Raw genomic sequence first — 72,089 nt, 5'->3', positions numbered from 1 at the left:
CATTATTAAATCTACTTGCCCTCGTTGAGGGACGATGTAGAGTGCCTAATACCTTTCCCACACGTATACGGACCCCAAACCTTAAATCTTTGTCTTATAAGTGGTCTAACCTTTCCAAAAACAAAAATGGTTTTCTTTAATTTTTCATAAAATTAAAGTGGCGACTCCTCATTTTTCATTTCGATGAGAATCATTCGGCAACCGCAAAACTCTTGCGACAGTTATAATAATAAATGTTTAATTAATTTATGATGCAATTAATTAAATACCTATTTAATTCTTTTTATACATATATTAATAGTAGTTTCCATGATTATTTCATTTAAAATGTAATAAAAATACTTTATTCAAAAAATAATTTAAATTTCATAAAATTTTTATATTTTATCTCATAATTTATATAAATCGATATTTATTTTTTTATAAACTATAGAAAATATATTAAATTAATAAGAAAATAATAATATTTTAAAATATATAAATATAATTTTTTCTATTTTTAATATAATAAAAAATTAAATTACTAATAATGAAATTAATTTTAATAATAACGAAAATATATAACATTATTAATTGAAAATAATATTATATTCTATTATTTTTAAAAAATATTGTATCTAAGTGTAAATTTTTTTTATTAATTTGATATATTTTTTATAAAACAATTTTTTTGACAAAAAATGGTTATCACTTTATATAAATTTATAGTATAAAATAAAAACATTTCATAAAAATTAAAATTTTAATAAATATTAAATATTAAAAATACATTTCTATTGATATAAAAAATATTAAAAATATATACTATTTTTCAAAAGATGGATTTCATAATTTTAATACTATAACTTTAATTATTTTTACTCATCTTTATTTGTAGCTAAATTTTTTATGCAATCATATTTGTAATTTATCTTTAAAATTCTACTTTTATATAAAAATATAATTCAGAGATAATTTCTGTATAAAAATATAGATATTTGATTAAAATTTAAAAATAATTCTATTGAAAATTAATTATAATAAAATATGCATAATCAAAATATCAGTTATCATTGTATTTGATATATAATTATAATGAAATAAAACATTCAAAAGTTTAAGAAATATTAAATAAAAATTTTATAAAAAATTAATAATTAAATATATTTAAATAAATAAATTTTGAGAATGATAACTAATAACTTTTGACAGAAATAATAAAAAAATAGTGCTAATCAAAAAAAAAAATTGAGAGCATTTAGGTAAAATAAAAATACTTAGTGAGAGTAGAGTACTTGATGTGTATCAAATGTCTTATATCACATACTATATATAGACAAATAAATGGAAATCATTTAAATAAAGAATTAATTATAATTAAATATTATTTAATTGAAAAAAGGTAATAAAAGCATTCAAATTCAATTTTTATAACAGTAAAATATTTCCTATTTACTTAGTTATTTCAATTAAATTATCACAAGTTGGTCATAATGATAATTATAATAAGCATTAATTAATCTTAGGAAAGTGAAATAAAAATAATATTAAATTATTAATATAAAAAATAATACATATTAATTATAAATAAGTCAAATATCTATATTTTATTTTTATAACTTTTTATGTAAACTATACTTTTTTACTCTTAAATTTTTTAATAAAGATTTCATAATAAAAATAATAGAAAATATAATAATTAATAAAAATATTTATTAAAGATATGAAATTATTTAATATTGATTGAATTATATGATAGTTGATTATGAGATCACAAATTAATGATCAATTTTCTTTAAATTAATAGCCATTAATGACTTATTATTATTATTATTATTATTATTATTATTATTATTATTATTATTATTATTATTATTATAGAGGGTAACATATAGAAAAAAAAAAATTTTAACAAAGATTTTATAATATTATTATTATGATAGAGGGTTACATGTGATAAATAATATTTTGTCTCTTAAATTTTTTAATAAATATTTCATAATAAAAATAATAGAAAATATAACAATGTAATAAAAATACTTATTAAAGATATGAAATAATTTATTGTTGATTAAATTATATGATAGTTGATTATGAAATCATAAATTAAAAGTCAATTTTCATTAAACTAATGACCATCAATGATATTATTACTATTATTATTATGGGGAGTAACATGTGGCAAAAGAAATTTTTGCATAAATGAATTTATAAAAAAATAATATCAATAAATTTAAATATTATATTTAATCATAAAATGTCTTAATTTTTTTAAAAAATCAAATTTTAAAGAAAATGATAATTTAAATCATAAATGTCAAAGTAGTATTATAAATAATTAATAATAATTAAGATAGAAATAAAAAATTAAATAATAATTAATATTTATAAAATAATATAAATAATTTTTAAATATTAAATTTAATTACAAAAATGTCTTATTTTTAAAAATTAAAATTTAAAAAAATAATAATTTAAATTATAAATGTTAAGGTAATATTGTAAATAACAATAATAATTAAAAGAGAAACTAAAAAATTTGAATAATGATTAGTATAGAGAAAACTATTTATAATTAATTATGAGATCACAAATTAATGGTCAATTTTTTTTAATTTAATGGTCATCAATGACCTATTATTATTATTATTATTATTATTATTATTATTATTATTATTATTATAAAGGACAACATATATTAAATAATATTTTTACATAAATGAATTTATAAAAAAATAATATAAATAATTTTTAAATATTATATTTAATCATTGAAGATCTTAATTTTTAAAATTTAAATTTTAAAGAAAATAATAATTTAAATCATAAATGTTAAGATAGTATTATAAATAATAATGATAATTAAAAGAGAAGTAAAAAAATTAAATAATAATTTGTATTTATAAATAATATAAATAGTTTTTAAATATTATATTTAATTACAAAAAGTCTTAATTTTTAAAAATTAAATTTTAAAGAAAATAATAATTTAAATAATAAATGTTAAAGTAGTATTATAAATAATAATAATAATAATAATAATTAAAAGGTAAATGAAAAAAATTAAATAATAATTAGTATAAAAGAAAATATTTATGAAAGATGACACATGATAAACTTTTTTTAAAATGTGTCACATGTCATTTTCTTTTATATATATATATATATATATATATATATATATATATATATATTTATTTATGCTTCAAACCTATTTACATCTATTAATTGTTTACGCACAAAAATACATTAATGATATAAAATTATTATTAATTCTCCTGACTATAAAATTAAAATTTTAAGTTGTGAATTTCTTTACAAAATCTATGTCTTTCTTTCCTGATTCATCGTGACAATTTAATCAACCCCGGATTATGACAATTTGATCCTCATTAGCAATAATATATATATATATATATATATATATATAGAATCACTATAAAAATTTATCGATTTAAATATGTTGATAATTACTAATGAATTTTAAAATTTAATATTAAATTGAAATAAAAAAATTAAATGTTTAAATTACCAAAAGATTTGAAATTCATTAATAATTTGCTAATGGATTTCAAAACTTGTTAGTTAATTACTAAGGGATTTCGAATCTTTCCCCCTTTTAATTTATACCATATATTTTTCATTTTCATTAATATAAATTTTTTTCATTTTCATTAATATAAAATTTTCTCATCTCATTAATATAAACTATGTAAGAATTTCCCATAAAAAATACGCCTTGCCTTGCCTTGCCTTAACAATTACTTGACAGTTGCTAATGCTTATATATTCTTCCGTTGAAGCCACTTCAGAATATAAGCAAAGCTTTCTCTCTCTGTCACAGTTGACGGTCTCCAAAGACAGCTAAAAAGTATGAATGTCATAACTCTAGATAATATAATATATCATTTTGAAATTTAAAAAAAAAAAAAAAAAAAGGAAAAGCTAAAGGTAGATCCACCATGGTGACATCTACTTAATTCAAGAGGTAGCCTTGTTAAATATTTTCAAAATAGTATCGTATTTAGGAAAATCAGTTTTTGCCGATTTAAACAAGTTTGAAGCATTGAAAGATTTTATTAAATTATGTCTTGAATTTTTCATATTTTATTTATTAAAAAATGATATTAATAGCAAGACTGATTTCAAAATTTGCTATGATCCTACAAGATTTTAAAAGATTTGTCGAGATTTTTAATTTTGAATGAATCTTTTAAAATTTTGACTAAAATATGATTCGGAGTTTTTCATTATGATATGAGAACAAAATGTGTACTTTATTTTAAATATATATTAGGTCTATTGACAGAAAAAGTTTAAACGTTTGCGTTTTTCACGATCATATCCAAACGTTTTAATTTTGGATAATAAAGTATAAATATTTGAAATTGAATACGATTATAATCAAAGGATATATTTGAATTTAGAAAGTTATGGGTAAATTATAATATAATTCCTAAACTTTTCCAAAACTTATAATTTAGTTCTTATATTTTTAAAATCAAACATTTTATTCCCTTACTTTTTAATACACACACAAATTTGGTCTCTTATTTTTATTTAAACTATTGTTAATTTTGATAAAAATAACCACAATATATACCTTTTACTATATTTGCGATTTGAAATAACTAAGTCACTAAAGTTTTATTTTATTAACAAAATAATTTATTGATTTAAACTTTATATTTTATATTTAAAGAGTAAATATATTTTATATTTATTATATAATAACTATAAATATAAAATATATTTACGTATCATAAAAGAATAAGGAAAACAATGTTGTTTTTATTGTTTCCGATACAAATTCATGCTTATCGCATAGAACGATTGAAAATGGCAAAAAAAAAACACAAAAAGTATATTTGTTATATAATATATACTAGCATAATGCCTAATTTATAATTTTTATTTTTTAATTTAATTTTTAATTATATTTTAAGTAAAATAAATTATTATTAAATTAATTTCAAATTAAAATTTCTTTTTTATTTAATTTAATTTAAATAAATTTTTACCTGTTATTGAAGACATCATATTTTGGTCGACCATTAAATTCACAACTTATGTAATTAATATACAATTTTCTCTTTAAAAGTAGTAATGCAGTTTTAATTTCATAAAAATGTTATTTTCTTTGATGGATTTTCGATCTAAACATTACCCGATCTCAATAAGTTACTTTAATTGTGGCCCGATCACAGGTCACTTTTTCGAACTTGGTAATGGTCCAAGTTGCTTTCCATACAAATGTTTCAAGATTATTAGATCTCATGCACATTTATGTTCAGTTGTTTTCCGATCTCTTTATCGTGTGTTCATATGTTCAAGTTTCAGGATTATCTTATGCACTTTAATGTTTGGTTGCTTTTCGATCTCTTCATCTCTATTTGTCCTATTTTGATATATATCTTATCTCTGGATTATCCGATCCTACATTCTGTTGTTTTTCGATCTCAATAACTGTTCAAATACCTCAGAATTCTAAATTGAGATTAGTCTTGTGTTTGGTTATTTGGTCTTAATTGTGTGAACACTTGTTTAAATAAAGGTTAACGTTTTATCCGATCTCTTAAGTAATTATTCGATCTCAGAAAGTGTGAGATTGCTTATGCAAAAGAGTTACATTATTTATCTCAAGACTTTGTAATTACATTCATTCAGTAAGCGAGTCTTCCCCAGCCCAACCTTCATCTATATTCTCATTGTTAACGCCCTCCTCTCTCTCTGGTTCATCTTCATCCTCAGCTTCAACACCTGGAGCAAGCTTTTCAAGCCAGGTAAAGTTCTCTTCGGGATAGCGCTTGACCAACTCGACTAGGAGATCACTATGGGCATTCACGTAAGCGCCAGCTTCCTTCACCAGAGCTTCATCCTCTTTTACTTTGATCTCTTCGAAGAACTTATCCAGGTCAGAAGCTCGTAGGCCTGGGCATCTTCAAGTTCTTCTCCAGCCAAGTTGTCCTCTCTTTGTAAGACCTCACTTGTCCCTCCAGTTCGATGATCCGTTCATTCGCAGCAGAGAGTTGGCTCTTCACAGCCATCGCATCCTGGACCGCCTTTAAAATCTCCCTCCTTAAAAGGTGGGCCTTTTCTTTGAGCATGTATTAGTTCGTAACCACGTCCAAACTCAAGCTCATCAATTGAGTGATGAGATCCTCCATGCTCTCTGGGCCCATCCGAGTTCGATCATCAGGGAAGCAGATTGAAGCACCCAAGACTTTTGCTAAATCGGTGTTCCCTCGTACAGAGCAGTACCTCTCCAGTGATTGAATCAAGACTTGGGCACCTAGGGAGAGTGGTAGCCCAGCCGGGATTGCCTGCCTTGAGAATCCACTCATCATAGCAGAAGAAACTAGAGGTTGGGAAGGAGGCTTGACAGGTTGAGTGGGAGGCTTCGTAGTGAGGATCTGCACTTCCGAGGTTGGTTGCTCTTAAGTTTGGGTTAGAGAGCTCACCACCTCTACCCGAGCCCATTTCTAGGCCTCAACAGTGGCGGTAGCTTCTTTCATTTCTAGCACCTTTATGGCGAGCTCCTTCTTCCACTTTAGAGTTTTGGCGTTACCTCTTGCCATGTCTGCACAGAAAAGCAAGTTATTGAGATCGCTAGGATTAAAAGACCAAAGATTTAGGTTTTACCTATTTCGAGGCTGAGATCAAAGAGTTATAGCGGGATGTTCTCATGGGCGATCACGTTCACCATCCACCACTTCAATTCGACCATGATCACGTCCAAATACGAATATCTATGAGAGATTGCCTGGCTCTTAAGCTCCTTCACCATGGCGTCCTAGACATCATTTAGGGCGATCTTGTTCTAGCGCCTTTCGGCTAAATAATTTCAACTTCGTGGGATCCCCTCGAAGCCACAGGGATCTTTACTCCGAAGGATGAAGAACTGATCTTTCCAATTTTTTAGCGAGGAAGGAAGATCAGTGAAGAGCCTACAGTACAACTTCGCTTGAAAGAACCAAAATTTATTATCCTTTCACCGAGCAAATCTGTGTAGTTCAGCGAAGACCTTCACTATGAGCTTGAGCCCTTTAGCTTAGCATAATCCTCTGAAAGCTACCAAAGTTTGCCAAGAGTTCGGATGCACTTGGGTGATGCAAACTCAATGGTATCTCAGGACATCCTTGTAAATTTGATTCAGAGGAAACTGTAGCCCAGCCTTCAATGGTTTTTCATACATTATAATCAGATTTGCTTCCTGGAAGAAGTGATCGGCTTAAAGATTCCCATGGCACCGAATGAGCTCGAATGAGTTGGTTAAAAGATTGAACTCCTGGCTTATTAGTTCGAGATCAGACATCCCAAGGATTGAGGGGAGCTCGTCCACGAGTAAAGGCTCCCTCGTCATGACTGGAGCCTGCTGCTGGCTCGACCCGATGGGTTGGACGGTGGCAATAACAACTTTAGGTCGCCCACTTCGTCTAGCCTCATCACCTTCATTCGAAGACTAAAAAATGTGAATGGAAGACGGGCTTGCAACTCTTTAACCGTCGGTGTCACTCATTTTCAGGCTGTGAAGGTAAAATTGACTAGAAAAAGATCAAAACTATTACTTGATCACAAATTGACTTCGAAAAGCTAGGAAATCGAGAGAGAGTCATCGAAAAGCTTGAGGGGAATGAAGAAAGCAAAAGTGAAAAAATGATTGAGCCTTTCCCCTATTTATACAGGTTTGATCATTAAATGCTCGTGAGACCCTAAGTGACACATCGGTCAGCAAAAAATTTAGTTGTATTCCAATTTCGACGTGCATCAAGAGAATCAATGGAGAAGGGCCAGACGGAAGAGATCGGTTGAAAGAGTTGTAACTAGAGATCAGATAGGAAAGGGTCCGAATGAAAGAGATCTGCTGAAGAGGGTATTAGAAAATAGAGGGATCGAAAAGACAATCATAGTAATGCAAATAATAAAAAACATAATAAATAAATAGAAACAAAATAAATAAAATAAAATCGAGCTTAAATAAAAGTCCATTTAATTTTCAAAAGATTAGATTACATCATTAGGCAATCCTCCTTAACTTGATTATTAATTACAAATGTACCTATATTTTAACCATCTTGCTCCCACAGTTCGGGCTCCTCCCAATCTCAAGATGCCATTTAACAGATATGTGGAGATCGGGAGGGTAGCTCTCATCAACTATGGTAAAGACTATGGAAAGCTCGTTGTTATCATCGATGTCATTGACTAGAACTGAGCTTTAGTCGGGGGCCCTAAGATAGTTAAGAGCCAAATGAACTTCAAAAGGCAGTCACCCATATCAAGATTGAAATTAGTGGTCTCCTTGCTCGAGATCGGTCTTTGGCTCAGACCAGTAGGCTGACTAGAGATCAGAATGGTGGTTATTTTAGTCCCAAATCGGTTGTTTAATTTGATTTCCTCACCATCATTGGATGACATTCTCATAACTCTTTGACCATCGGTGTCGTCCATTTTTAGGTGATAGGCAAAGGAAGTTATCGAAAAAAGATCAAAAATATTTTCATGATGAAAATCGGCGTTGAAAATGTAAAGCATAGGAGAAGAACATGTCAGAGACTGACCAGAGAAGGAAGGTGGAAATGTGAGAATGACAACCTACCCCTCCCCCCTCCCTAGTATATATAGGCCTAGACATTTAATGCTCGTAGAACTCGAAATGGCTCATCGATTGGTAGAGAATTTAATACTTTCTCGATATTCAATGGGCACCGATATAGACCAGATATAGAGAACAGGTAGAAAAGAGATCGGGAAGACAAGAAGAGATTGGGAAGACAAAAGAGGTTGGCATAAGAGATCGGGCGAGAAGGTTTTAGGTTGCTAACCATAATGAGAGATCGGATAGGGGAACAAGATTAAGAGATCGAGTAGATCAAGAAAATGACCAATAAAGATTGGAAGGTTGGGAAAATTAGAAGTTCAGAAGTTACTTCAAACCATGACCCTTGATTTATGAGATTAACTCCCCCATCGTCGGATCTAAGTTTGTTAAAGCATTTGGAGTACGATTCAATCCACCACATCCCATAAGGATGAATCCGAATCATTAGAGCTAAGGCAGTTAAAGCATTCTGGTACCCCCCAATCTGCACCTTTGATCTCATTTATAACGATAGATTTTGGGCTGTTCGATTAAAAGTAACAAATAGATTCAGCACCTTTTATTCCCAACCCTTAGATCCATTCTATAAGGTAGAATCCCCGGCCATTAGATTAGAGAGAAAAGGACAAAAGAGTCCTAAGCTAAATCTCAGCCCTCAATTCTTGGTCTCTTTAATTGTTGACCCTCAGATTTTGTTCTTTGAAATTTGCACCCTTCAATCTTGCTATCAAAAATCTTAATAGTCCATTTGAAGATCCCCGTTCCCTATCAATACATAAAATCTTCACTGTAGAAGGGGTCTTTGGGAGCTTAAGTCTGGTGTTCTTGGTCTTTGTTTGTTTGAGATTTCTTTTGGTCCTTGACCTTTAGTCTTCAAGCTTTAATCCCAAGTTCTTTTGTTTTTCTCTTGAATATAAAGTCACTAAAGAGGGGCTTTAGAAACATGTTTTATGAAGAATCTTGACTCTACAAATCCCAATGTGCCCTGGTCATCGGGTTTTAGTCATCAGAATCCCTTCCCCGTCACTATCGTCACTTCAAAAGGTGCTTTGGTCGGCCCAGCCCCCAGCGGTTCCATTGTGATGCAAGATATCAACATCTGCTCTCCCATCACTTCTAGAGTTCTTCACAGGTAAATGTTTTGCAATAGTATTTCTTCTTATTGGGTATAATTAGGCTGCATTAGTGATGTAAGCTAGAATCTAGACTTTTAAAATGTCTAATCATGCTGAACTTTTAGAGTAGTTTAGGGTTAGTTGGCATATCTCACAAATATTACTGTTTTCTATTATAATAGCATTTACATAATTTTATTATCTTGAAAAGCATGTGTTTCTTTTTAGTAGAGTAGAAATAAAGTTCGGATGATAATAAATGGTGTTTAGAGTTCAGAGGGAAAGAGGAGAGCTCGGATAGGATGGACGAGAGGTCAAAAATAATGAGTGAAAAGGGATGTTGATATGGGGAGTTTGATTTGATTAGAGAGATCGAAAATAATAAGAGGGGGTCTTAGCATAAAGAATTCATATCTGATTAGAGATCAGAAATGGTGAGTATTGAGGGTTTGACGAGCTAGGATGAATATGGAGAGTTCGGGTAACTAGTAAGAGATCAGAAATAAAGAGAGCAGAAAAGGAGTTCGGATAATGGGAAAGAGATAGGAAAATAACATGCGTAATTTTCCATTTACATATTCACGTGTAAATTAGAAAGTGGAACCGTCCTATTCTTTATATCATTTTATAAATATTCCCATCTTTTATCCGCCTACCGTATTCAAAATAATAAGAGTTTGAGAGAGAGTTCTCTCTTGGAGCTCATATTTACAAGAGTTAGCATCCGTTAACGTTCTCTAAAAATTTCTCAAAAAGAGGGAGAGTCCTTCCTCTAAAATTTTCTTAATGATTTTTAAGAACTTTGCAATTCAATATTATGGGTTCATAAGAGAGTCCTTACATGAGCCTCATGCTTTATAAATTTTTGTTTGGGTCCAATGGAGAGTCCTTCTTAGTGCCCTTGCATTGGTGATCTATCTAAATATGAGGGAGAGTCCTCCCATAAAGAACATCCAAAATTAACCAACTATTTTATAAACACGAAAATAATTTAGAAGTGGATTAATGCCGATAATGCTTGATGAATAATTATGTCGATGATGGGATCTTTCTTCATTAATAGAGAGTCCTCATTAATGAAGAAAACTCTTTAGGTTATAATTAGCACATCTCTTTTGAATTAGAGTCCTAATTGAAAGGAATGAAAGTCTTTTCTCGTATTAATCCAATTTTCGCACACATACCACACCCTCAATTATTTGGATACCAATGACAAGGTGAACAATGCATGAGCCGAGAGTCCTCCTCACACATTGTGAATCTCTAGGGACCAAATAATACCTCTTCGAAATTAGAGTTCTAATTTTGGGGAGGGAGGAATTTAATAAAATACATTTATGTATAATAAATTTAATAGACACAATCCCAACTCAATTTGAGGCCATCTCATTTACTCGTATTCTTGGGAAACCCAGAATAGTGAAATATCAAATGTTTCTTTAATAAATAACAGGAACTAATATCATAATTTTAACCCTAAAATTATCGGTCTTAAATTATAAAGAGTACATTATTAAATCTTCTTGCCCTCATTGAGAGATGATGTGGGGTGCCTAACACCTTCCCCATATGTATACAAATCCCGAACCTTGAATCTCTATCTTAGAAGTGGTCTAACCTTTCTAAAAACAAAAATAGTTTTCTTTAATTTCCCACAAAATTAAAGTGGCGACTCCTCATTTTTCACTTTGGTGAGAATCATCTGGCGACCTCAAAACCCTTGTGACAGCTTGGCTACTCCACTGGGAACTAACCTAATACCCAAGTTGGAGATCCAAAAGTTGATTTAACTGTGTGCTCTTATAAATTAATATCGATAATGTTAGGGTTTAACTTATAAAATTTCAAGCACCATTCTAGGAAATCTAACTTATTGTTTTTCTTTGTGCATTTCCTTATTTGTTGATTTGTCTACATGTTTTTCTTTTGTTATGGTAGCGCTATTTTTTATTCCCTTGAATTAGGAAGAGATGAGTATGACCCTTCACACACTTAATACTTACACAATACCCTCACACACTTTGGCCCAATACCCAGGCATTCTTACCTCTAGGAAATAGGAAGAGGTCATGTAGTGGAACTCATGGGTTTCCTTTTGTTAGTATCTGTGAGGACTTTTGCTCAGATTGGAACCCACTTCATTTGTTGTGATAACCATAGATTTCCCTATCAGTATCATGGTAACGGAATGGGGCTCTATTGTTCATAGTAGGGACAATTTGGGGACCTTTCAACTTTAGAAAGCTAGACCCTTACCTAAATCGTCATGCTAGTCAAGAGCTCTAGCAAGCCACCCTTAAGGATAGAACCATCTCGTTAGGTAGCTCTCACCCAATGATAGGATTATCACATTTTAGGACAAAAGGAACGTACATCTTTTTCTCTTAATCTATTTATACTTAAGAACTTTTCTGTTTTCTTTAGAAGAAAAGGGTAATATTGAATCATACCATTAAAGTAATCTAAACACCTTCCTACTTTGACTGGTGTATAGGCAATATTGCCTTTGACAGTATAATTCAAATTACTCAAAATTATGCATTTATGTTTTTGTGTTCTGATCAAATTTTCCTTTAGTACAGGTACCGTAAATTGTGCATTTACAAAGGGTAAACAAGAAAATTTTAAATGGCATCCTCAAGTTAGTCAGCTAATGAGATTTCAAGGCAAGAACAAAATGCACAACAGTGGTCTAGATTAATTCAAAATTCAGAGTCCTTATAGGTAAGAGAAGCGGATATAGAAGAGAGAAGCGGATATAGAAGCAAAGGCTCACCCATTATCTCCATTCAATCCTGATAAGATCAAAGTCAGATTAGCCGATCTTGACAACCTGCTTAACAGTTGAAAATCATTACCTTCACATGCCCAAGCTAAGTTTAAGGAGAAATATGGAAAATTTGCCACCTTGATGCGGGTTAAAGTATAAGTTCCTACTCTGAAAGCTATATTATCCACTTGGAACCCCAATTATAGGGTCTTCTGCTTTAATGATATCAATACAACACCAATAATGGAGGAGCATCAAGTGTTATTGGAGATCCCTTATGTGGTTCAAAATCATATTTATTTTCACCTCAACTACAGGCAGACATGGAAGTGGTTTGCTAACATAATAGGAGTCCCAGCAGAGGAAGCCAAAGCTAAAGAAGCTATTCAAGGCAATTCTCACAGATGGCCTTGGACCTATATCAAGAAGAGCCTAGATTAACATATTCAGAACAAAAAGTGGGAGATGGCTCTGCTAATGCTAGCTCTCGGTATTTATGGTTTGATGCTATTGCCTGGGCTTCTGGAGATTGTGACCCAGAATGTTGTGGAACTATTTTGGGCAGTGGAGAAGCAGAATATCAATCCAATCCCTGCCATCTTCACTAAAACCTTCTTAAACTTGACATATTATCCATAAAAGGGTAAATGAGTCAGAAAGTGTTGCGTTCAACTATTATATCTCTAGACCCTGAGCTATGTCTACCCACGGGAGAGCAAAGGATTGACATGGTATTCTGATCAGCCTATCATTGAAAAGATGTTGAAGATAGCAATAGGTGAGAAAAAAGAACAATAATGGCAAGAGTCGATTCTAAGTTTCAATTGTCATAACTATTACTAGAGAAAGCTGTGGACTTCCAATCAACATTTTCTATTTAGTACAGGGGATGATCAATTCATGCCTCTGGTCTAGCTAACCGAATGTACAAGCTATCTCCCGACTTTAGTAATGAGCCAGTTTGACTCGACTCAGTTTATCCCATGCACTAAAGAGTTTTCCCAAGTTCATTTCTATGATGAGGCTAGTAAAGCGAATGAACTAAAAGCCCTACGCAAGTCTTAGGAGAAGATAACCCTAATGAAATGGTCATCTAAAGGACCTAGCACAACCAAAGGATATCCTATGTGGAGAAGTAGAAGAGACAAAGGGTATGAAGTTCCTGAGCTGATAGGCCTAAAAAATAAATTACCTCATAAAGATAATATAGAGGATTACTTGGAAGAAGCTTGTGCCAGGTTGGATATCCATTTCCAAAGTTTGGTCTCAGAGAATCAATAGCTGAAGGAACGTGTAAAGTAGTTGTAAGATCTGTCAGTCCAAAATGCTCGGCAAGCTCTAAGAAAGGAAGGAAAAAGGGTCACAGAAGAAATGGAGGCAACAGAAGAAGAATACAAAGAACAAAAAGCCTAGTGGGAAAGTGAAAAGGTCATGCTCCAAGGTAAGTTAAGAGAGGCTAGGATGCGAAACACCAAACTGCAAGAAGAGTTGAGTCATCACAAGATTCTAGTGGCTAAATATAAACAAGAGAGCAAAACAAAGAAAAATGAACTCGACAAGCAAACAAAGTTGATCAATGACATTCTAAAAGAGTGTACCAGGGAAAGGAATGAAAAAGAACGTAAAACCATTCTCTATCGCGAACTAAAAAAAAATGTCGACAGATTAGAAAGGATGGTAGCACAAGGAAAGGAGGAGCTGTTACCAGAGTCAGAATATACCCTCTGAACATTTGATCCTACGAGACAAGAAGAGAGGTTGTATGAATACCTCAAGAAATGTCATTGCATCTTAAAGAGTCTCCTAGAGCCTAGGCAATAGCTGAATTCTATAATGTCTCTGGTCATGTAAATGAACGATTAAGTTTTAATGCAATGAATTGATCAAATTATGTTTTGTACCTTTGAAGAAATGATGAATGAATAGCATAAGTCTCCATAGGATTTATCCTCGTTAGGGCTATGCAAAAAGCCATAACGTACATGACCCTGTCATTCACAGTTGAACTATTGAACGATGCCGTCACGAAGTTAACTTGATTTACCCTTGGAAAAAGCTGTTTTGGCAATCATTTGCCTCTGTATCCTTTTTAATCAATAAGGAAAATAATGATAATAAAGAATCTTAAATAAAACAAACTAATGTCTGCATGTACTATTCATAGAAAATCAATATTGCTCGCTATAAAGTACACCCGATCAAGTAAGCTGTTGTGCCAACAAAAGTTTACTTAATGCGTTCTCGAATGAAAAAGATCATGGAAGAGCAGGAATAAGTCTGAAGCCTCCAAGGGCAAGTTGCTGACCTAAAGGAACAAATTTCCAAATTAATGAATATGATAAGGGAGCTAGCTCGCAAAAAAAAAGCCACAGCCCCACCGAGCTTACCAGTAACTGCTCTGCCAATAATTGCTGGGGATTTTAACCCCTAGCACTACCAAGACCAAGCTTCATCTTCCTTTGTTTTCCAACACACGAATGCTAAACCTGCAGTAGCTACTAATCCTCATGTCTTTACCTTTTAAGTAAATGAGCTAGTCTATCCAGTTCAACAGCTTTATAATCAGACCTTCTCTTATGCTAAACAATACCCACCAACCCCTAACACGTTAGCAAGAATAGTATATAGAATGAGCAAGGAAAAGAAGAAAATAGAAAATGAGAAGCTAACAACCCTGGAGGAACATTTATGGGCTATTAAGGGACTAAATATGTATGGCTCATTGGATGTGTCAGCTCTCAGACTAGTCCCAGATGTGGTGTTACCCCCAAAGTTTAAAATTCCTGAATTCGAGAAATATAGTGGCACTTTTGATCCTCGCATGCACTTGTCCACTTATACAGCAAAAATACCAGCTTTATCAGAGGAAGACAAGTTGTTGATCTATTTTTTTCATGAAACTCTTTCTGGTCCAGCTCTACACTGGTATATTTAGTTAGATAGGAGTAAATTATACTCCTGGAAAGACTTAGCAGATGTTTTCTTAAAGTAATACAAGTTTAATTATGATGCAGCCCCGACCAAAAGGGATCTTCAAAATTTGATGCAAAAAGAACGAGAGAGTTTCAAGAAATATGCTCAAAGATAGAGAGAAAAGGCTGCAGAAGTATACCCATCGGTGACAGACAATGAGCTTTATTCCTTATTTATTGAAACTCTGAAAGATTCCTATTTTAACTTGATGATTGGGAGCACATCTAACAATTTTGCTAACATCATACAAAAGAGGGAAAAGATTGAGGCTAACCTGAGGCTGCGAAGGCTTTAGGAGACTACGGGGGAAAATTCTATGAAAAGAACTCCAAATCTTACTAAGAAAAGAGAAGGGGATGTGCATGCCGTATCTAGACAAGTTTATCCTCCTTCCCCAAAATAATTTTCGCCTGTAATTTCCTGCCCAGAATCTAATGGTGGCAAATGTCCCACCATAATTCCCAAGCTATCCTTACTCTCGCCCGCAATTTCCACCACAGACCACTTATCATCCAAGACCTCTGACCTAGCCCGCTCCATACATCCGACATCCAGCTCCTCAAGCTAATTCCAAACCAGCCAAAAATCTAGATCCACCTTTGTCCATGCCCCTGAGCAAGATCTATCACTACCTGCTGAGCATTAACAAGATTGTACCCATACTGTTAGATCCTTTGCAACCACCTTACCCTAGATGGTACAATCCTGATGCCATATGTGAGTACTACAGTGGTACAGTCGGTCATACAACTAATAATTATGGGGCATTAAGGAGCAGGGTACAATCCCTCATTATAAATGATTGGCTGAAAATAGAGGGAGGAAATGTAGCTCCAAATGTGGTGATAAATCCATTGCCTAACCATGATGTTGGAAGAGGAGGCAATGTGAATATGATAGGGGTCATGGATGATGGTTTAGAACCTAGAATTGAAGACTTGTAGCCATTTCACGAGGAAATTTTTAAACTTGCTATGAAAGAGGGAAATCTAGTCCCCAAGGTGGTAAAGTATGGGGAAGTGCAATCAGGGTTAGGGTGTCCTTACCATGGGGGTGCTCCAAACCATGCATTAGTTGACTGTGAAGAGTTTAAAAATGAGGTAGTTAAATTGATGAGGTTTATAAATTTCAGGTGCCAAAAGAGATTAAAAGTAAAAGGAGAAGAAGAAGTAAACACAACTAGAGAGGAGTGAAGTAGTCAGAGCCCCAGAATCACATTTTCTTTTCCTCTAATACCAACCTCATCAACACCTCCAAGAGTTACCATCAGGATGCCCCAATAACTCCGAGTCAATAACACCCACACTGTACCTTGGAATTATAATTTTCAAGTTTTCACCCAAGATGCTTTGAGTAGTTCATCTACCCCTACTCTCAACCACACTTACACTCAACCAATCACTTCATTATCCCCCTCCCATTTCAAGCTCACTTAAAATGGACCCTCTATTCTCCCAACTAGCATAACCTTGCTTGAGCCAAGTTTAATCCCATAATATGTGAGCCTACTCTTAGCTCTCCTGTGCCCAGGAAAGAGATAGAATACATTACCAGGAGCAGAAGATGCTATGGTCTCTGAGAAATGGAAAAGAAGAAGGGAAAGGAAAAGGCAGAGGAAGCAGTAAGGAACGATGAGGGTTATGAAGAAGTGGAGAGAGGAGAATCTAGTGAACATAAACGTGAGGAAGAATTGCTCTTGTAGATCATGAAGCAGAGTGAGTATGATGTGATTGAATAACTAAAGAAAACACCTGCAAGGATCTCATTACTGTCACTTATCCTGAGCTCCAGCGTGCATCATCAAGCACTGCAAAAGGTCTTAAATCAGGCCTTTGTGACTCCCGATATTACACTAAAACAATTTGAAAAGATTATCGGGCAAATTCAGGCACCAAACTTTATCACCTTTCAGATGATGAAATTGACCTTGCTGGCTTGTGGCACACTAACGCTTTACATGTGACAGTTAAATGCAAAGGATGTGTTGTGGCAAAGGTTTTGATTAATAATGGATCAACACTTAATGTATTACCAAATGCAACTTTGGCTAAGCTCCCAGTAGAACCATCTTCAATACAACAAAGCAATATGATAGTCCGAGCTTTTGACAGCACGAAAAGATATGTATTAGGAGATATTGAGCTACCGCTCCAAATTGGAGCCTATACTTTGACGTCACCTTCCAGGTGATGAACATCGAGCTGGCCTATACTATGCTGCTAGGGAGGCCATGGATCCATGCAACCAATGCCATTCCTTCTACCCTGCACCAAAGGATCAAATATGTCATAGAGGGAAAAATAGTTATAATAAGGGGAGACGAGGCCATGCTAGTCACAAAACCCCAATCGATTCCTTATGTAGAGGTGACTGAGCAGGCCCTGGAGAGTTCTTTCTAAGCGTTGGAGCTGTAAGGGACCCCCCCTAAATGATGGTGGAGCTATGGCTATAGTTGCAAAGGTAGAGCACAAGAATGGTTACAAAGAAGGAAAGGGATTAGGGGCCATGCTGTAAGGGATCATTAAGCCCGTAATGACAACCCAAAGGAACAGGCACTCAGGGTTAGGGTATGAAGAGGATGCTTTAGCGGACAGGAGGTTCTGGATGAGAAATATGTTTCGAGATCAAAGATTTGAGGTTTTACCTGAAAAGAAGAGGAGCATCCCTCAAATTGAAGACGTTTTCACTAGGCCAAAAGCAAAACAAGAGGGTGAAGAACCTCTGTCAGATATATCTATCAATGTCCTACAACTAAGTCCTGCACCAGAAATGCTAATTATGCCAATTCCAAAAGGCCAATAACTGTATAACTGGGAAGCTGAGGATATCCCTACGCTTTTCTTCGAGTAATGTATATCTAGTTACCAACACTTGATCACTCTATCCATGGTGACAAGTGGGATTCTGTAAATGAACCTTTCCTTATGATGAAACATTAATAAATTAATAGTGCATTTTCCAAATTCTGTGTCTAGTATATTCTTTTTATTTAAAACCCATTGTTAAATTCCATCCTTTAATATACTCCATTTTAATTTCTTTAGGATTGTTGATCAACCATAACATAACAACTCAATTAACTCTGAAATTCCTCATGTTAACTTTGAAAGGCCCATAATTACTAAGGATACAAGTGATTCTGATAAAGTGGAAGAGACTGCACCCTTGAGGGAGCAAATGGGAAAGCTAGAATTAAATGAGCTCACTCTTATGCCCTGTGGAGACGAAATGAGCATCTTAAATTTAGGGACTGAAGAGAATAAGAAAGAACTCAAAATTGTAAAAAATGAGGAGTTAGAGAACGTGATTGAGTTGCTGAGGGAGTTTATTGATGTATTTTCTTGGAGCTATGATGACATGCCAGGTCTGGATCCCCAAATAGTAACTTATAAGATCCCTCTAATCCCTGAAATAGTCCCAGTAAAGCAAAAATTAAGAAGAATGAACCCAAATACGATGCTCAAGGTTAGGGATGAAATTAAAAAGTAATACGATGCTGGGTTCTTAAAAGTTATGAAATATCCTGAGTGGATAGCTAATGTCGTCCTTGTGAAGAAGAAGGATGGTAGAGTAAGAGTATGTGTTGACTACAGGGACCTCAATAAAGCAAGTTTGAAGGATGATTTTCCTCTTTTGCATATAGATATGTTAGTTGATAATGCGGCAGGACTAGGAAGATGTTCATGTATTGATAGAGCCTCAGGTTATAATCAGATCTTAATGGATAAAGAGGATAAGGAGCAGACTGCCTTCATCACCCAGTGGGGAGTATTTTGTTACAAAGTTATGCCTTTCGAATTGACGAATGCTGGTGCTACTTATCAACATGCCATGGTCACATTATTCCATGATATGATGCATAAAGAAGTTGAGGTCTACATGGATGATATGATTATTAAGTCCAGAGGAACTGAAAGCCATGTGTAGGTGTTGAGAAGAGTATTTGAGAGGCTAAGAAAATATCAGCTAAAGCTGAACCCAGCAAAATGTGTATTTGGGGCAAAGTCAGGGAAATTGCTAGGATTCATAGTCAGTGAGAAAAGGATACAAGTTAACCCAGATAAAGTTTGACCCAATCAAGAAATACCATCCCTAAAAATAGAAAGGGATGTGCACAGCTTTCTGGAAAAATTGAATTATATTTCAAGATTCATCTTTAATCTCACAGCCAAGACTGAGCCCATTTTCAAACTGCTAAAGAAAAATAACACTTCAAAGTGGGATGAAGCCCGTCAAGAAGCCTTCGAAAAGATTAAGCAATACTTTTCGAATCTGCCTGTATTAGTTCCTCCGATAATAGGCAAGCCATTGATTTTATGTATGGCAGTTTAGCAGACTTCGATGGGTTGTGTTCTAGGGCAACATGATGACACTGGGAGAAAAGAGAGAGCCATTTATTATTTGGGCAAAAAGTTCAATAAATGAGAGTCACGGAATTCATTTGTAGAAAAAACATGTTGTGCATTGGCGTGGATAGCAAATCGACTCAAACACTATATGTTGAATTATAAAATGTGGCTCATCTCTAGGATGGATCCAATCAAGTACATTTTCGAGAGCCCATTCATACATGGAAGAATAGCAAAATGGCAAGTCATGCTTTCACAATAAGACATTGTCTATATGATAAGGCAATAAAAGAGAGTGTGATAACACACCTCCTGGCAAAGAACCCAATTGATGATTATGAGGCTCTAGACTTTGAATTCCCAGACGAGCATGTCAATGTGGTAAGCGACGATACTGAGGGGCAGGATGATGTGTGGGAGATGTATTTCGATGGGGTAGTTAATCTTTCTGGTAATGGGATTAGGGCAATACTAGTATCCCCAGATGGGAAACACTTCCTGATAGCAGTCAAGCTAAAATATGAGTATACTAATAATGTTGCAGAATATGAAGCCTATGTGAGTGGTTTGCAAGCCGTCATTGAAATGAAAGTAAAGAAATTAGAAGTTTATGGGGACTCCGCTTTGATCATCTATCAAGTCAAGGGAGAATGGTAGACCAAAGACCCAAAGCTAATCCCGTACCAGAAGTATCTCCTGGAGCTGATTAAGGAATTCGAAGAAATCTCTTTTACTCACTTGAGTCGTGATAAGAACCAATTCGCAGATGCTTTGGCCACTCTAGCAATGATGACTCAAATGGAAGAGGGGCAGATAATGCAATTATTACAAATTAAGGCAAAAAGTGAACCAGCATACTGCCTTATGATTGAAAAAGAGGTAGATGGTAAGCTCTGGTATCACGACATTTAGTTGTACATCAAAACTGGAGAATATCCTTCTGGGACAAGTAGAAATGAGAAAAGAATGATTAGAAGATTAGCGTTGGGATACTTCCCCAGTGGCAAAATTCTATACAAGAGAAACTTTAATGGTGAACTATTGAGGTGCGTGGATACAAAAGAGGCTAAAAGGATTCTTTTTAAAATTCATGAGGGGAACTGTTCCACTCATAGCAACGGACACATGATGGCCAAGCAGATCTTGCGGCGAGATTACTTTTTGACTACTCTGGAAAGGGACTGTATTGAATACTTTCGAAAATGTCACAAAGGTCAAATTTGTGCTGATCGAATAAACATCCCACCTCATCAACTTTACAACCTCATAGCCCTGTGCCCATCTGCGATTTGGGGTATTGATGTCATTAGTCTAATTAATCCAAAGGCTTCCAATGGGCACAGGTTCATTTTAGTGGCCATCAACTATTTCACTACATGGGTGGAAGCCACCTCATATACCCATATCACTCAAAATGTGTACATAAAGTTTCTTATGAATAATATTATCTACAGATACGGCCTCTCTGGTGAAATTGTCACTAACAATACTAAGAATTTGAATGGCCCAAATGTTCAAAAGCTGTGTGACCAATACAAAATCTGTCACCTCAACTCATCATCCTATCAACCCTAAATGAATGGAGCTGTGGAAGCTGCCAATAAGAATCTCAAATGAATAATTGAAAGGATGACTATCACTTATAAAGATTGGCATGATATGCTTCCATTTGCTCTTCATGCCTATCAAACTATAGTAAAAACGTCAACTGGGGCAACTCCATACTCACTAATGTACAGAATGGAAGTTGTTTTACCAATTGAGGTGGAAATTCCCTCTTTGAGAATCTTAAAGGAAGCAGGGTTGGATGAGACCGAATGGATCCAATCAAGGTTGGATCAATTAAATATGATTGAAAAAAAGAGGTTAGAAGCGGTTTGCCATGGGCAATTATACCAAAATAAGATAGCTAGAGCATTTGATATCAATGTATGGCCACGAGAATTCCAGCCAGGAGATTTAGTTTTGAAGAAGATACTCTCAAATCAAAGTGACCCCCGGGGCAAATGGTCACCAACTTATTAAGGGCCTTATGTGGTTAAGAAGGCATTTTCTGATGGTGCTCTGATCTTGACTCACATGGACAGGGAAGAATTGCCAAGGCCGATAAATGCAGATGCTATAAAGAGGTATTATGCCTAGCAAAAAAAAAATGTAGAAGTGAAAACCCAAAAGGGCGCTCCTAGCAAAATATGGAAAAGAAGGTTAAAACCCATAAGGGCATTTTTTGCAAAATGAGGGAAGGATGAAAACCCGAAAGGGCATCCTGAAAAAGTAAAAAAAAAAAAAAAAAAAAAAAAAAAGAGTGAAAACCTAAAAGGACGCTCCTGATAGAACCAATAATTGAGGAATAAGGAGTAAATGGCTCAAGGTTGGAAGGCAGCAAATCACCATGACACAAGGACTCTTTTGAAGATTGCTTGAATCTCTGGCAATTAAAGGGTCCTAAAACTTAATTGAAAGGAATTCGTAAGATTTTTCCTTTTACCCTTTTTCTTTAAAATTTGTACGCCTTTCGTATATTCCCTTTTTATCAAAACCATAATATAAATATTCTCATATTTTATGTATAATTCACCTCTAGTTTGTTTACTTTGATTCATGCACAATTAATTTATCAAAGTTTTATTATAAGGTAAGAATTTAAACAAAAGTAACTTTATATATTGCTTTGAGATTGTAGGGGATAAATAACTAGCAAATGATCAGTGTGCTAACATGGAATACTTCCAAAGGACTGGGACTAAAAAAAAAATATAGGAGTAAAAACCCGAAAGGGCGCTCCTACTAAAATGTCAAAAAAAAGGGAAAAACCCATAAGGGAACTTTTCGCAAAATGAGGAAAGGATGAAACCCCGATAGGATGTCCTGAAAAAGCGAGCAAAAAAAAAAATCTAGGAGTGAAAACCTAAAAAGGCGCTCCTAAGAAAACAAGGTAAAAATGGAAGAAATCACTCCCCATAACCGACACTTCTAAATAACGAAATGTGGACAGCTAACGAGCCACGTCTTTAGGTTTATTCTTGTCTCTCCCATCAATCATTTAGCTTCAGGATCACATTAAGTAAACTTTTAATTGGATGAACATCTTGCATCAAATCCGCTTTGTATTCTGAGCATCAAGGTATACTTATAGAAACTTTTTCATTAGCAAGAAATTAAAATTCAAAGTCAACATATTTGTTTATTCCTTAGTAACAGTTAATTGTTTTCTTTACATCTACTTTTCAGTAGTTATTTTTTCAATTATCAACCTCTGGATTCAAGATCCATGTTGATTTTAATTGTCAGCATTTAATTTTCAGTTATCAACCTCTAGATTCAAGATCCAAGTTGATTTTAGTTTTTAGCAATTTACTTTACTGTTATTAATCTCTGGATTCAAGATCCAAGTTGATTTTAATTTTTAATAATTACTTTATTGTTATCAATCTCTAGGTTCAAGATCCATGTTGATTTTAATTTTCAGCATTTCATTTTCTATTATCAACCTCTGGATTCAATATCCAAGTTGATTTTTAATTTTCAGCACTTTACTTTTCTATTATCAACCTCTAGATTCAATATCCAAGTTGATTTTTAATTTTCAGTACTTTAATTTTCTATTATCAACCTCTGAATTCAAGATCTAATTAATTTTTAATTTTCAGCATTTAATTTCCAGTTCCATGTTAATTTAATTTCCAACTATTTAATTTTCTGTTATCAACTTTTAGATTCAAGATCCAAGTTGATTTTTAATTTTTAACACTTTTAATTTTCAGCAGTTTAATTTCTAGTTATCAACCTATGGATTTAAGATCTAAGTTGATTTTTAATTTTTTAACACTTTTGATTTTTAACAGTTTAATTTCTAGTTATTAATCTCTAGATTCAATATCCAAGTTAATTTAAACTTTTAGCGTTTTTAATTTTCAACATTTTATTTTGATATTCTGTTTAGTTTCCTCAATCCGCCCAAAATATGGTTCTATATCTTTACATGTTTCCTATATAAGAGAATTTCATTCTTTTCAATAGAAAACTTGTAAAGAGGGGTAGCTATAGACACCATATTTTGGTCAACCATTAAATTCATAACTTGTGTAATTAATATACAATTTTCTCTTTAAAAGTAGTAATGCAGTTTTAATTTGATAAAAATGTTATTTTCTTAGATAGATTTCCGATCTAAACATCACCTGATCTCAACAAGTTAATTTAATTGTGGCCCGATCACAAGTTACTTTTCCGAACTCGGCAATGGTCGAAGTTTCTTTCAAATAAATGTTTTAAGATTATTCGATCTCATGCACATTTATATTCAGTTGTTTTCCAATCACTTCATCATGTGTTCATATGTTTAAGTTTCAGCATTGTCTCATACATTTTTATGTTCGATTGTTTTCCGATCTCTTCATCTTTGTTCATCTTGTTCTGATCGATATCTGATCTTTGGATTATCCGATCCTACGTTTTGTTGTTTTTTGATCTCAATAACTGTTCAAATACCTTAGAATTCTAAATTGCGATCAGTCTTATGTTCGATTATCCGGTCTTAATTGTGCGAACACTTGTTTAAATAAAGGTTAATGTTTTATCCGCTCCCTTAAGTAATTATTTGATCTCAGAAAGTGCGAGATTGCTCATGTAAAATAGTTACATTATTTATCTCAAGACTTTGTAATTACATTCATTCAGCGGGCGGGTCTTCCCCAACCTGACCTTCATCTACATTCTCATTGTTCACGCCTTCCTCTCTCTCTGGTTCATCTTCATCCTCAACTTCAACACCTGAGGCAAGCCTTTCGAGCCAGGTAAAGTCCTCTTCGGGGTAGTGCTTGACTAGCTCAGTTAGGAGATCACTATGAGCATTCACGTAAGTGCCAGCTTCCTTCACCAGAGCTTCATCCTCTTTTACTTTGATCTCTTTGGAGAACTTACCCAGGTCAGATTCTTGTTAAGCCCGAGCATATTCAAGTTCCTTCTCCAGCTGAGCTATCCTCTCTTCGTGAGACCTCACTTGTCCCTCCCTGATGACTCATTCATTTACAGCAAAGAGTTGGCTCTTCACAGCTGTTGCATCCTGGATCGCCTTTGAAAACTCCCTCCTTAAGAGGTGGGCCTTTTCTCTGAGCATGTGTTAGTTTGCAACCACCTCTAAAATCAAGCTCATTGATTGAGTGAAGAGATCCTCCATGCTCTCTAGGCCCATCCGAGTTCGATCATCAAGGAAGCAGATTGAAGCGACCAAGACTTTGGCTAAATTGGTATTCCCTCGTACCAAGCGGTTCCTCTCTAGTGATTGAAGCAAGACTTGAGCACCTCAAGAGAGTGGTCATCTGGCTAGGACTGCCTGCCTTGAAAATTTACTCTCTGCAGCAGAAAAGACCAAAGGTTGGGAAGGAGGCTCAGCAAGTTGAGTGGGAGGCTCCGCAGTGAGGATCTGCACTTCCTAGGTCGGTTGCTCTTGAGTTCGAGTTGGAGAGCTCACCACCTCCACCCGAGCTCGTTTCTAGGCATCAGCAATAGCAGCAGCTTCTTTCATTTTTAGCACCTTCTTAGTAGCTCCTTCTTCTGCTTTCGAGTTTTGACATCGCCTCTTGCCATGTCTACATAGAAAAGTAGGTTAGTGAGATCGCTAGGATTAAAAGAATAAAGATCTGGGTTTTACCCATCCCAGGGCTAAAATCAGAGAGTTACAGTGGGATGTTCTCGTAGGCAATCATGTTCACCATCCACCACTTTAGTTCGGCTATGATCACGTCCAAGAACTAATATCTATGAGAGATCGCCTAGCTCTTAAGCTCCTTCACCATGGCATCCTCGACATCATTTAGGGCGATCTTCTTCCCATGCCTTTTGGCCAAATAATTCCAACTTCATGGAATCCCTTCGAAGCCATAGAGATCTTTACTCTGGAGGACAAGGAACTGATCTTTCTAATTTTTTAGCAAGGAAGGGAGATCAGTGAAGAGCCCACAGTGCGGTTTCACTTGGAAGAACCAAAATTTATCATCCTTTTACCGAGCAAGTCTGTGTAGTTCGGTGAAGACCTTCACTGTGGGCTCAAGCCCTTTAACTCAGCATAATCCTTTGAAGGCCATCAGAGTTCGCTAGGAATTCGGATGCACTTGGGCGATGCAAACTCAGTGGTACCTCAGGACATCCTTGCAAAATTAGTTCAGAGGAAATTGCAGCCCAGCCTTTAATGGTTCTTCGTACACTATAATCAGATCTACTTTCTCAATGAAGTGATTGGCTTGAAGATCCTCATGGCACTGAATGAGTCGATTGGAAGATTGAACTCCTAGCTTATTAGTTCAAGATCGGACATCCCAAGGATTGAAAGGAGCTCATCCACAAGTAGAGGCTCCCTCCTCGAGACTAAAGCCTACTGCTGGCTCGACCTAGCGAGCTGAATAGTGGCAGTAACAACTTTAGGTCTCCCACTTGGTCTGACCTCATCACCGTCATTTAAAGACCAAGAAACATGAATGGAAGGCGGGCTTGCAACTCTCTGACCATCGATGTTGCTCATTTTCAGGCAGTGAAGGTAAAAGTGACTGAAAAAAGATCAAAACTATTACTTGATTACAAATCAGCAACAGAAAAGTTAGGAAATCAAGAGAGAGTCATCAAAAGGCTTGAGGGGAATGGAGAAAGCAAAAGTGAAAAAATAACTGAGCCCCTCCCCTATTTATACAAATATAGGTATTAAATGCTCGCAAAACCCTAGGTGGCGCATCGATCAGCAAAAAATTTAATTGTATCCTAATTTTCAATGTGCTTAAAGAGAATTGATAGAGAGGGGCCAAACGGAAAAGATCAGTTGAAAGAGTTGTGACTAGAGATCAGATAGGAAAGGGTCTGGACAAAAGAGATCTACTAAAGAGGGTATTAGAAAAGAGAGGGATCGAAAGAATAATTAGACCAATGCAAATAATAAAGAACATAATAAATAAATAAAAACAGAATATATAAATAAATAAAATAAAATCGAGCTTAAATAAAAGTCCATTTCATTTCTAAATGATCATATTACATCATTGGGTAGTCATCCCTAACCCGATCATTAATTACATATGTACCTACATTTTACTCTACATTTTACCTATCTTGCTCCTATAGTTCGGACTCCTCCTGATCTCAAGATGCCGTTTAATAGATATGTTGAGATCGGAAGGGTGGCTCTCATCAACTATGGTAAAGACTATGGAAAGCTCGTTATCATCGTCGATGTCATCGACCAGAACCAAGCTTTAGTCGAAGCCCTAAAGATGGTTAGGAGCCAACTGAACTTCAAAAGGCGTTCACCGATATCAAGATTGAAATTAGCAATCCCTTTGCTCAAGATTGGTCTTTGGCTCGAATCGATAGGCTAACTAGAGATCGAAATGGTGGTTATTTTGGTTCCAGATTAGGTGTTTAGTCTAGTTTCCTCACCATCATCGGATGACATTCTCGTAACTCTTTGATTGTCAGTGTCGTCCATTTTTAGGTGAAAGGCAAAGGAAGTTATCAAAAAAAGATCAAAACAGTTGTCATGATGAAAATCGACGTCGAAAATGTAAGGCATGGGGGAAGAACATGTCAAAGACTGACCATAGAAGGAAGGTGGAAATGTGAGAATGACAGCCTACCTCCCTTAGTATATATAGGCCTGGGCATTTAAAGCTCACAGAGCTCGAGGCGGCTCATTGATTGGTTAAGAATTTAATGCTTTCCCAATATTCAATGGGCACTGATATAGACCAGATACAGAGAACGGGTAGAAAAGAGATCGAGAAGATAAGAAGAGATCAAACGTAGAAAGGGTTGGAATAAGAGATCGGGCGAGAAGGTTTTAGGTTGCTAACCATAATAAGAGATTGAATAGGGAAACAAGATTAAGAGATCGGGTAGATTAAGAAAATGACCAATAAAGATTGGAAGGTTGGGAAAATCAGAAGTTCAGAAGTTACTTTGAACCATGACCCTTGATTTACGAGATCAACTCCCCCACCATCGGATCTAAGTTTGTTAAAGCATTTGGGGTACGATTCAATCTCCACCATCCACCCTATCTCGTAAGGATGAATTCGAACCATTAGAGCTGAAGCTGTTAAAGCATTCTGGTATGCCCCAATTCGCACCTTTGATCTCATTTGTAAGGATAGATTTTGGGCCGTTCGATTAAAAGTAACAAACAAATTCAGCACCTTTCATTCCCAGCCCTTTGATCTGTTTTGTAAGGCAGAATCCCTAGCCATTGGATTAGAGAGAAAAAGACAAAAAAGTCTTGAGCTAAATCTTGGCCCTCAATTCTTGGTCTCTTTAATTCTTGACCCTCAGATTTTGTTCTCTGAAATCTGCACCCTTTAATCTTGCCATAAAAAATCTTAGCCGTTTATTTGAAGACCCCTGTTCCCTATAAATATCTAAAATCTTCACTGTAAAAGGGGTCTTTTGGAGCTTAAGTCTGGAGTTTTTGGTCTTTTTTTATTTGAGATTTCTTTCAGTCCTTGACCTTTAGTCTTCAAGCTTTAATCCCAAGTTCATTTGTTTTTCTCCTAAATATAAAGTCACTAAATAGGGGCTTTAAAAACGTGTTTTTTAAAGAATCTTGACTCTATAAATCCTAATACACCTTGGTCCCCATCTTCAATAGATTTGTTCAACAGCTCAGTGGTCTATTTTCGGGGTTTTAGTCATCAGGATCCCGTCCCCGTCGCTCTCGTCACTTCAAAAGGTGCTTTGGTTGGCCTAGCCTCCAGCGGTCCCATTATGACTCAAGATATCAACATCTGCTCTCCCATCACTTCTAGAGTTCTTCACAGGTAAATGCTTTACAATAGTTCTTCTTCTTATTAGGTATAATTAGGTTGTGTTAGTAACGTAAGCTAGAATATGGACTTTTAAAATGTCTAATCATGCCGAACTTTTAGAGTAGTTTAGGGTTGAACTGGCATATCTCACAAATATTACTGTTTTTTATTATAATAGCATTTACGTCATTTCATTATCTTGAAAAGCTTGTGTTTCTTTTTAGTAGTGTAGAAATAAAGTTTGGACGATAATAAATGGTGTTTAGAGTTCGGAGGGAAAGAAGATAGCTCAGATAGGATGGACAAGAGGTCGAAAATAATGAGTGAAAAGGGATGTTGATATGGGGAGTTCGATTTGATTAGAGAGATCAAAAATAATAAGAGGGGGGTCTTGGCATAAAGAATTCGGATATGATTAAAGATTGAAAATGGTGAGTATTGAGGGTTTGACGAGTCAAGATGAACATGGAGAGTTCGGGTAACTAGTAAAAGATCGGAAATAAAGAGAGCAGGAAAGGAGTTTAGATAATGGGAAAGAGATAGGAAAATAACATGCACAATTTTCCATTCGCATATTTACGTAGAAATTAGAAAGTGGAACCATCCTATTCTTTACATCATTTTATAAATATTCCCGTCTTTTATCCGCCTGCAATATTCAAAATAATGAGAGTTTGGGAGAGAGTTCTTTCCTGGAGCTCATATTTACAAGAGTTAGCATCTGTTAATGTTCTCTAAAAATTTCCCAAAAAGAGGGAGAGTCCTTCCTCTAAAATTTTCTTAACGATTTTTAAGAACTTTGCAATTCAACATTATGGGTTCATAGGAGAGTTCTTATGTGAGCCTCATGTTTTATAAATTTTTATTTGGGTCCAATGGAGAGTCCTTCTTGGTGCCCTTGCATTGGTGATCTATCTAAATATGAGGGAGAGTCCTCCTATAAAGAACATCCAAAATTAACCAACTATTTTATAAACACGTAAATAATTTGGAAGTGATTAATGCCAGTAATGCCTTATGAATAATTATACCGATGATGGGATCTTTCTTCATTAACAGAGAGTCCTCATTAATGAAGAAAACTCTCTAGGTTATAATTAACATATCTCTTTTGAATTAGAGTCCTAATTGAAAGGAATGAAAATCTTTACCCATATTAATCCAATTTTCGCACACATACCGCACCCTCAATTATTTGGATACCAATGACAAAATCAATAATGCGTGAGCCGGGAGTCCTCCTCACTCATTGTGAATCTCTAGGGACCAAATAATACCTCTTCGGAATTAAAGTCCTAATTTCAAGGAGGAAGGAATTTAATAAAATAAACTTATATATAATAAATTTAACAGACTCAATCCCAACTCACTTTGAGGCTGTCCCATTTACTCCTGTTCTTGGGAAACCCAGAATAATGAAATATCAAATATTCCTTTAATAAATAACGAAAATCAACATTGTAATTTTAACCCCAAAATTATTGGTCTTAAATTATAAAGAGTACATTATTAAATCTACTTGGCCTTGTTGAGGGACGATGTGGAGTGCCTAATACCTTTCCCACACGTATACGAACCCCGAACCTTAAATTTCTGTCTTAGAAGTGGTCTAACCATTTCAAAAACAAAAATGGTTTTCTTTAATTTTTCATAAAATTAAAGTGGCGACTCCTCATTTTCTACTTCGGTGAGAATCGTCTAGCGACCGCAAAACTCTTGCGACAATTATAATAATAAATGTTTAATTAATTTATGATATAATTAATTAATACCTATTTAATTCTTTTTATACATATATTAATAGTAGTTTTCATGATTATTTCATTTAAAATGTAATAAAAATACTTTATTCAAAAAATAATTTAAATTTCATGAAATTTTTATATTTTATCTCATAATTTATATAAATCGATATTTATTTTTTATAAATTATAGAAAATATATTAAATTAATAAGAAAATAATATTATTTTAAAACATATAAATATAATTTTTTCTGTTTTTAATATAATTAAAAATTAAATTACTAATAATGAAATTAATTTTAATAATAACAAAAATATATAACATTATTAATTAAAAAAAATATTCTATTTTATTAGTTTTAAAAAATATTGTATCTAAGAGTAAATTTTTTTTATTAATTTGATATATTTTTTTATAAAATATTTTTTTGACAAAATTTTTATCACTTTACATAAATTTATAATATAAAATAAAAACATTTCATAACAATTAAAATTTTAAAATATCATCTTTCTCTATTGATATAATAAATATTAAAAATATATACTATTTTTCAAAAGATGGATTTCATAATTTTAATATTATAATTTTAATTATTTTTAATCATCTTTATTTGTAATTAAATTTTTGATGCAATCATATTTATAATTTATTTTTGAAATTCTACTTTTATATAAAAATATAATTCAGATATGATTTATGCATAAAAATATAGATATTTGATTAAAATTTAAAAATAATTATATTAAAAATTAATGATAATAAAATATGGATAATCAAAATATCAGTTATATTGCATTTGATGTATAATTATAGTGAAATAAAACATTCAAACGTTTAAGAAATATTAAATAAAAATTTTATAAAAAATTAATAATTAAATAAATATTATAAAATATATTTAAATAAATAAATTTTGAGAATAATAATTAATAATTTTTTACAGAAATAATAAAAAAATAGTGTTAATCAGAAAAAGATTTGAAAATATTTAGGTAAAATGAAAATATTTGGTAAAAGTAGAATACTTGATATGTATCAAATATCTTATATAACACACTATATATAGACAAATAAATGAAAACCATTTAAATAAAAATTTAATTATAATTAAATATTATTTAATTGAAAAATGGTAACAAAAGCATTTAAATTCAATTTTTATAGCAGTAAAATATTTTCTATTTACTTAGTTGTTTCAATTAAATTATTATAAGTTGGCCATAATGATAATTATAATAAGTCTTAATTAATCTTAGAAAAGTGAAATAAAAATAATATTAAATTATTAATATAAAAAATAATACATACTAATTATAAATAAGTCAAATCTATATTTTTTTTTTATAACTTTTTATGTAACTATACTTTTTAATCTCAAATTTTTTAATAAAGATTTCATAATAAAAATAATAGAAAATATAATAATATAATAAAAATATTTATTAAAGATATGAAATAATTTAATGTTGATTAAATTATATGATAGTTGATTATGAGATTACAAATTAATAATCAATTTTTTTTAAACTAATAGACATTAATGACTTATTATTATTATTATTATTATTATTATTATTATTATTATTATTATCTTTTAAATTATTTTTAATTTTAAATTATTATTATTATTATTATGGAGGGTAACATATGAGAAATAATATTTTTTTAACAAAAATTTTATAATGTTAGTATTATGATGGAGGGTAACATGTGACAAATAATATTTTGTCTCTCAAATTTTTTAACAAAGATTTTATAATAAAAATAATAGAAAATATAATAATGTAATAAAAATATTTATTAAGGATATAAAATAATTTATTATTGATTAAATTATATGATAGTTGATTATGAGATCATAAATTAATGATTAATTTTCTTTAAACTAATGACCATCAATGACTTATTATTATTATTATTATTATTATTATTATTATGGATGGTGACATATGGCAAAAAAATTTTTGCATAAATGAATTTATAAAAAAATAATATAAATAAATTTAAATATTTCATTTAATTACAAAAGGTCTTAATTTTTTAAAAATTAAATTTTAAAGAAAATAATAATTTAAATCATAAATGTTAAGGTAGTATTATAAATAATAATAATAATAATAATACTTAAGATAGAAATAAAAAAATTAAATAATAATTAGTATTTATAAAATAATATAAATAATTTTTAAATATTACATTTAATTACCAAATGTCTTATTTTTAAAAAATTAAATTTTAAAGAAAATAATAATTTAAATTATAAATGTTAAGGTAGCATTGTAAATAACAATGATAATTAAAAGATAAATTAAAAAATTTTAAATAATGATTAGTATAAAGGATAATATTTATAATTGATTATAAAATCATAAATTAATGATCAATTTTCTTTAAATTAATGGTCATCAATGACCTATTATTATTATTATTATTATTATTATTATTATTATTATTATTATTATTATATAGTAAATAATATTTTTACATAAATGAATTTATAAAAAAAATAATATAAATAATTTTTAAATATTATATTTAATCATTAAAGGTCTTAATTTTAAAAAATTAAATTTTAAAGAAAATAATAATTTAAATTATAAATGATAAGGTAGTAATATAAATAATAATGATAATTAAAAGAGAAATAAAAAAATTAAATAATAATTAGTATTTATAAATAATATAAATAGTTTTTAAATATTACATTTAATTACAAAAGGTCTTAATTTTTTAAAATTAAATTTTAAAGAAAATAATAATTTAAATTATAAATGTTAAAATAGTAATATAAATAATAATGATAATTAAAAGATAAATGAAAGAAATTAAATAATAATTAGTGTAAAAGAAAATATTTATGAAAGATGACACGAGGTAAACTTTTTAAAAAAAGTATCACGTGTCATTTCTTTATATATATATATATATATATATATATATATATGCTCATTTATGCTTCAAACCTATTTAAGCCTATTAATTGTTTACGTGCAAAAATACATTAAGGGTACAAAATTATTATTAATTCTCCAGACTATACAGTTGAAATTTTAAGTTATGAATTTCTTTACAAAATCTATGTCTTTCTTTCCTGATTCATCATGACAATTTAAGCAACCCTAGATTATGACAATTTGATCCTCATTAGCAATATATATATATATATATAGAATCACCATAAAAATTTATCGATTTAAATCTGTTGGTAATTACTAAGAAATTTTAAAATCCAATATTAAATTGAAATATAAAGGTTCAGTGTTCAAGTTACCAAAAGATTTGAAATTCTTTGATAATTTACTAATGGATTTCAAAACTTGTTGGTTAATTACTAAGGAATTTCGAATCCTTCCCCCTTTTAATTTATACCACCTGGTCAAGTCTTTGGAAGAAAAGGTTTTCATTTGGAAATCTGTTCTCAATGCTATTCCAGTAAAACTTAATCTAGCGAGGAGAGGTATTGTTGTCAACCCAGTGTGGCCCATATGCAACATGGAAGCTGAAACCATTAAGCATGCATTATTTTGGTTTGGTTATGCAAAAGCCGTATGATTTGCAAGTCCAATCTCATATAATCCGTGTCCTTTGCTGAATGGTGGACTGTCACAATGGGTGAGTTTAAATCTGATGAGAACTTCTTGAATTTGATTGCTACAACTTGCTGAATAATATGGAAGGAAAGGAACAGGAGTCATCTTTGACCAAGGAAATCTTGATCCTTTAGCAGCGGTAAATCATATTTCTCATAGTGTGATGGAGTTTAATCATCAGCTAGCTTCAACAATGGATGTCAGCCACTCTTGTACCCAATATCCAGATGTATTGCCATGGTTCCTCCTTTAAAGGGTACTATCAAATTCAATATTGATGTTGCGTGGAAACAGGGGTTCAAAGAAGCAGTTATGGGTATTGTAGCTAGAAATTTCAGAGGGGAAGTTGTTGATGGGGTTGCTAAAAAGGTCATTTTCTACTTCCCATTGGTAGGTGAAGCCATCGCAATGGTAGAAGCTTTTAAATTAGCAGCTGATTTGGGAATTGGAGTCGGATTTGGCCATCCTTATTTCGACTCTAAAGAATCCTCTTCAAAGCCCTTGTTGGGAATTTCAAGCCCCGATTCAGGCAATTCTTGCTCTTATTTCCATGTTCTCACATATAATTTTTTCCCTTCTTAAGAGATCTGCTAATCAGGCAGTTGATATGGTGGCTAATTTATGTTTTAAAAGTTAGCTTATAATTGGGTTGTTAACTCTCCTAGGGAACTTGTTGCTTTGTTTTCCTCCGAGAGCCTTAGGGCTTTTTAATGCATTTTAGCATTTCAAAAAAAAATTATGGATTAAAAAGCTAGCAAGTGAAACAGCATGAGCAGACCAAAAAAAATGAAAAACTAAGCAATTTTTCACGATGAAGACAAAAAGTGGACCACCCATTTAACAGAACAATTTAATAAAGCAAAACCCAAAAGATTTACACAATTAAAGATAAAATAAAATAAATATATATTTTTTTATTATTTTTATTAAAATTAATTAATGATAATTTAGAAAGAAAGTTGAACAAATGGATCAAATATATATATATATATAAATGGTAAGATTAAATTATTTGATTTTAAAAATATAAACGGGATCATTTCCGGCATTACCAAGTTGCTTGAATCCCTCAGCAGCAAGTTCAAGCACAAAACAACCATCAAGAACCATCATTTCCACAAATTCATTGCTGTTAACAGCGATGGAAACCTCGTAACAGGAATGAGCTTTCTCTTCAAGTTCTCTGATAGAATCAAGGAACAGTTTTATGTCCTTATTAGTACGCTTGAGTACATGGTGTAGAGAACGCCACTTATGGCGATCCATTTGGCGTAGGCGGTTCTTCCCATGGTGGTGAGACGCCAAGGAGACAAGCTGAGGAACATAAGCCTTGTCATCCCCTTCTCGCAGGTAGTGGGGGACTCTGTAGATGCACAACTTTGCCCAGGAACCTGCTGCATCATCTTGTCGAGCTTGTTCAAGATTTTTGTTGATACTAATCACCCATTCAGAATCAAGTTACTTGGTTTCCTCTTTGCAGTTTTCACCAGGCAGCTCCTGTTGAGGCTGTTCTGGAAATTCAATAGGATGAGCATTACCAATAGGCGATTAAGGGATTGCAGATACCACCGTTTCCCTGAGTTTTAGTGTGACAAGATACCAACTTAGGAGCTCTCTGGGGAACACTGCAACCACGTCTTTAGAGGAAAAAGCAATGGCAGGCACATGTGATTTTGGTTGAAAAAGGAAATCTCCCAAAGACATGCAACTCTTTTAAGTTGCAGGGAACAAACTCTTAATGACATAAAATAAAGGAGTATCGAAACCTCAGGATGCAGAAATAGTAACACTTAAATTGATTTGACCCAATTTTGTTGCCCTCATGGACTGCATGGCTCCTTGGAATAATAATTTTGAGGAAAATTTTTCAAGGTTTGTTGTTCTATTGTTATCCACTTTGGTTATACTTATATCCTTATAAAAATCAAGAACAAAGGATTAAATATTAATGGAGTTGAGAGGACATTAATTAACTACTAATTATTTATCTTTTAAATTTATTAAAAAATATTTCAATGTTCATTCTACGGTTGATAGAAAATTTAATTCTTTAAATATTATGCTGTGGATCCTAACAATACCTTTTTCAACAATCCCACTTAATTTCTAAACTTTTTGCAGACAGAAATGAGACATAATTGCCCACCAATATGAATATGGTTCTTGAAATCTTTTTCACTTGCAATGTTATGCTAGAGGAGAGGAGGTGGGACAAAGAAATTAAGGACGTGCAAGGCGGCAGAAGTTGTGTATTAAAATATGTGTTAAAAAGCCATTGTTTAAGACATTACCAATTATATATTTTGGGACTCTCCTTTGCCCTTATAATTAATTACAATAATTTGGATCTTAATTATAACAAAGTCAAAGGCCAACAAGCAAAAATGCCAAAATAGAGCCATTTAACACACAAGCTTAATTAATTTTATGTGCAACCAAATCCCCTTCAATGAAGAAACAAGATATGGAACAGACAAGTGGGAATCAGGAACCCCTTAAGTTGGAATACAAAATTCTACATAAATTTTAGGCAACTTCAGCCTTATTCAACTTTTTTCACATATATAGTCGAGATGACGTTATTAATGCATGGAACAAGTGCAAGCTTTTCTTCTTCTTCTTCTTCTTATTATTATTATTATTATATTGTACAATATCCCTAACCTAATAAATTAGGATTAATTTATTCACATTAGATCAGCTTATTAAAGGGTAAAGCATTTTCAATGAGCACTGTTTCCATCTATGATATTCGAACACTCAACCTCACTTAAAAGATAAGAGTATCCAATTATTAATATCAAATAGTTTTTTTTTTTTATATATATATATAGTCTTTGGCACAATCTAATATATGAAAAGGGTTACTAATGAGCTAATAGTCAATTGTTTATTTTATAGTATAAAAATTTAAAATTCAAATTCAAAAATTTTTTTATATTGAATAAAATTTCAAAATAATATAATAACAGTATTATTACACTTATAAAGATTGACTCGATAGAGCAAGAATTACTACTAATTTAATTAATATAACACTTATTAATATAAATAAATAAATCTAATTAATTAATTTTAAGTAGTTTAAAGTAAACTTTTAATATTTATTAGATTATATTTATATATATTTTAATGTTACTTTAAATTTAATTATTATTAATAAATATTTTTAATATTTATGAGTAATATATAAAAAAAATTCCATAAATGTGTAATTATTTTTTTAATATTTATAAAATATTAATTTTATATATTAAAAATAAATAAATATATTATTTTATATAATTTACCATATAAATAAAAGGATATACTGGAAAAATTAAGTTTTATTTGTTCACTATAAATGATTGTCTTTTAGTTTTATTGTGGATTAAAAGTTAATAAAAGCCTATTCCTAGGTGTTGATTTTGGTTTATCTTGTGGCTCATCTGTTTCTTGGCTTTGGTCTGGGCTGTTTTTTAGTTCCTTAGTGTTGGATCATGGAGTACTTCAGACTCTACTTTGATGTTAAGGCTAGACTCGTGCTCCGTTTTTTTTCACTTAGCATGTCAGATTTTAAATTGAACATTTTGAGATATTAAATTTTTTTTAATTATTAATAAAAAATTTAATCATAAAAAAAATTAAAATTAATAGGATTACATCAAATCAACAAAAACCAAATGAGATAAAATAAATCACGCTGAATCATTTTTTTTATTTAATTATATTATAAATTTAAAATAATTTAAAAATTAGTTTAATTAGTTGGTCTGTTCTGAATTTAATACAATGTACAATATAGATGGGAGGGAATTGTAATAAAAATAAAATTAGTTTTATTACATTTTATGTGATAATTTAATTAACATAAAATAATTTTTTAAAAAAATCTGTAATAAAATAATTATTATGAGATTATATGTAAATATACATATTAAAATAAAAATTATATAGTTATCAATTTAGCTCAATTATTTATTACTTTATGGATTTCTTGAGTTTAATATTAATATTTTTAAAAATTATTTCTATTAATTAGTCAAATCAAGTGGATGAAAAAAATAATTAAAAAAATCTCTTATTGACCCACCAAAGAGTCATTGGATTATTTATGAACAAGTCACGTTTGGATTCAAAGCGGTGGAACTAAACTTATATGTTGAATCATTTTTAAAACTGTGAAATTTTAAATTTTAATTTTAATTAAAATTAATGAAATTAAAAAAATGGTAATCAACCCTAAAATTATGAGAGTCTGAGCCTCATTTGCAGCAATCTAAAATTACATAGCACATTTATGTTCAATAAAATCTTTTTTGGATATATTTTGAATTTATAGAATCATTCTCAATGTGTGTATTAGATTTTTAGTGGGGTTTAAATTAATAATTTGATGTTTTAAAAATTAATTTAAATAATATTAAGGGTGTGAAAGGTGCAAATTAAATCTATTGTTAAATGATAAAATAGCTTATCAAACTTCATCCGTTTAAGCAACTTCCAAACATAGCCTTTTTCCATTGTATATTATATTACCATATTATAAGTTGAGAACATTTTTATTTTATTATTGCAAGTTCTTTTTCTCTTTTTTTAAAAAAGAGAAAAGCTAAAGGTAGATCCACCATGGTGACATCTACTTAATTCAAGAGGTTAAATGTTTTCAAAATGGTAACGTAGTTAGAAAAATCAATTTTGGCTTTTTGCCCTTTTTAACAAGTTTGAAACGTTGGAAAATTCTGTTGAGCTATGCCTTGAATTATTCATAAAGCAACAGTTACATGCTCTTTAGAGGCATTCATCTACATGAATTTAATAGAATTATTCTTCGTCTAAGAAATATTTATATGAAGATTGATAGATGAGTGTGTTTGTAAATGACAGTGGAGGGCTTGGGTGTGGGAGGAAGAATAACAGAAAAGGGATTTGGCAGCAAAGGTAAGTGTAGATCAAAATCTAGACTCTGAAAAATTAAATGTTTTGAACGTTACAAGGAGAGAATCCTTTGATGGTGCGGTGCAAATGTTATCAGTGAAGACGGGTTTCTGATTACGTTCCAACGGTTTGTAACATCCCACCTTGCAAGGTGGGATGAACAAAGCAAATTGTATACAATTTATATAATTCTGGTTTCAATTATAATTTAACTATTTTGGAGGTAGTGGATTAAGGTTTTAGAGTTATTTGGGCTAATTGTGGGCTGCTATTAGAGACACCCTGCGCAGGAAAAGGGCTTGGTTACAGACGAGGTAGAGCTATCTAAATATCAGCAAACTACAACACCTAAGGTCTGATGCTTGTCCAGTTGGAGAAGCTTGGGAAAAGAGTGAATTTTTTATTTTCCTTACACTTTTCACATGCCTCCCAATAAAATTGATTTTCCACAAACAAAATAATCAGTGGAGGGAAGTAACAAGAAGTGGCTTTTCGTTGTTGATATGGGCACAATCAAAGTCAGGATATACTGTTAGAACATTTGAGGTTCAGCATGTTATAGAAGTCATTTTCGATCTTTTAGAATCTATGGTTACTGATTTTCTGGTGGATGTGAAGTTGTGAAGGATTTAAAGGATGTGCTTGTCATGATGAAAAGGAATGGAGTAAATGACATATCTTATTTAGGGGAGCACTATTATTGACAATGTAAAAATACAAAATTAATATTTAAATTAAGAGTGAATTCTATATAATATGAGAGAATATACCCTCTAACAACGCTAAATAATATCCCATAGTTGAAATTTAGTTCTCTCTATTTCCCATATACAATTCCAAGTTATGCACAAATTTTACTACTTTCGGCTGAAATATTTAGATTTTGATTCTGGTTATCCATCATATCAATAATTACAATCCAATCAACAATATTATTTTGTAATTGTTAGAATTATTACTCAAAATTCTAGTGAAATTTGGACAAATATTTTTCTAATTTGAGTACGAGAAATATTCATCAATAGTATAAAGAAATATTTTCTATATAAAGTAAAACTCTTATTTTAGTGTTATTCATAAACTGAGTGTGACTCATAATCAGATTAAGAATTAAGGAATTAACATTACAAATAGAAAAATGGTGGAAAAGCTTATTTAGCCTTCAACTCATTGAGTAAGACTGTTGCCCATTGTAAAGATGAGTCTTGCCAATTATTGTAGATTTAACTTTGCCTATTGATAAAGGGTTTTTGTTCATTGCAGTCCTATGAAAGGATAAAGATTTCTGACTAAAGTGAAGAAGGACATAAAATTTAAAAAAGTAATTATTGCCCATTATTGAAAAGGCTCTTTTCATATAATTGAATATACCCTTTGCGTTGTAACAGTTAAAATAATAAATATATTGAATTATATCTAAAGAGAGAGATTAATTCATATATTTACTATAAACAATTTAATGTAACATGAAATCTCTTAAGTGTAATTAAATTTAAGAATAATATAGTTTGAATTCGTAATTAATGATTTATTATTTAAAAATAATAAAAAATAACATATCATAAATATAAGATAAATCACATAAATATTAATATTTTTATATATTTACTTTATTTTTCTACGGATTACAAGTTTCAACACTACACTGCACAGCAGCAATGAATGACAAATTTATTACAATGGGTTTCGTTTCTAACGAATCCAACAACTGAACACAAATATATATATATATATTCCTATTTAAAAAAGATTTATGTATAAATTTGGAATATTATAAGATCCTTGCATTTTCTTGGCAGCAGACGTGAAATAGACCTTCCATGAAACCAGAATATGAATCACCCTCTCAACTTGTACAAGGAAAAATAGAAAAATAAAAGAAAAAATGATGTGATTGGTGGAATTCAAACTCAGACCAACGTATCCACTGCCTTGACTGTAATAGCTGGCTTCTCAAATGTAGCTGCCAACCATGACCATGTGGTGGCGTTTTGACGCTTTTAAATCCTGCAGTCTCAAATTCACATAGCAGTATATGTGATGTTCTCACCCAAAAAGTTTCAGTTTTGCTCGGAATGTCTCACAGAAACCTGTGTATCCACCACTTTTGCTTCATGTTTTCTCTTACTTCTGCGTTTTGATCTGGATGATCTCGTCTTGGTATGCTTAACAGTCTGCTCTGAGATGTTAATCACTGGCTTTTCAGTAATAGGAGGTTCAGGAGGAACATCTGGCCATGGTGTTCGTTTTGATAGGACTGTAATTTCCAAAGGCGGGTCAATTATCCATCTGCAAGTGGCACAAAGTATCAGAAGTAAGAATACCTGGGAAACTAATCCAGTTGCTAAAATCAATCAAAGATATAAGTCATCTTTCACAGACAATAAAACTGAAAGCAAACTAAAATTTGAAGTAAAAATTATGATATCAACCATTAATATCCTGGAAGCATATGGGGATGAGAGAACATTCAGCAATTATGATTAAAGCATTCCAGAATAATCACATGGAGCAACTAGCAGGCAAAGATACCTAGATATCCTCATTTTGGCAGTAGCTAATTTTTAGGAAAAGAGGTAAAATGGTAGACAAAGCTTCAAACTTAAGGAATTCTTAAATGGTAAAGGTCTCTGCTTCTAGTAACCAACTAGTATCTGTGTCATGCAATGGTGGTGTACACCACTTCAATTCCAAGGGATGATGTCATGATGATATGCTTATTTGTGATCGAAAGTTCTCCCTTATTATTTTTTTTAATACAACTGAAACCACATTACTCCTCATAGTACATCCAGTCATAAAGAGACTTCTCCATTAACAGGAAAATACCTAGTAATTATTACACACGAAAGCCTATATGATTTATGTTGAGCTTCGGGCTTTGATGTGATGAGTGGTATGGCACTGACATTATTTGACTGTTATTAGGATTACCCAAAGCTGCCCAACTTGATTGCATCTTTGTGAATTATATTAGTAGAATCTCAATGCTCCAACGATGTGCACTATAGTTTGAGCTTTGGCTCCACCAAGGAAGGAGGGTTAAACAAACATTAACACATCGCATTTGCATGAGAATTTTAATTGCAATATAAAGGGGAGTAAAAGAATGTAAAGCAATGTTAATTAAGTTCACTTTGTTTGGTAATTTTAAAAGAATAAAAAAGTTAGTGGTTGTAAATACTTAAAAACTTTTCATTATAGCCTTTAAACCCCTACTTTAGGAGTCAACAAAAATGGATATTAGGACTTAAGGAGGTTTAACAAATGTAAATAACTTCCCATTACATCCTAAAAGAAAACCTCAAAGAGTTGACCTCCATTTGCAACCACTCTTCAACCCTTCTTACTTACTCCCATGCCCTGTTTAAATAACTTGCTAAAATTGCTCTTTTTTGCTATTTTAAGAAACAAAAATACTTTTTGGTTAGATAGCAAAAGACAATTTTCAAAAGGCGAAAAAGTTTTTTTAATGAAAAGTAAAATTATTTGAAATTGTTTTTTACTTTCCTCATGTTGAACAAAATTTACATATTTTACCAAATATAAGCATCATGGAGTTAAGGTGATCACATTATGGAGCTTAATTTGGTTCAATTTGCTACGAACAAATGGAGCAAACTATCTAATATTTAATTCACTCCATCCAAGACCAATAAACAAGCTCCTTGCATATCAACTTCACGATCACATTCAAGAAAGAAAGACCATCAGTGGGATAGGATACTTCATGCAAGGGCAGCACATACACACATCGCAAGAACTAAAATATTTTTGGAACACTGGTCTCTATACGCCCATGCTAATGTGAAACCCAAATAAAACATAAGGCCAGACCCTCACTCCTCAGCAATGAACAGAAAGAGTTCAAAGATCATCCAGTAGATGCAACATCATATCAGTGGATTACAAATTTTAAAGCATGAGTATAAAGCGAAGTTTTTACACAATAAACTAATAAATATCACATTGTCCACGAGATAGTTATCACGAAACCTTTCAATTTAAAAGCTTAAACTTATAGGTGAGAGCCCAAAAATAGTTTTAACATCTCTATCAATAGGACATTTCACCAACCAACATAATATGAACAGTCAGACACATAAAGCACTGGTGGTTCATCAATGGATTTAACATAGGAAGAAAAAGCTTTCAATGCATAGTAAATATACTGCCAGGCCTTATAATAGTTTGTTCTAATTTCTTTTCCCAGTCCAAAATGCACATTATGCTACAGGTCCAACAATGGAATACAAGTTTATTAAAGATTTCCATGTTCAAGTGTTAAGACCAAATCTACCTTGTTGTGACAGTGGAAGTGTTAAACCCACAAATCAAATACAATAACAATATCTATATGGTTCACTTTCTCAACATATGACCATGTCCACGGGTATTTCATTTCCATTATCAATTCATAAACCCTATTACACCCAAAAGATAACTCTCAATAAAGCTAATAATCATCGTAAACATATTAGATTGTCCATTTCATTCTCATCTAGACATAACTAATATATTTACTATTTTAACTTTATAAACACAATCCCTCCATAAGCTACAATAGACAAGAGTCCCTTCCTCTTGCACATAGGCCAAAGCCAAATAATCTCTCCTATAATGCTAACATTTATAGTGTTAGTTCCTTCAAATCTAACATCAATAGAAATTCTAATAAAAAATGAATTTTACTTAAAAAAAATAACACTAAAATAGAAATCCTAATTTAAATAAAAAATAATCCTCTATCCAATGAAGGAATATTATAATGCCCAAAGTAGGAAAATACATTTTGAAAATCACGCTAGGATTTGAGTCGTATCCTAACATCAAGAAATGCCAACAACCAAAGCAAGGCTACCTATGTCACAATTGATCAATCTACTCAATAATTCCCATGTGCTAGTACGTAAAGGACAAGTTTTGCTGCTTAAAACAAAAAGGGACAAGTTTTGCTTCTTCTCAATACAACATTAGACCTCATAATGGAATAAGTCAGCAGATAAGTTGCTTAGCAGCATTTTTTATGGTTTTTATTTCTCTTCATTTCCTTATTGATACACTAAAATATAAAAGAGCCTTAATCGGATGACAAGTGTATATCATGAATGAGAAGTTAAAAGAACCCGGCATAGGAAAAGAGGGGAGTAGAAGTGCCTGGCCCATAGCCAAAGAGGTCGGGAATCCCGAAAACATACTTAAGCTGGGCATAATAAGGTCGTAGGACACGAGAAGGTCAGACTAAAAGTCTATCTGAACCTAATAACTAATTATACTGCATAAATGCTTTCAACTATCACATCCACTAAGACTAAAATCAAACCCTAAAGATATAACTGGAAGCAAGGTGGGACCTAATCCCTAAGTCTCCGACCCTCCGACCTGTTTTGGGAAAAATCAACAATATCAACAAGTCGTCGAACATACCTATTTCACGAACGGGTCGAACAGGTAAACACACCAATCGGATGGACAAACTAGATACCACCAACCAAGCTTGTTAAGGTTGTCAGTGTTACAGAGGCACCTGATTTGACACCGGAATGAATATCAATGACTGAGACAGGCCACTTGCTAGAACTTTACACGTGTCAAGCGAAGATTGGTTCCCTAGTCCTATAAATATGGATTGACTCCCCTTAGGGAAGACAGATTTTGGTTGAGCCCATATTATGTTCAGATCAAACCACCCCCAAGAAGTCCTATTAAGATCAGACAACAGCTAGGTAACTGAATTAAGACCGAGTCTAGCCGGCCACCCTCTTTGACCCAGAACATGTGTCTGCATCTCGCAAGCCTGCCTGATCAAAGTTATAACTTATAACTATGCTTTAAATGCTATGACATTTTATTATGACAAAATGGTCTGGGACAGTTGAAACCAGTCAATTTGAAGATTATAAACTCAAAAAGAAAGGACCACCATAAAAGTATTTCACTCAAAGATCTGCCTGATCTAACTAGTTCTATGATTCAACTATTTAGAACCTAAGGTCATACTTTCGATAGAGGAGATAATAAATAAATAAACAGGTATGTATATATATATAGGAATATGCAGTATAATAATAGTGGAAGCGTAGCAAAAAGCAAAGGATTAAAAAAAAAAATTAAAACTTACCCTGGAGGAAATTTGCTATCGCTGCGAGCTTCAACACGAAGCCACCAAAGCAAAACTTGTCTCCCACAGCTTCCCAGTGGCTCCGTCACAGAAGGGTCCTTCAACAGAGATAGAGGACTTTCTATATCCGCATCAACAGAATCTAAATCCTTCATCCAGTCTGGTTTATCTTCAGTTTCCTTCCAAAGCAACCTAGAATTCATCACAAACCCAGCCCATTCCAGCTGTTGAGGCAGTACAGTTGCCCTATCATCGATAAGGATTGCACTCTTCCCTTCATACGGTAGAGAATTAAAGGTATGCCAACCAGCCAACTTGTTAGATGCATTACAAGCAGGACCTTGAACGGGCATTGACGACCTCTTCTCAACCTCCTCCTTAACTGTAACCAATGATGACTCATCGGCACCACCTGAATGAGCAAGAATCCCAATGGAAACAGCACCAAACCACTTCACATTCTGGATCTCATCAAATAGGTCCATACTATGCATATTACTATCATCAGCAAACATCACTATCCCATCTAGCTTCTGCTCTCTCACAACTCTGCTCCACCATAAAAGTAAATCTAATCGCATCAACAACACTAATAATGATAAGACCTATATGGTGAGACCAATCATATAGGTCTTACACTGAATTTGCTATTCAATTCAAAATTCTGACTTAAAATTGACTTTGTAAGCTTACTTTGAATGAAATCCAAATAGTAAAGAGTGCGAAACAAAAGCGAAATCTAAGGCTAAAATTGAGGAAGCCAAGAAGAAAAAAGTTTTACCTCAAAGCACGAAGCCGCATTTTAACCTCCAATTTATGCCGTGCCTCCCACGAATTCGGCATTCTCTGCTTGAATCCGATATGAATAGTCCTAACTCCAGATTTCGCGATAATAGCAGCGGTTTCATCAGTGACTCCACCGGCCTCTACCACGATCCAAACAACGCCATATGGGACCAGCATCAGCGAGTGCATAACACCGGTCAAATGCAGCCTCTGGAAAGTCCGTACATAAGTTGGCGTAACCGCGATAACAGTCTTTGGGCTCTTCACTCCAAACTGAATCCTCTGCTCTTTCTGAACGCTCTCAATTATCTGGTGCGCTCTCATCACCTCGGCCGGATTCGGATGGGGCCAAGGCCGGATCCGGATCCCATGGCGGCCAACGATAACTCTAGAGCTGACGGTTTTGTTAATTGCAGGCACTTCGGGGTTAACAACCGGATTGTAAGGGACATTAAGAGGATTGGCGAGGTCAGCGGTGGTGGCGAGCTGACGGAATGGCATGCCGTAGAGATTAGAGGCAGAGGTGGAGAAAAGAAATAGAAAAACTAAACGAGAGAAACGGAAACCGAGTACGAGACTAATAAGGCAGCAAACACCATGGAGAAGGAGCCAAAAGATAGCTGCGGGAGATTTAACCGCACTTTCAGCAGACGAATCTAACGGCGCTGATCCTCTGAAGCTGGTGCTCCGGCGATTCATGTAGCTCAGCCGCAGCGCCGAGAGCTTCATTTGGTATTCCTCCTCTTGCTAGCGCCAGAGAGTCAGAGAGAGAAAGGTGAAGAAGAAGAGGAAAATGAAGAAAAGGGATTTGTTTGAGTTAGTTCGAAGTATTGGTGAGGTTGGTTTGTTAAGGCGTAAGATTAATCAAAAATGATTTCTTTGAATTCACGAATCAATCATATTTGCTTATTATTGTCTTTGTTGCTGCTCTCTCCGTCTCTCTACAGTCATCTACGCGCACAGAAGAAAGAGAGACAAAATGATAGGGAAAGAGACAACAGTACCTGATTTAGGACAACTTAAAAATTAAATGTTTTTGATTGAGTGCTAATCTCCCACATTAAGACATGTCATCTAACTCTTTAATGACGGTTTGAATTCATGTGCTACTGCTCACTACTCTCAAATGAAAACCCTATCGAACCAAATCTTTAAATCAAGTGAAAAAGTTCCTTGCACATGTAATTGCCTTTTGTATATTTTCTTTAGTTGAAAATCCTTCTTATTTTTGTAACTTTCAAGTATTTTATTTTCTTATTAAGAGCATTTGGATTAATTTATAAGCTATTTAAATTAATTTATAAATTTTTAAAATAAATTAATTTATTTATTTATTTATTTATTTATAATATATTATTTGAGTTTATAGAAAAAAAAAAGTTAAAAAATTAATTTTTTATTTTAATACTTATAAATATCATATTTATAAATTAATTTAATCAAATATATTATCCTATTATCTCTATTTAATTTTAAAATTTTATTATACACCTTATTTAATTTTTTAATAATTTTAATAATGAATATATTTATAAATACTATTTATAAACTGCTTATAAACATTTTAACAAAAAAAAGTAACTACTTAAATTTCAAATTAATTTATAAGCATTGGATGATTATATGTTAATTTTTATAAATTAAAATAAAACACTCTCTTAATATTAAGGTTTGTTATTCAATTTATTTACTCGGCTTATTTTATAAAAATAATTTTTTTTTTACATTCATCTCAATTTATAAATTATTTTTATTTTTAAAACAATAATTTATTTATTAGTTTACAAATATATCTCTATTTAATGTGCATTGAAAAATCATTAGATTTATGAATAATTTAATAGCATGAATTACCAAATTTTTAATAAATGAATATAAGTGAATAGTATATTAAGAAAATACTAAATAAAATTTATTTTTTAACTATATTAATTACATTTTCTTAAACTAGGTAAAAAGACACAAAATGCTACTGTTATTTTAATTAGAGGGTTTTATTTGAAGTAAAATAAATAAATACTATATAAATAGAAATTTTGAGCCCAGCAGAGAGAGAGAGAGAGTGGGGGATGGTTTGAAGTAAAAATTTGCAAATATGGCATCGTGGATTGCGTAGGCGACAGAAATCAAGCTTGTGGTATTTGACAATAAAAAGGATATATCGACGAATTGAGGAATTATATAATTAATAGCACGTAATTGGGAAATATTATAAGGAGAGCGTTTGATCAGACTATAATGAAATTAAAATCAAACTAATTCAATTTTAAATAAATTTATTTTTTTAAATGAAAATTAATTATTTAATTAAATTAAAATCTAATCAAAATTAAAACTGAATAAAACTCAATTATTCGATTCTTTTTTAAAAAAAAAAATTGAACCAAAACTGGCTCCACCCTTGCAGAGTATGCCATTGATTGAGCGAAAAGGAGGTGAGCTATGGCGACACTAGATGAGATTAGGTCAATGGTCAGGGAGGAAGGTGGGCCGTCGATTAAAATGGAAAGCACGTGGAAAGGTGTGGAACTCAGACAAGGTCTTATCCAATGCCCGGAGTCTGAGGTTTCATAATCCTCAGAATCAATAGAAGCTGAAACAGAATTTCTGAGTAATTAGGCATTTCTCTCTCTATCTCTCTCTGTCTCTCCATGGTATTATCTCTTTACTGTCTTCTGCAACAAAAAAAACAATTTAAAAATCTCGTCCAAAATTAATAAATTAATATTAAAAAATCCTTAATAAATTCGTAATTTACAGAACTAAAATTTTTAAAATAATAATTCCAAAATATTATTTCTATCAATGCTGATCAACTCTTAATCGACAAGACCAATCTACATTATAAAGTATAAATCAAACACAAAACAACCAAATCAGTGCCTTGTCACCGAATCTGAATGGGAGCTTCCAATGAGGTTTTGAAATAATAATAATAATAATAATCATAATAATAATATCTCATTTTTTTTTAAATGATGTAAAAGTACTAACACAAGCAATAACTTTAAGATAGGGCTTAGTATTTTAATTATAATTTTTTTTTATCTAAATTTAACCTATAATAAATTTAAGATACAGAATATATAATGAAATTTACTTATTAAATATATGAATTTCACATGTTTATATATTAAATTATGATATACTAAATTTAGATAAGAATTTTTTTTTAATTATAATCAAAATATTATTTTTCTTATTTATACTATTTGATAGCATAATATTTATATTAATATTTAAATTTTAAAGAAATAATTCATAAAAACTTTTAAAAGTTGATGAATGTTTTGATTATAATAAAAATATTATATTATTATTTTATCATTTAACATTTAATCTAATCGTTATTATTATTTAACAGTTTTATTTTATATTATTATATAAATAATTAATTATTAATAATTAATATCTAACCATTAATAAAATAATTAACACCATTACAATAGTTAACAGTATAGAGCAGACCCTTGATAGCTTATACAAGCAATGCAAAAATATGAAAGATAGGTTGGCCATTAGCTTTTCCACTTAATTAGGATTTTTTTTTTATATTATTAATTCAATTTATTGGATGTATTCAGTTTATAACTAATAAAAAACAAATCCAACTAAATTTTTAAAAGTTCAAATCAAATTACATTAATAATTTGATATTTAAAGGAAGCCAATTGAACATAGAGTTGAAAATTTTTTTTTCTTAATGATTAACAAGCTGTGGCTTTGCAATTTTATTTGTTTTCCTTAGCCAGCGCTGTAGTTTCTCAGCAGCCAAACGGGCCTCTAGAAAATTGCATGTGGGCGAAGACAGGACAACCAAAGAAAGGCATGATAATGTTAGCGAGGTCACCGACTTTATATTATTCTAAAGTTGTGAAGGGTTGTCAATTAGCACACAGGTGCATCACAAAGGGTGAACATAGTTTGCATCTGTCCCATTTTAGGTGTTTTTTAAGAATTTTATAAAAAATAATTAAATAATCTTATTTTCATAAAGAAAAATATATTAATAATTAATTAAAATACCTTTATAATAATTTTAAAATATATAAAAGTTATAAAAAAATAAATACATTGAAAATAATAATAGATAAAAGTAAAATTGAGAAAAAAAAATTAATAATTTTTTAAAATGACAATTAAAGTGGAACGAAAATTTTTTCTTAAATTTCATTTAAAATGAAATGGAGAGAGTATCTAATAATAAATATTTTGTCACTTGTCCAATAAAATTGAATGGTGAAAAATAATCTATATAATTGATTCAATTAAGTTAATATTAAAACTTTATTATTATTATTATTATTATTATTATTATTATTATTATTATTATTATTATTATACCTTCATTTACTTTTATTTATCATTTAAGATTTTTATATAGTCATTAAAAATTAATTAAATTACATAAATTATAATAAAATATTTTATATTTTAATTAAATTATTATTTATCTTACATAGTAATTAAAAGAGCGAGTTAAGTGATAAAATGAATTTTAGTAGAGATAAGGATAAAATTTAAAAAATTAATTAATTAATACACCTTAACTATCTCAAAGTAACATATAAGTTTAAAAAAAAACAACTTTTAAAAAATGAACAATAAATTTTTGTGGAAACTTTTTATTGGACCTAATGGAAGATTAAGTCTTTTTTTTTGCACATTTCTCTCTTCAAAGAGAGTAATTTGTAGATGAATTTGTTGCACCTGGCCATAGTATTAACTGTAGCTCTTTAAATTTATTATTATATGGAGGTTAAGTTTCCAAATCTGCAATAATCTATGTAGTTAATGAATGAATTTTCATTCAGTTAAAAAAAAAAATAGAAAAGTTGAAACTTGAATATGACATTTGCCGATTGAATGATATGTCTTTAATTATTAAAAATGTTAGTTTAAGTTATGCTTAATGATTATAAAATTAAATATTTATACACACATGTGCATATATATATATTATATTTAATTATGATACTGTTTGATAATAATTTTTAAGATAGTATTAAATATTTTAATCAGAGTTAAAATATTACTCCTCTTATTTATACTATTAGTTAATATAGTGTTTAGAAAATGGTTTATGAAAAGCTATCTCTCATAACTTTTAGAGGTTGAAGGAGCATTTTGATTAGAATCAATAAGATTTTATTATTATTTTTACATTTAACAGCTAATCTAACAGTTATTTTTTCCAAATACTTTTACTTTAATAGTTATATACACAATTAACCACTAATAGTTAATGTCTAACGGCTAGTAAAACAGTTAACGGCTATTAAACACAATTAATATTATCAAACAGAGTCTTATATTAATATAAATATTTAATTTAAAAATTATTAAATTCATTATCTTTATATTAAATGGAAGCTAAGTGAATAGATGGAACATCGTGAACCGCATTAAAATTCACATGGATCTCGTGACGCTTAGATTGTCTCAAACATGCTAAGACTTGAGGTCTCTCTTTTTTTTTTTTTTTAATTTTATTTTATTTCTAAACAACTGGAGTGTGAAGGAGAGAAAGGGTTTGGTTTTGGTGGGTGGGCAAGGTGATTGGCTTTATATCACCTAAATTGGTTAGTTGTCTTCATTATGTCGCAATCTGTTCAGGCTTTCTGTTTCTCTCAAAACAAATCTTATAGCTCTTCGAGATCCTACCTGGAATTCCATCTTCTATAACTCTTTCTAATTCATTTGGGTGTCATGTTCCTTTTTCGCCTACTTAAATACCATAAAATTATATTCATTTCAATGCATAGGGTTGTTCAAGGAAAAATTATGACTTTTTGTGTATATATATATATATATATATTTATTTTTTTCTTAATTTATCATTTTGTTTAAGAAATCAAAAGGCAACAAAAATAGCGGTTGTTGCTAGGGTATGGTGAGAAGGTTGTGAGGATATTAAAAATTAAAATAAAATTAAGGGAAGCACCGCCTCCTTCTTGGAATGGTTCCACCTCTGTTTTTCTAAATTCCCGTTCCATGGTGTAAAAGCCAATTTTTAAAGAAAACTTATGTTTGAAAAGTCTTAAAAGCTTTTTTTTAGCTTTTTTTTTTAGCTTTTTTGTAGTGGGCAATTAGTATTTTTAGCTTTTTTTTTTCTCACTAAACTTTTAATTATGAATTTAATTATTTTCCAATTGATTTTTAATATCATACCAAATAAAAAAATTAAAAAAAATATTTTCACAAAAAAATTAATTTTTTTTTAAATAAGTGGAGTTTTTAATATAGAAAATTAAAATCAATTTAAAATTAAATTTAATATATTTTATTTATAAAAATATCAAAATAATAAAATTATTTTTTAAACAATTAAATAATAATTTTATTTTTTTGTTTTTTCTCCAAACTCAATGCGAAAGTTGCTAGAAATAGAACAGAGTTGAGTGCTGCACATCTGAAGAAGGTTTGTGTGCGTTAAATCCAGTGGGTCTCCTCCTTTTAATGAATATGAGCCCAAGAATAAAGAAGTGAAGTTGGGTCTATGCTATGGGGCTTACATTGCAACCTACATGCCACACTGGCGCTCAGTTATAGAAAACAGTATTCTACGATTAGGGATGTTAACGGCAGTGTTTTCTTCGATTAGGAATGTCAATTGATAGATTATTCATGTAAATTACTGTATTTAAATTTAAATTTTATTAATATTTTTAAAACTCAAACTTATTTAAAATTTGATTAAAATTTATTTTTAATTAAATGAGTTCAAGATATTTTTCAGATAATAATTAAATTTGAAATGAATTCAATAATTAAAAATAAATTTTAATTAAATTTAAAATAATTTTAAATTTTAAAAATATTAATCAGATTCATATTCGAATAAAGTGATTTTCGTAGCAACTTACATATTGCAATCCCTAATTTTCTTCTTCAATTTTTCTCAAATCAAGGTTTAAATAAATTTTAAATATTGTCTAGTCTACCTTAGTTTGGTGATTCAGGGACAGATTTGGGATGGACACAATGGGGCACACACCCACCACCTCGCAATTTTCTTTTTCATATATTTAAAACATTACGTAATAATTTGAGTTTACTCCACTATTAAAAATATATATTTACCTTTAAATTTAGATATATGTTTCAATAGTTATTTTTTTACTTAATATTATCCATTTATTTTTAGAAAATTAAATTGTTGATATATTAAATTTAAATTATAATATAAATTTGAATTTAGTAAAAAGCTATGAAATTAGATAATATATATTAGAATTATGAAATTATATTAAATATGAAAGTGTAGGAAAATTTTGGTGATTGTAGATTTGAAATACTTATAAAAAAATGTTATTTAAAATCCATTTTAAATGAGTTATAAATATATCTATAATTTAATGTTTATTTATAAAATAAAATTTCCCAAATAATAAATTATTTTTATTAAAATAAATGACATTAAAATTAATATATATATATATAAAATGAGAGAGGGTATAAATTCATAGTTATATTTTATTTATATTGATATGATAAATAAAATAAAATTATTTACAATTCACATACAAAATAGGTAAATCTTATTGTGTAATTTGTCTTATTTCATGATTAATAGATTTAGACAAAAAAAATTTATAAATTACGCACATATATAATGTCCCATTAATGAGATTTTCTAGATTAATAATTGAAAGTATATTATTTATTTAATAAATGCTAATACTAAGTATAAATTTTCGTTCTTTCGTATTCTTCAAAAAAACTAAATTTTAAATTACAAAAACACAAAAATCAATATAAAATATTTTAAAAATCTATAAAATATTTAAATAAAGTAGCTACATTTAAAGCACATAATAATTAAATTCACGATATTTTTATTCAAACTGGAGGGAAAATGTAAATATAATACACCAAACAAATTTTAATAAATTAATATATAAATATATAATTTCAAGGAAAAGAAAGGTTGGTGGTTTAAGAGACCAACGAAAAGAAAGAAACCAGTAATTTTTCTTTCTTTTTTTTTTTTGGGATAATTGAGCAAAAAAATTTATAGTTTTTAAATTTTTACAATTCTATTTTATAATATAAAAATTATTAATTAAATTCTAAACTTTTTAATTCTTAATAATTTTATCTTACCATTAATAAAATTATTATCTTTTAGTGAAGACACCACATCGACTGCTACATCAGCAGCACATTATGTAAATAATATGGTATAATTGATAAAAAATTAAAAAGTATAGAGTTTAATTAATAATTTAATTATTATAGTTATAATTACAAAAAAATTAAAAGTAGAAGATTTTTTTAATAATTTCTTCTAAAATTATTAAAATTAAAATATAAATTATTAATTATAAATATATTTTATATAGATAATTTTTATTGGCACTTTACATGTTGACATTCCTAATATAATTTAAAAGACTAAAAAAATAAATTTTCTTTAAATATTTACAATAAAATTATATATAATTAATTAAAATATATACAATAATAATTAAATTTTTAAAACTAGTTAAAATTTATTATATGAATCATTTTTTCCTCCTTTAATTATATTTGAAACTAATTTTGTATTAATATTTAAATATTATAAACTTTTTATTATTATTTTCTTTCATATCATTTAGATATCTCCATTTTCATTTTCATTTATTTTATCACTATTTTATCATATTTTAGTATTGAATCATTTTTAGATCAAATAAATTAATCAAAATTAAATTGTTAATTAACTCTCAAATTTAAAAATAATTTGAAATTTTGTATAAATTAAAATATATTGGGAAAATTGCTAAAAAAATCCTATAATTATAAATTTTTCACGATTCTACCCTATACTAATTAAATTATCAATTAAATTCTGAACTTTTTAATTATTACTAATTGTACTAACTGTAGCGTAATGTGACATTCAACGTGGCATTTCACGTGGCTATCCATTAGTGAAATAACAGTTTTATTAACGATATGGTAGAATTGATAAGAGTTAAAAAGTTCAGGATTTAATTGATAATAATATAAAGTAGAATTATAAAAATTTAAAAAGTATAAATTTTTTTGATAATTATCTTTTTTTCAACATGTTATATTGCATTTAAAAGTTAAGAAAGATAAAGATTACAAATTAGATTGCAAATACTTATTAGAAAGGGAGGCCAACACTCAACACATAAACCAAATCAACCCACCCACCCACCCTAAAACCAAGCCCACATCAATTAACCAAACCTACAAACCTAAAAACCTTAGGTGAAACAAGAAGGTGTGAGAAGAGAGAAGCTCGTCGATCACCACCCGCAGTTGCTACCCCTTCATATGCCGAGCAGATTAAAGCTAATAGCACTTGCCAACAACATTAGGAGCACACTAACTTTGCCTATCTACTCACAGCATCTCAGGAACGGCATTTGCCTCCCAATTCCTGCAACGTGAACATTAACACACAATTAAACCTGATTGAGAGGGCCGACCACCGCAGAGTTTTGGCACATAATGGTTATTACTATATATTATAAGCCAATATGAAAAATCAACAAAGCGTAGTTGTGAATAGATTAAAACTAAACCCATCCTAATTAACTCATTAAGTTCTTAATCTTTTTTAATTAGTCCAATTGCAATAATTACAATTAATGCACCAATAATATCGAACTTAATTTTAATGAAGATTCTGTTAGTAAACGATCATTACAATATGATAATATCATATTTAAAAAAAATATAAAAAAATTAATAAAAGTGTAGAACATTGGTAGTGATCATAACAATTAACGTACTGTCGGTGCAGAATCAATGCTTAGGCAGCCAAACACTCCACGTCTTTGACTGTTTTATTACTTCGGCCCTAAATAATAAATATTATATATGCATATATTTGCATTATTAAATTTAATTTTTATATTTCAATTTCTTACGATAATCTTGAAGGGATTAACTACTAGAATTTAAATCTTTAATTAACCTCTTATATCATGAAATAGATATTCAATCATTAAATTTTTATTATAATATGTAATTTGAATTAAAATTATTTGTTTAAATGATCAAATGACATTATATTTCAAAAAATGAAAATTCCTTAATATTTATAAGATAATTTTAAATGCACAAATTTCACATAAAAAGGTATATTAATTGTTGGACTATTTTAGAAAGGTGAATTAATCAAAATAAATAGAAAGCAATGTGAGTGATGTAAGTTAAATCAATAATTAAAATTTTTTTTAAAATTGTAAAATTTAAATTTAATTCACTAGAGGCCATCCAGAAAATTGAGTCAGTAGAATACAAAAAAAATTATTTTGCTCAGTTTAGAGAAGAAAATATATTATATAATAATAAACTATATATTATATAATAATAAATTATCTACTAAGAGAATATAATACAATAATGTATATAAATTTTCAATGTATAATGACAATCGAGTAGAAAAAAATTTATAAAATAATAAATTCTCATTATAATTTTTAATTTATAACTGTCATCGATAAATTTTTATTTTTTAGAATAATTGCTTCATTATCAGTGCTATCAAAAGCATATATCTCAATATTTATAATAAAAAAATCATTCAACTACTAATCTCACATTTTAAATAAATAAAAAATTTATCCTATAAAATTGAGTTTTGTACACTAATTTTGCTTGCATATCAATACTGAATGAGAAAAAATATTTTAAAAAAAAAGTTAAAAAAGATAGAAAAATTGTAATTTCATAAATATGAGAAGGAGAAAAGATAAAAAAATAAAAATTAAAAAATAAATAATAATTAGAGAGAAAAAAAGTAAGACATTTTAGGTTTTATTATTTATTTTAAAAGATTAAAATAATAAGTGTCCAATGTGAAGCTTTTAACAGGTCTAACTTTATTAGATATACTACTATTTTAAGATTTTAGTGGGATGAAAAAAAAATTTAGGAGGTTATAGAGACAATTCAATACAATACAATATATATATTATTTTTTTTTAAATTAAATGGGTGAGTATTTTTAATTTTTAAAAAATTGAGTGAGCCAATTGACCCCACTCAATAATATCTAACTCTAACCATGTCCATCACTAAACTTATCACACTTTTACATTGAGTCATTCAACACTTATGTTAAATATGATTAAACCATTTTAATCGATTATTTCTTATTTTATCCCAACGTATGTTGTATGCACTTTCTAGTGAGTATGTTCATTTTTAATTTTACCTATTACCGTAATACCAAATCTCTATTTTAATATTTGTATTTTTCTCACTTATTTTGTGGGTATATTATATTTTAAATGTCCAACATTCACTCCATACGACATAATTAATTTAATTACAGCTCCATAAAACTTACTTTTCATCTTGTGTAGAATTCTATAATAGTTAACCTATTCCAATTCTTTTATTTATTTTTCCTTCTATATATGTTTTCTTAAGTTTATATAGTGGAGTTCTAGTTGTGATGTGAAATAAAAAGAGGTTGATTAGCTTGTATCGAATTATATTAGAAATAAATCCTTTAGATATTAATCTAATAATTGAATTAAAAAATAATATATGTAAAATAATTTTTTTATATATATGATAAATTAAATAAATAATTAATTGTAAATATTTAGAAAAATATTAGACTTTTTAAAAATATGATTTTATTTTAAATAAATGAAAATTTAAAATTTTAAACTGAATAAAAAATTGAGAGACGATTATAATAAATCTATTTAAGTTGAGAGACGATGAGTAAAACTTAGCAATAAATTAATCTATAAAAATATAATAATAGGTCATAAAAATTGTCACACCTTACCCCTCTGTAAGGCATAACATGATCCCGTAGAATATCTAATGAACTACCGAACTTCACCTACCGATAACTCATTAAGTACCTTACAAGGGATTTTAAAACAATTTTCTTAATTTTGACAAGTGGTGAGCATTTTCTAATAAGTATTTAAAACATTTAATTAAAGTTAAAACTAGTTAATATTTTTAGCCCATTTTATTTTTCCGCAAATTTTATAAAAATTTTGACAGAGTTCCGTTTGTATTTTAAGAAAACAGTTCTTCAAATACTTGAAAAAAAAAGGCACTTCCAATAATTTTTCAACCACTGCTTCAAATTCATACTCAATCTCAATCAATTTCTCAACACATTTATCAACTTTCAAATTTCAAATCCAATATCCAATGATCATCAAAATACTAGCAATCCATTTCATTCAAATTAAATAAAATAATTCCATTCATATTTCATTAAGGACAAAACAATTTATATACATCATTACAAAATTTACATTAAGAGAAATTCAATTAAAATTTATTACAAACTTTACACAAGCTTTATACAAGCTGCTCAAGACCGAATTTACATGTCCATATATTTATGTGCAATACATACATCAAAAAGAAATATTTACAGTCAGGGTATAAATTATACCCGATAACTTCAAGCTGATAGATTCTCACACCTCAGCAACTCAGTCTGCTGCTCCTCTAGTCTCTAAATCTACGATAGCAATAAAAGCTATCGCTGAGTACTAGGACTCAGTGATACACAACATACTAAAAGAATCTTTATGCAGAATTTAAATCATATTTATTCAAAAATTGAACTGAGCATGCTAGTTAAACACAAAACATGAATTATGAGATTTTATTCCAAATAATTTCATTTCGAAGTATCAAACACATTTCATAAAACCCACAGTTAGATCATGCCATCCGAAACAAATATAATCTCAATAGCCAGAGGCTAAGGAGAAGTCACATCACAAAGCTAGCTAGCTCAAATATATGGACATCCATGCAAATCCTCTTCTACTGGCACACCTCAACACTTCTCCAGAGAAGGAATCAAAATTCGAAACTAATTATCCCCACTAGTCGTGCTAGTGAGGTGTTCAAATATATGGTCATGACACTGTGGTTTCAAAACTTATCTTAACAATTTGATAAACATTGCTATTTCAAATATACACAATAACTTTCACAATTTAAATCAAAACATTATAAATAATGTCACAAATAAACTTTCAACAATTCAAAGAAAAAGTAAAATACATATTTCATTCACTTTGTCAATGAATTTTAAAGCATAGTGATGTTGTGTACAAACCTCAAGCGAGTTGCCTCTTGGCCTTGACTCAGTTCCTCGGGTTCTTTCCTGGTATTCTTTTCAACTGAAATGCACAATTTTACAGTGTTTCAGTACCATAATTTAGCATAAATCCAAACATAAATTTAACTTCACTTTTACCTAGCTTTAACGTGCTAAACTCGATGTTCCTTAAATTTTTGTGTTTTGGGTTACTATTCACTATACTATTCAAGTCAAATTATTGACTTTCTAAGGCTTACTAGGTATGGGAATTCCAACTTCACCCACATACCACATTTTGGTCACTAAATTTGTTGGTTTTGGTTATTTACTCAAATTCTAAGTCTTTTAGGCAAAATTTGATAATTTTCAGTTTTGGAATCTAAGGTTGCACTGTTCCATTGGTCACTTTTCTGTTAGAATTTGGCAAAACTTCCTTCACAGAAAATGTTCCCTATTGTCTTAAGTTTATTCTCCTTTTTGAATCACTCCAATTGGAGTTTTGTAGCTCAAGTTATAGCCATTTGAACCATGGCTGCCGGATTGGATTCAACCCAGTTTTCTGGGCAAATTTTGGCTCTGGCAGTTTTAGGTCACAAACTTGGGGTGGCCAAACGACTTAGTTAATGACATAATTTGAGTTGGTGTTCTTCATGAAAGTTTTAGGAATATACCTCAACTGTCCACTGGTAAAATTTCAGGTCATTTAGATCTGCCTAGCTCGAGTTATAGCCAAATGAACAGACATGTTCATTTGGTTAGTTTGTATAGGGTAGACTATGATTTTCCAAGTTTGGTCAATTTGTTCACTAGGTTTTGGTCACTTTTTGGGCATGATTCCTAAATGAAAATTGTGTCATTTAGTGTCTATTTTCATTTCCAATTGGTCTCATACCAATTGGACTTGTAAAATTTCATTTTTAGTCCCTCAAAGGTAACTTGGTCATGCTGCCAGCAGCATGACCACACTTAATCCGAATTGGCTTTTGATTCAAACACTTCTAACACTCTTCATTAGGTCACAAATGACCATTTCTCACTTCACATTAGGTCAAAGACATCATTTACAAGTTTCTCACATTTTTGTCTCTAAACCCTATTGTCCAAAACCCTAATTCACACTAATTGTTGCATTTAACCAATTCAATGCTTTTAACTATAATCATTCAACTAATGGAGGTCCATAAACTCATTCAAATCCATCAAACCATACAAATATACTCCCATACACCTGCTGGCTGAAATTCAGTTTGGTCCTCCACACATGTTTTTGTTTCATTTCTTTAGTTTCTAAGCTCATTTAAGTAACTAAACATGCATTTAAAGTAGAAAGTTAAAAGTTAGCATACTAACCTTAATAGGTGCCTTTTTCCTCTTCTTATTTCTCCTCTTTTCTTCTTTTTTTTGTAGACAATAGCTAAATCAAAGGTCTAGGTTAAGATTTACTTTAGGACTTTAGGGGAATTTATGGTTAATTTGGGGTATATAAAGCTTAAATTTGGAGCTTTAATGGAGTTTGAGAGAGAGAGCTAAGGGAGAGAGAGAGGCCGGCTTGGAAGGGAAGAAGACAATGAATTTTTTTTTCTTTTCCTTTCTTTTTTTATGTCTTATTTAAAAGATTTTTAACCTAGTCAACTTTGATAGGAAAGGAAATTTTAATTATGACATCATCCTTGATGTCACACATGATGATGTCACTACCTTTTTAACTTTTCTTTTTCTTTTTTTTTTCCTTTTTTTTTCTATTAGTTCTTTAATTTAATTCCCTACTCCAAAATTTTCTTTTCTTCGATTTTATTTGACAGTTAGGTCAGGAGTCAGCTCTCGGGGTCAATTGACCAAATTGCCCCTCGTCGGTTTAACCCGGTTTGCAATTAATTCAATATTTCTTTCGGCTCCTTAACCTAATTATTTGACTGGCTTAACAGTTCTTTTTCATGATTTTCTCTTTTCTACTGTGTTTGTAAGGGTCCTAAGGACCGCGGCGTCACATTTTACGGTTCGAAATTTGAGTTTAAATCGACTTCGTAGTCGTTCCCGAGAAGGTCACCCATCGCTGTGACTCTCGGCTCATTTAACTTCTTATGTTCTGTTTTTCTTATTTATACTTAACTAATTGACAATTACTAATTATTTGTGTTTATGACTTATCTAGTTGTCTTAAGTGTGGTTCTAATCCCCTTAATTGTCCGGACCGACACCGGTCACCGGAACAGTTAAATATACCAAGCTATGCAAATAGGGGTGTTACAATTCTCTCCCCCTTAAAATAAATTTCATCACGAAATTTTACCTGGTATTAATCTCTGAACAGCTGTGGGTGCTGTCTCCTCATGTCCTTCTCTCGTTCCCAAGTAGCCTCCTAGCCCGAATGATGGTTCCACAACACTTTTACCAACGGTATTTGCTTGTTCCGTAGCTGCTTCACCTTATAAGCCAGAATCTCTATGAGTTCTTCTTCATATGTGAGGTCTGGATTCACTTCAATTTCCTCTACCGGTAGTACATGAGATGGGTCTGATCGATACCTCCTCAACATAGACACATGAAAGACATTATGTATCTTCTCTAACTCCGGAGGTAGTGCCAACCGGTATGCCAAAGGACCCACTCTTTCCAGAACCTCATATGGCCCTATGAAATGAGGACTCAGTTTCCCCTTTCTGCAGAATCTCATAATTCTCTTCCAAGGAGAAACCTTGAGGAAAACTTTCTCACCCACTACACACTTAATATCTCTTCTCTTTAAATCAATGTAGGACTTCTGACGGTCTGATGCAGTCTTAAGTCGATCTCTGATCACCCTGATCTTTTCCTTAGTCTACTAAACAATTTTAAGCCCAATCATCTTTCTTTCACCCACGTCATCCCAACACAATAGGGTTCTATATGTTCTGCCATATAAAGCTTCATATGGAGGCATCCTAATGCTTGATTGGTAGCTATTGTTGTAAGCAAACTCAATCAAAGGCAAGTGTGTGTCCCAACTGCCCTCAAATTCAATCACACAAGCCCGTAGCATGTCCTCTAATATCTGAATTACCCTCTCAGACTGGCCATCTATCTGTGGGTGGAATGCAGTACTGAAGTTCAATCTAGTTCCTACGGCTCTCTGAAGACTACCCTAGGATCTCTGTCTGATACAATGGATACTGGCACTCCATGCAGTCTCACAATTTTATCAATGTACAACCTGCCCAATCTTTCTAAATTGTAGTCCATCCAGACTGGCAGAAAACGAGCAGACTTGGTCAGTCTGTCAACAATAACCCATACCGCATCATGACTCTTCTATGTCCTCGAAAGTCCCATCACAAAATCCATCGTTATTCTCTCCCATTTTCATTCCAGTACTGGTAGTGGATGTAACAACCCAGCGGATACTTGATGCTTTGCTTTTACTTGTTGACAAGTTAGGCATTTAGAAACAAACTCTGCCACATCTCTTTTCATACCCATCCACCAGTAATTCTCCTTTAGCCCTCTATATATTTTTGTGCCACTAGGGTGCATGGCAAAAAGAGACTCATGTACTTCCTTCAAAATGATCTGCCTCAAATCAACATGATTAGGAACACACATTCTGCCCTAGTGTAGCAGTAGACCATCATCTCTAATTGAGAATTCTAGTTTCTTGCCCTGCCGGACTTCTTCCAACAGCTTTTGATATCTTTCATCATTTAGAGTAGCCATACAGATCTGATCAATCAACACTGGCTGTACATGCCATGCAACTGCTGTCTGCCCCTCATCATTAATCTCTAAGCTGGCATGTAATGATCTTAACTCATGTACCATAAACAAAGGAGTAACCCGTAGACTTGCCATAGTCTTGCGACTTAAGGCGTCAGCCACAACATTAGCTTTCCCTGGCTGATAGTTTATCAGACAATCATAGTCTTTTATCAACTCTAACCATCTCCTCTGTCTCAAATTCAACTCCTTCAGAGTGCCCAAATACTTCAAACTCTTATGATCTGTGTAGATGTAACACTTTTCCCCATACAAATAGTGTCTCCAGATCTTAAGAGCAAACAGAATAGCTGCAAGCTCCAAATCATGTGTTGGATAATTTCTCTCATGTGGTTTCAGCTGGCGTGATGCATAGGCAATGACATTTCAATCTTACATCAATACACATTCTAACCCATTGTGAGGAGCATCACTATAAACTGTGTATTCTTTACTCGGGGTAGGTAAAGTCAGGATTGGAGCTTTAGTCAAACATTTCTTCAATTCATCAAAACTCTGTTGGCATTTATCCATCCACTGAAATTTCACATCTTTTCTAAGCAGCTTGGTCAATGGAGATGCCAACATGGAGAATCCCTTTACAAATCTACGTTAGTATCCAACTAAACCTAGAAAACTACGAATCTCTGTGACATTTCTGGGTGGCCTCCAATTAAAGACAGCTTCAATCTTACTTGGATCTACCTTGATACCCTCTTCTGATACTACATGCCCCAAGAAAGATATTTCCTTCAGCCAAAATTCACATTTCGACAATTTGGCATATAGCTGCTTCTCCCTGAGAGTCTGCAGTACAATCCGCAGATGTCTATCATGCTCTTCTGCATTCTTCGAATAGACCAATATATCATCAATAAATATCACAACAAACTGGTCAAGGTATGGTCTGAAGATAGTGTTCATCAGATCCATAAAAGTAGCCAGAGCATTAGTTAACCCGAATGGCATGACCAAGAACTCATAATAGCCATAGCGGGTTCTGAAGGCAGTTTTAGGAATACTCTGCTCTTGTACTTTTAGCTGATAATAACCTGATCTCAGGTCAATTTTGGAGAACACAGCTGCACCTCTCAACTGATCAAACAAGTCATCAATGTGGGGCAATGGGTATCTGTTCTTTATTGTCACCTTATTCAACTACCGATAATCAATACACAACCGGAGAGTGCCATCCTTCTTCTTTACAAACAACACTGGCGCTTCCCAAGGTGACACACTAAGGCAGATAAAGCTCTTGTCAAGCAACTCTTGCAACTGCACTTTTAACTCTTTCAATTCTGCAGGTGCCATTCTATATGGTGTTATAGAGATTGGGTCCACACCAGGCATAACATCAATATCAAACTGCACCTCTCTTTCTGGAGGTAATCCTGGCAATTCATCAGGAAATACATCCGGAAAGTCACATACAGTAGGGATGTCCCTCAATGCTAGGCTCCCCACTTGGGCGTCTATCACATGTGCCAAGTATGCTTCACACCCCTTTCTGATCATCCTTCTGGCTAGTGCAGCCGAAATGATGTTTCATGGCAATAAATGCCTCTCTCCATGTATTAACACATCACCGTACAGAGGGAGACCAAAAGTGACTGTCTTTAGTTGTCACACCTTACCCCTCTGTAAGGCATAACATGATCCCATAGAATACCTAATGAACTACCGAACTTCACCTATCGATAACTCATTAAGTACCCTACAAGGGATTTTAAAACAATTTTCTTATTTTTGATAAGTGGTGAGCATTTCTAATAAGTATTTTAAACATGTAATTAAGTTGAAAGCTAGTTGGAAATTTTAGCCCATTTTATTTTTCCGTAAATTTTATAAAAATTTTGACAAAGTTCCCTCTGTATTTTGAGAAAACAGTTCTTCAAATACCTGAAAAAAGCACTTCTAAAAATTTTCTCAACAACTGCTTCAATTTCAAACTCAATCTCAAACAATTTCTCAACACATTTATCAACTTTCAATTTCGAATTCAGTATCCAATGATCATCAAAATACTAACAATCCATTTCATTCAAATTAAATAAAATAGTTCAATTCATATTTCATTAGAAACAAAACAATTTGAATAGATCATTACAAAATTTACATTAAGAGAATTTCAAACTACAATATATACTACAACTTTATACAAATTTTATACAACTGCTCAAGACCCATTTTTTACATGTCCATACATTTATGTGCAATATATACATCAAAAGAAATATTTAAAATTATGGTATAAATTATACCCGAAGACTTTAGGCTGAATGATCCTCAATATTTAGCAGCTCAGTCTGCTGCTCCTCTCGTCTCTGTATCTGCGACAGCAATAAAAGCTATCGCTGAGTACTAGGACTAAGTAGTGCACAACATACTAAAATAATCTTTATGCAAAAATAAAATCATATTTATTCAAAAATTTGACTAAACATGAGCATTAAACACAAAACATGAATTATGAGATTTTAATGCAAACCACGTTCATTTCGAAGTATCAAAACACATTTCATAAAACCCACAGTTAAATCATGCCATTCGAAACAAATAGAATCTCAATAGCCAGAGGCTAAAGAGAAATCACATCACAAGGCTAGCTAGCTCAAATATATGGATATCCATTCACATCCTCTTCTACTGGCACACCTCAACACTTCTCCAGAGAAGGAATCAAAATTCGAAACTAATTATCCCCACTAGTCGTGCTAGTGAGGTGTTCAAATATATGGTCATGACACTATGGTTTCAAAACTTATCTTAACAATTTGCTAAACATTGTCATTTCAAATATATACAATAACTTTCACAGTTTAAATCAAAACATCATAAATAATGTCACAATTAAACTTTCAACAATTCCAAAGCACAAGTAAAATACATATTTCATTCACTTTATCAATGAATTTTAAAGCATGGAGATGTTGTGCACAAACCTCAAGCGAGTCGTCCCTTAGCCTCGACTCGGTTCCTCGGGTTCCTTCCCGATATTCTTTTCAACTGAAACACACAATTTTACAATGTTTCAGTACTAGAACTTAACACAAATCCAAAATAAATTTAGCTTCACATTTACCTAGTTCTAACGTGTTAAATTCGACGTTCTCGAAATTTTTGTGTTTCGGGTTACTATTCACTACACTATTCAAGTCAAATAGTTGACTTTCTAAGGCTTAATAGGTGTGGGAACTCCAACTTCACCCACATACCACATTTTGGTCATTAAATTTATTGGTTTTGGTCATTTTCTCAAAGCTTAAATCCTTTTGGCCAAATTGTCAAATTTTCAGTTTTGGTGCTCCAAGTTGCACTGTTCCATTGGCCCTTTTACTGTTGGAATTTGGCAAAACTTCCTTCATAGAAAATGTTCCTTATTGTCTTAAGTGTATTCTCATTTTTGCATCACCCCAATTGGAGTTTTGTAGCTCAAGTTATAGCCAAAATACAATTACTGTTCGCGTGCACTGTTCATGCTGCAATTTAGGTTCTGGCAGATTTTTGATCCAACTTCATTCAATAATTTGACCAAGTTAAGTCCATAATTTGGTCTAATTTCCTTCATACGAAATGTTCCACTATGTCTTAGGTTTCCATCGGTTCAAGAATCGCCTAAATCGGAGTTTTCTAGAGAGAGTTATAGCCATTGGAACTTTATTGTTCAAATGGAAATTTGCAGTTTTGCAGGTTCAGTAACTCAACTTTACTCAATCATTTGATTAGGTTAATAGCATAATTTGGGATGGTGTTCTTCATGAAAGTTTTAGATCTATATCTTATCTAATTACTGGTAAAATTTCAGGTCATTTTGACCTTCCTAGCTCGAGTTATGACCAAATGAACATTATTCATTTGGTCAGTTTGTGCAGTAGTAGCCTGCTCTTATTTCACTTTGGTCAATTGGTTCACTAAGTTTTGGTCAGTTTTTGGCCATGGTTCCTTAATGAAAATTGTGCCATTTTACGTCTATTTTCATCTCCAATTGATGGCATATCAATTGGACTTGTAAAATTTCTGTTTTGGTCCTTCAAAGTTGGTTTGGTCATGCTTTAACCTACGAATTTGACTTCCATTCTAACAATTCCCACACATCTCCTTTGGTCATTATTGACCATTTTTCAGTTCATAATTGGTCAAAGATATCATTTATGCATTTTTCCAAAATTTGGTTCATAAACCCTAACATTCAAACCCTAACTCATTCATCTCATGCATTTAACTACATTTAATGGTTTTAATGCTAATCATTCAACTAAGTAAGGTTTCTAAACTCATTCAAAACCCTCAAGCCATACAAAATCATACTCCCTCCAAGCTGGATGAAATTTCAATAATAGTCCTTCCCCCATATTTTCATTTCATTTAATTAATTCTAAGTTCATTTCAACCATCACATATGCATTTAATATGGAAAAATGACAAGTTAATAAACTAACCTCAACTTAAACACCAATTCTTCAATTCCTCTCCTCCTTTCTTCTTTCTTTCTTACAAGGTCTAGTGAGGTTTTTAGGGGAGTTATGTAAATTGGGTGGAGGAATTTAAGCTTAGATAAAAAATTTTCATGGGAGTTATGGAGGAAGATGGGCGACAAGATGGAAGGAAGAAGAAGTGATTTTTACCTTTTTTTTTTCTTTTTTTTTTCCTTATTTATTTTAGTTATGGAAGACCACAAAATTTCCAATTAATTAATTAAATTATTAGTTTAGTTATGGCATCATGCATGAGGTCATGCATGATGTCATCACTTTTTTACTTTTTGATTTTTTCTTTTTTTTTTCTATTTTTCTATTAGTTCTTAAATTTAATTCTAGATTTTGAAATTTTATTTTCTCCAATTTTATTTGACAGTTAGGTCAGGAGTCAGCTTTCGGGGTCAATTGACCAAATTGCCCCTCGCTGGTTCATCCCGGTTTGCAAATAATTTCCTATTTCTTTCGGTTCCCTGACCTAATTATTTGACTGACTTAACAGTTCTTTTTCGTGATTTTCTCTTCTCCACTGTGTCCATAAGGGTCCTAAGGACCGCAGCGTCACTTTTTACGGTTCGAAATTTGAGTTTAAAATGACTTCGCAGTCATTCCCGAGGAGGTCACCCATCGTTGTGACTCTCGGCTCGTTTAACTTCTTATGTTTTGTTTTTCTTGTTTATACTTAACTAATTGAACATTACTAATTATTTGTGTTTATGGCCTCTCTAATTGTCTTAAGTGTGGTTCTAATCCTCTTAATTATCCGGATCGACACCGGTCACCGGAACAGTGAAATCTACCAGGCTATGCAAACGGGGTGTTACAATTCTCCACCCCTTAAAATAAATTTCGTCTCGAAATTTTACCAGTATCAATCTCGAACAGTGTGGTGCTGTCTCCTCATGTCCTCCTCTCGTTCCCAAGTAGCCTCTGCCCGAATGATGGTTCCACAAAGACTTTTACCAACGGTATCCGCTTGTTTCAGAGTCGCTTCACCTCATAAGCCAGAATCTCTATGGGTTCTTCTTCATATGTGAGGTCTGGATTTACTTCAATTTCCTCTACTGGTAGTACATGAGATGGGTCTGATCGATACCTCCTCAACATAGACACATGGAAGACATTATGTATCTTTTCCAACTCTGGAGGTAGTGCCAACCGATATACCAAAGGACCCACTCTTTCCAGAACCTCATATGGCCCAATGAAACAAGGACTCAGTTTCCCCTTTCTGCCAAATCTCATAATTCTCTTCTAAGGAGAAACCTTGAGGAAAATTTTCTCACCCACTGCATACTGAATATCCCTTCTTTTCAAATCAATGTAGGACTTCTGAAGGTCTGATGCAGTCTTAAGTCGACCTCTAATCACCCTGATTTTCTCTTCAGTTTGCTGAACGATTTCGGGTCCAATCATCTTTCTTTCACCCACGTCATCCCAACACAACGGGGTTCTACATTTCCTGCCATATAAAGCTTCATATAGAGGCATCCCAATGCTTGATTGGTAGTTGTTGTTGTAAGCAAACTCAATCAAAGGTAAGTGTGTATCCCAATTACCCTCAAACTCAATCACACAAGCCCGTAGCATGTCCTCCAAGATCTGAATTACCCTCTCAGACTGGTCACCTGTCTGTGGGTGGAATGCAGTACTGAAGTTCAATCTAGTTCCTAGGGCTCTCTGAAGACTATCCCAGAATCTAGAAGTGAACCTAGGATCTCTGTCTGACACGATGGATACTGGCACTCCATGCAGTCTCACAATCTCATCGATGTGTAACTTGGCCAATCTTTCCAAACTATAATCCATCCGGACTGGCAGAAAATGAGCAGACTTAGTTAGTCTGTCGACAATGACCCATACTGCATCATAACTCTTCTGTGTCCTCGGAAGTCCCATCACAAAATCCATCGTTATTCCTTCCCATTTCCATTAAGGTACTGGTAGTGGATGTAACAACCCAGTAGGTACTTGATGCTCTGCCTTTACTTGCTAACAAGTTAGGCATTTGGATACAAACTCTGCCACACCTCTTTTCATACCCATCCACCAGTAATGCTCCTTTAGCCCTCTATACATTTTTGTGCCACCAGGGTGCATGGCAAAAGGAGACTCATGTGCTTCTTTCAAAATGATCTTCCTCAATTCAACATCATTGGGAACACATATTCTGCCCTGGTGTAGCAGTAGACCGTCACCTCTGATTGAGAATTCTGGTTTCTTGTCCTGTCGGACTTCTTCCATCAACTTCTGATACTTCTGATCATTCTGAGTAGCCATTCTAATCTGATCAATCAACACTGGCTGTACATGGCATGCAACTGCTGTCTGCCCATCATCATTAATCTCTAAGCTGGCATGCAATGATCTCAACTCATGTACCAAAGACAAAGGAGTAACCCGTAGACTTGCCATAGTCTTGCGACTTAAGGCATCAGCCACAACATTAGCTTTCCCTGGCTGATAGTCTATCAGACAATCGTAGTCTTTTATCAACTCTAACCATCTCCTCTGTCTCAAATTCAGCTCTTTCTGGGTGCCCAAATACTTCAAACTCTTATGATCAGTATAGATGTAACACTTTTCCCCATATAAATAGTGCCTCCAGATCTTAAGAGCAAACACAATAGCTGCAAGCTCCAAATCATATGTTGGATAATTCCTCTCATGGGGTTTTAGCTGGCGTGATGCATAGGCAATGACATTTCGATCTTGCATCAATACACAGCCTAATCCATTGTGAGAAGCATCACTATATCTCGTATATTCTTTACGAGTAGGTAAAGTCGACTGAGCTTCACCAAACATCTCTTCAATTCATCAAAACTCACTTGGCATTTGTCCGTCCCTTTGAAATTTCACATCTTTTCTAAACACTTGGTCAATGGAGATGCCAACATGGAGAATCCTTCACAAATCTACGGTAGTATCCACTAAACCTAAAAACTACGAATTTACGTGACATTTCGGTGACCTCCAATTAAGGATGACTTCAATCTTATTTGGATCTACCTTGATGCCCTCTTACGATACTACATGCCCCAAGAAGGATATTTCTTTCAGCCAAAATTCACACTTTGACAATTTGGCATATAGTATTTCTCTCTCAAAGTTTGCGGTACAATCATGAGATGTCTATCATGCTCTTACGCATTCCTCGAATAGACCAATATATCATCTATAAATACCACAACAACCGGTCGAGGTATGGTCTCAAGATAGTGTTCATCGATCCATAAAAGCAAATGAGCATTAGTTAACCCGAATGGCATAACCAAAAACTCATAATGGCCATAGCGGTTCTCAAGGCGCTTTAGCAACACTCGCTCTTGTACTTTCGTTGATAATAACTCGATCTCGGTCAATTTTGAGAACAATTTGCACCCCTCAACCGATCAAACAAATCATCAATACGGGCAATGGATATCTATTCTTTATTGTCACCTTATTCAATCGCCGATAATCAATGCATAACCGAGAGTGCCATCCTTCTTCTTTACAAACAACACCGGCGCTCCCAAGGTGACACACTAGGGCGGATAAAGCCCTTGTCAAGCAACTCTGCAACTGTACTTTTGACTCTTTTAATTTCGCAGTGCCATTCTATATGGTGTTATGGAGATTGGGTCCACACTGCATAACATCAATCTCAAATCGCACCTCTCTTTCTCGGAGGTAATCACGGCAATTCATCAGGAAATACATCAGGAAAATCACATCTGATAGGGGATGTCCCTTAGTGCTGGACTCCCCACTTGGGTGTCTATCACATGTGCTAAGTATGCTTCACACCCCTTTCTGATCATTCTTCTGGCTAGTGCAGTCGAAATGATGTTTGATGGCAGTAAATGCCTCTCCCTATGTATTACCACATCACCGTACAAAGGGAGACCAAAAGTGACTGTCTTCAGTCTACAGTCAATCATGGCATGATGCCTGGCTAACCAATCCATGCCCAAGATGATATCATACTCTCTGAAGGGCATTTAAATCAAGTCTGACGGGAAAACATGTCCTTGGATCACCAAAGGACAGTCTCTATAAATTCTGTTGACCCAGACCTCTTGTCCTAACGGACTAGTTACTAGCACTTCAAAATCCATTTGCACACATGGAACAGCAAGTGAACTAACTATGCTAGCACTAACATATGAATGGGTTGAACCCGGATCAAACAACACAAATACTTCTTGATCAGAGATAGAGAATGTACCAGTTACCACATCAGAAGTCTCAGCCTCTTCTCGCTGTCTCATTGTGTAGATTCTAGTTGAAGCACTTCCTTGTCTCGATCGACCAACTGGCTCGATCGTCAAGCAAAGGGTGCCTCTACCTCTACCTCTTCCTCTGCCAACTGACGGTGAACCTCTGGAAGCAGGACTCTGAATAGATCCCTCGACAGTAGTAGGAGCTGGACTATATCTCGGAGCACTAGTACAGTCTCTTGCTAAATGACCCTTGCCTCCACAGTTAAAGCAGGCTCCAGTGGCCCAGTAGCACTCCCCCCCATTAATCTTACCACAAGTCTCACAGGGGCGGGCAGAATGTGAACCCCTGCTCGAGTGCTGACCAGACCTAGGGGGTTTCCGTCCGGAGAATCGGCCCCTACCAAATCTTCCACCTCGACCCCTGCTGGATCCACTAAACTTCTTTCTCTTTCCAGAGGTAGCACAAGAACTCTGCTCTACTGATTTTTCCCCCTTGTCTTTTTCTGATTTCTCAGCTTTTTTTTATTTTTCTTTCACTGGGGTTGCTTCTGATTCAATTCTCTCCAGTTCAAGTGCTTGAGACATAAGCTCTAAGAAGTTGCTGTGTCGAAATCCCATAACTTACATCCTTATGCTGGGCTTCAAGCCCGTCTCAAATCTCTTACACCTAGCCTTGCTGGTAGTAAGGAGACTCCCCGCATAGTGACTCAGGCGGGAGAACTCCCTCTCATACTCTGCCACTGATCGATTTCCTTGTTTTAGACTCAGAAACTCTTATAACTTCTGATCAACATATGCATCAGGGATGTATTTCTATGTGAACTCTCTGATGAAGTCATCCCAGGTCAGCATTGGTGGTTCAGCCAAGCTGTGGGGGA

The 72,089-nt window shown here is 32.1% G+C and overlaps 2 protein-coding genes across 2 annotated transcripts; both read right to left on the bottom strand.

Annotated features, from left to right (window-relative positions):
* Positions 1-34,920: 34,920 nt before the first annotated feature.
* LOC110652162 (UPF0481 protein At3g47200-like) lies at positions 34,921-35,616 on the bottom strand. The gene is made up of 2 exons (XM_058149447.1): positions 35,513-35,616; positions 34,921-35,347 (listed from the first exon to the last, which is right to left on the bottom strand). Exons 1-2 carry the CDS (start codon positions 35,614-35,616, stop codon positions 34,921-34,923), a joined length of 531 nt encoding a protein of 176 aa, XP_058005430.1.
* A 4,781-nt stretch (positions 35,617-40,397) lies between these two features.
* LOC110652163 (beta-1,4-xylosyltransferase IRX14) lies at positions 40,398-46,754 on the bottom strand. Its single transcript, XM_021807695.2, has 3 exons — positions 45,732-46,754; positions 44,951-45,499; positions 40,398-41,118 (listed from the first exon to the last, which is right to left on the bottom strand). Exons 1-3 carry the CDS (start codon positions 46,463-46,465, stop codon positions 40,890-40,892), a joined length of 1,512 nt encoding a protein of 503 aa, XP_021663387.2. The 5' UTR covers positions 46,466-46,754; the 3' UTR covers positions 40,398-40,889.
* Positions 46,755-72,089: the final 25,335 nt, after the last annotated feature.

This window comes from Hevea brasiliensis, chromosome 7, assembly GCF_030052815.1.
Source record: "Hevea brasiliensis isolate MT/VB/25A 57/8 chromosome 7, ASM3005281v1, whole genome shotgun sequence".
Classification (NCBI taxonomy): Eukaryota; Viridiplantae; Streptophyta; class Magnoliopsida; order Malpighiales; family Euphorbiaceae; genus Hevea; species Hevea brasiliensis.
Note: the sequence above shows the minus strand (reverse complement) of the source record. Positions and strands in the feature narration are given on the sequence as shown.

Coding starts and splice junctions, on each gene's coding strand:
- LOC110652163 (XM_021807695.2), bottom strand. CDS start 46,465: ATGAAGCTCTCGGCGCTGCGGCTGAGCTACATGAATCGCCGGAGCACC. Junction 45,500..45,731: donor ATGCGGCTTCGTGCTTTGAG/GTAAAACTTTTT, acceptor ATGGTGGAGCAG/AGTTGTGAGAGAGCAGAAGC. Junction 41,119..44,950: donor GATAGCAAATTTCCTCCAGG/GTAAGTTTTAAT, acceptor TGCCACTTGCAG/ATGGATAATTGACCCGCCTT.
- LOC110652162 (XM_058149447.1), bottom strand. CDS start 35,616: ATGTCTTTGGGAGATTTCCTTTTTCAACCAAAATCACATGTGCCTGCC. Junction 35,348..35,512: donor CCCAGAGAGCTCCTAAGTTG/GTATCTTGTCAC, acceptor ATGGGTGATTAG/TATCAACAAAAATCTTGAAC.